The 72,089-nt window shown below is 41.8% G+C and overlaps 1 protein-coding gene across 1 annotated transcript; it reads right to left on the minus strand.

Moving 5' to 3' along the window:
* Nucleotides 1-14,287: 14,287 nt before the first annotated feature.
* On the minus strand, nt 14,288-60,446 carry TGM6 (transglutaminase 6). Its single transcript, XM_065893269.1, is given in 12 exon segments — nt 14,288-14,570; nt 15,743-15,864; nt 16,143-16,306; nt 30,698-31,023; nt 43,203-43,443; nt 43,536-43,639; nt 55,300-55,438; nt 55,963-56,140; nt 57,615-57,746; nt 59,251-59,322; nt 59,324-59,371; nt 60,138-60,446. Coding segments are annotated over 12 exon segments (2,118 nt in total).
* Between the last annotated feature and the right edge of the window lie 11,643 nt (nt 60,447-72,089).

Here is a 72,089-nt window from a genome sequence, read left to right on the forward strand (position 1 = left end):
TGTTAACCTTATGGGAGTTCCCTTGTATATTATTTGTCATTTTTCCCTTGCTGCTTTCAATAATATTTCTTTGTCCTTAAAATTTGCCAATTTGGGGCTTCCCTGGTGGCGCAGTGGTTGAGAGTCCGCCTGCTGATGCAGGGGACATGGGTTCGTGCCCCGGTCTGGGAAGATCCCACATGCCGTGGAGTGGCTGGGCCCGTGAGCCATGGCTGCTGAGCTTGCACGTCCGGAGCCTGTGCTCCGCAACGGGAGAGGCCACAGCAGTGAGAGGCCCATGTACAAAAAAAAAAAAAAAAAAAAAAAAAAAATTTGCCAATTTGATTACTATGTATCTTGGCGTGTTTCTCCTTGGGTTTATCCTGTATGGGACTCTCTGTGCTTCCTGGACTTGGGTGACTGTTTCCTTTCCCATGTTAAGGAAGTTTTCGACTATAATCTCTTCAAATATTTTCTCTGGTCCTTTCTCTCTCTCTTCTCCTTCTGGGACCCCTATTATGCAAATGTTGTTGCACTTAATGTTGTCCCAGAGATCTCCTAGGCTGTCTTCATTTCTTTGCTTCTTTTTTCTTTATTCTGTTCTGCAGCAGTGAATTCCACTGTTCTGTCTTCCAGGTCACTTATCTGTTCTTCTGCATTAGTTATTCTGCTTTTGATTCATTCTAGTGTAGTTTTCATTTCAGTTCTTGTATTGTTCATCTCTGTTTGTTTGTTCTTTAATTCTTCTAGTTCTTTGTTAAACATTTCTGCATTTTTTCAATCTTTGCCTCCATTCTTTTTCTGCGGACCTGGATCATCTTCACTATCATTATTCTGAATTCTTTTTCTGGAATGTTGCCTATCTCCTCTTCATTTAGTTGTTTTTCTGGGGTTTTATCTTGTCCCTTCATCTGGTACCTATCCCTCTGCCTTTTCATCTAGTCTATCTTTCTTTGAATGTGGTTTTTGTTCCACAGGCTGCAGGATTGTAGTTATTTTTGCTTCTGCTGTCTGCCCTCTCTCTATTGTAGGTTTTGATTTGTGGTTTCCATGGTGTTCATATATGTTGATCCATAATTATATCTACTTGTTTTAAACTGGTAGTCATTTAAGTTCAAACACATTCTAAAAGATCTCCTTTTTTACTACCCTCCCCACATTTTCTGCTTTAGTTGTCATATTTTACATTTTCATGTTTATCCCTAAACTGTTTATTGCAGATATAGTGGGTTTTATAAAAAGCAATTTTTGTCTTTTAATCTATGTACTGGCTTATTTAAGTGACCTTCAATCCTTACTATATATTTGCCTTTTCTTTTGGGATTTTCCCTTTCCTACAGATTCTTATTTCTTTTCCATTTAGAGAAGACCCTTGAATTCTTTTTGTTCTTGCTTGTCTGAGAAGTTCTGTATTTTTCCTTCTATTCTAGATGATAATCTTGCTGGGTAGAGTATTCTAGATTGCAGATTTTCCCCTTTTAGCCCTGTCAGTATATCTTGCCACTCCCTCTGGATACAAAGTTTCTGCAGAGAAACCAAGTGATAGCTTTATAGGGATTAACTTGTATATGACTCTGTTTTTTCTTGCTGCCTTTAGAATACTCTCCTTATCTTTAACTTTTGCCATTTTAATTATGATATGACTTTGTGTGGGTCTGTTTGGGTTCATCTTGCTTGGGAAACTCTGTACTTCCTTTACCTGGATATCTGTTTCCTTCTTCAGTTTGGGAAGTTTTCAGTCATAATTTCTTCACATACATTTTTGAAGATATATGATTTTTACTCTTCAATTTGTTAATGTGATATATCACATTGATTTATTTATGAATATTGAACCCCTTTGCATCACTGGGATAAATCCCACTTGATCATGATGTATGATCCTTTTAATGTAGTGTTGAATTCAGTTTGCTGATGTTTTGTTGAGGAATTTTTGTGTCTATGTTCATCGGGGTATTGAGCTGTCATTTTCTTTTTTTTTTTGTGGTGTCTTTCTCTGATTTTGGTACCAGGGTGATGCTGGCCTCATAGAAGGGGTTTGGAAGCATTCTTTCCTGTCCAATTTTTGGGAATAGTTTGAGAAGTATAGGTTTTAACTGTTTTGTTAATGTTTAGTAGAAATTACCTGTTAAGCCACCTGGTCCTAGACTTCTGTTTTGGGGAGTTTTTTGATTACTGATTCAGTTTCATTACTGGTAATCAGTCTGTTCATAATTCTAATTTTTTCCTGTTTTGGTCTTGGGGGACAGTACATTTATATGAATCTATCCATTTCTTCTAGGGTATCCATTTTATTGGCATATTATTGTTTGTAGTAATCTGTTATGATCTTTTGAATTTTTGTGATGTCATTTGTAACTTCTCTTTCATTTCTGATTTTATTTATTTGGGCCCTTTCTCTTTGTTTTTTGATGAGTCTGGCTAAATGTTTATCAATTTAGTTTATCTTTTCAAAGATCTAGTTCTTAGTTTCATTAATTTTTTTTAGTTTTAAGTCTCTATTTCACTTGTTTCTGCTCTGATCTTTAAGATTTGTTTCCTTTTACTAATGTTGGATTTTGCTCATTCTTCTTTTTCTAATTCCTGTAGGTATAAGGTTAGATTGTTTATTTGAGACTTTTCTTGTTTCCTGAGGTAGGCTTGTACTGCTATAAACTTCTCTCTTATAACTGATTTTGGACCATTTTACTTCCATTTTCACCTACATCAAGGTATATTTTGATTTCTTCTTCACTTTCTCCAGTGACCCATTGGTGTTTAGTAGCATATTATTTAGCCTCCATGTGTTCATATTTTTTGCAGTTTTTTTCTTGTAGTTGATTTCTAGTTTCATATTGTTGTGGTTAGAAAAGATGCTTGATATTCTTAAATTTATTGAGACTTGTTTGTGGCCTAGCATGTGATCTATCTTGGAGAATGTTCCATATGCACTTGAAAAGAAAGTTGTATTCTGCTGCTTTTGGATGAAAAAAAAAATATGTATACATACATTACCTATATCTATATCCACATCCATCTCTATCTATATCTCTATCTATCTGATCTGTCATTTAAGGCCAGTGTTTTCTTATTGATTTTCTGTCTGGATGATCTGTCAATTGATGTGAATGGGGTGTTAAAGTCCCCTACTATTATTCTGTTACTTTCAATCTCCCTTTATGTTTGTTAGTATTTGCTTTATGGATTTAGGTGTTCCTATGTTGGGTATATGTCTCTTTACAATTGTTATATCTTCTCGTTGGATCAATATCTTGTTGGATAAATCACTTTATCATTATGTAATGTCTTTGTCTCCTGTTATAGTCTTTACTTTAAAGTCTATTTTGCCTGACATGAGTATTGCTATCCCAGCTTTCTTTTCATTTCCATTTGCATGGGATACATTTTTTCCATCCCCTCATTTTCAGTCTGTCTGTCTTTAGATCTGCAGTGAGTCTCTTGTGGGCAGTCTTGTTTTTAGCCATTCAGCCACTCTACGTTTGTTGATTGAAAGCATTGAGTCCATTTACATTTTAAGTAATTATTGATAGGTATGTTTTTATTGCCATGTTGTTCATTTTTTTGTTTGTTTTTGTAGCTCTTTTTTGTTCCTTTCTTCTTCTTTCACCCTCTTCCCTTGTGATTTGATGACTATCTTTAGTGTTATGTTTGGAATCTTATATCTTTTTTGTGTGTATCTTTAATAGGTTTTCAGTTTGTGGTTACCATGAGGTTCATATGTAACAACATGTATACAAATATACATACATATATGTAATTATTTTAAGTTGATGATCTTTTCAGTTTGAATGCATTCTCACAACCTTGCATTTTTATTCCTCCCCACATTTAATGTTTTTTAATTTACTTATTTATTTGGCTGTGTCACATCTTAATTGCAGCATGTGGGCTCTTCGTTACAGCATATGGTCTTCTCTCTAGTTGTGGCGTGTGGGCTCCAGAGCATGCGGGCTCAGTAGTTGTGGCATGCGGACTCTCTAGTTGTGGCATGTGGGCTGTAGAGCAGGTGGGCTTAGTTGCCCCATGGCATGTGGGATCCTAGTTCCCCAACCAGGGATCAAACTCACGTCCCCTGCATTGGAAGGCAGATTTTAAACCACTGGACCACCAGGGAAGTCCCAAATGTTTTTGATATCATATTTTACATCTTTTTGTTTTGTGTATCTCTTAACTGCCTATTGTGGATATAGATGATTTCACCAACTTTGTCTTTTAACCTTCCTACTAACTTTATAAATGGTTGATCTACTACATTTACTGTATGTTTGCCTTTACCAATGAGATTTTTCCTTTTGTAATTTTTATATTTCTAGTTTTGGTGTTTTCTTTTCTGCTTAGAGAAGTCCCTTTAACATTTCTTGTGAAGCTGATGTAGTGTTGCTGAACTCTTTTAGCTTTGCTTGTCTGTAAAACTATTAAAGTCTGAATGATAGCCTTCCTGGGTAGAGTATTCATGATTATAGGTTTCTTCCTTTCATCATTTAGAATATATAGTGCCACTACTTCTGGCCTTCAAAGTTCTGCTGAAAAGTCAGCTGATAGTCTTATGAGAGTTCTCTTGTACATAACCAGTTGCTTTTCTCTTGCTTCTTTTAAGATTCTCTATCTATATTAATTGCTATTAATTAGTTGTTATTTTAATTATAATATGTCTCAGTATGAACCTCTTTGGGTTCACTTTGTTTGGGACTCTGTACTTCCTGGACCTAGATGTCTGTTTCATTTCCCAGGCTAGGGAAGTTTTAAGCTATTATTTCTTCAAATAGGTTCTCTGCTCTCTTCTCTCTCTCTTCTCCTTCTGGGACCTCTATAATGTGAATTTTCTCATGCTTGATGTTGTCCCAGAGGTCTCTTAAACTATCCTCATTTTTTTTAAACCATCCTCATTTTCAAAAATTCTTTTTTCTGTTCAACTTAGGTGACTTCCACTACTCTGTCTTCCAGTTCACGGATCTGTTTCTCTATATCATCTAATCTACTGTTGATTCCTTCTAGTGTATTTTTTTTTATTACAGTCTTCACCTCTGATTTTTTTCTTTATATTTTTTAACTCTGTTAAACTTCTCACTGTGTTCATTCATTCTTCCCCAATGTTCATTGAGCATCTTTATGATCTTACCTTGAACTCTTTATCAGGTAGACTGCTTATCTCCACTTCACTTAGTTCTTCTTCTGGGGTTTTGTCTTGCTCCTTCCTTTGGAACATATTACTCTGTTTTCTCATTTTGTCTAATTCTCTGTGTTTATTTCTATGTATTGGAGAGGTCATTTATGCTTCTTGATCTTGGAGAAGTGGCCTTATGTAGGAGACATCCTATGCGGCCCAGAAGCACACTCCCCTATGGTCACCAGAGCTATATGCTCTAGAGGTGCCCCCTATGTGGGCTGTGTGGGCCCTTCTCTTGTGGCAGGGTCAACTACTATGGATATGCTGGTAGGTGGGGCTGGCCCTCAGGTCAGTTGGCTGCCAGGCCCTGCTTCATGTGGTGGCTGCCAGCTCCCTGGTGGGCAGAGCTGGGTCCCAGCATGGCTGATCGTGTGGCTCTGGTGTGTGTGGGATATCATTGGACTGGTTCTGGCCAATGGGTTGGCGAGTAAGAACCCAGCATTAATAGGCTAGAGGGAGTTCTCCAAAATGACACCTGTCAACACTAGTGTCCTCGTAGTAGAACAAACTCTCAAAAATGGCTGCCACCAGCATATTGCTTTCATGTTACTCACCTGAGCTGGGACTCAGAGTGTGAGATTTTGCATGCACACTTTAAGAGTGTCTGGTTCCTACAGCCCTGGCTCTCCCATACTCAAGCCCCACTGGCCTTCAAATCTAGATATTCTGGGAGCTCATCTTTCTGGTGCAGGACCCCCAGACTGGGGAGCTTGATGTGGGGCTTGGACCCCTTCTCATTGGGGAGAATCTGTGGAATTGTGGTCATCCTTCTGTCTGTGCGTTACCTACCCAGGGGTGTGGGTCTTGACTATACTGTATCTCCACCCCTTCCTTCTCTTCTTATTGTGGTTCCTTCTTTGTGTCTTTAGTTGTAGAAAATCCTTTCTGCTATTTTCAGGTCATTCTCAGAGAGAGTAAATAGTTGTAATTTTGGTGTGCTCATGGGACAAGGTGAGCTCAAGGTCTTCCTACTCCATCATCTTGGCCACACTGAATAATTCCAAGGTTTTTGATCTGAAAAGCTGGAAGGAGGGAGATTCCAATTACAGTGGGAGGGGATAGGAGTCATGGATTCAGTTTTGGATGTGTTACGTTAGACACAACAAACTGAGAAGCAAATTTACCAAGCCTTAATATGAATAATGGGAATTCATGGCATGTTAGCTCCTCTCCCACTACCCACTGCCCACAGCTCTGTAGTCCTATGAGGACTGCAGCTCTGCTAATAAAGGGGACAGACTTTATTGGAAAAGAGTACAGAAAATTACTTGCCAGTGTGGTTGTAAAAATCAACAGCGATATCAGTGTCAAATAATTAGAGAAGGACAACATCACAGCTAGCCTAAGGTCTCTAATGGTTGGAGCAACACATAGGTAGACCAGCCAGAAATTTAACAAGGGAGATCTAGGAAGGAAACAGCCAGAGTGGGTCTTGATAAAATCTTTACTTATGCCTGGTGGTCTGGAAAGCTGTGCTCATGTTCAAGGCTGCGAGCACCTAAAGAGAGACCAGAGAGGACACCAGCCAGCTTACTCCTTCCTTGCTGAATGTGAGGTGTTGTAAACATAGAACATAAAAGGTGGCACCTACTTGTAAGTTGCTTGAACTTTGAATATTCCCCAACCCACCCACAGATCCATCAGCAAAGGATGGATGCCTTACTGGATAAAGGTGCTTTAAGCACAACCTCTGACTAATCCTATGCTGCCCAAGGGTGACCTCTAGGAAGTCAGGCTTAAAAGTAAAAACAAGAATTAAAAAAAAATACTAAGTAGAGACATTAGCCACCACACAATGTGAGGGAAATAGACTCCATGGAATTAATCCAGGCAAACAAATCCAGGACACAAAGAAACAAGTAAACAATACTAACAACCATCCCTCCTGGGGGGATCAGAATTCAGAGTTTCAGTGATATATAAAATGTCCAATCTTCAACAAGAAATTATAAGACATGCAACACATACACACACACATACACACACACACCCAGGAAAGTGTGACTTCCACAGAGAAAAAAAGCAGTCAATACACATAATTTCTGAGGGGGCCCAGATGTTAGAGTTAGCAGAACAAGACTTCAAAGCAGCTGTTATCATTATGTTGGCCTAACAGGTCTATAGAACACCCAACAGCAACAGAATACACATTCTTCTCAAACACACACTGAACATTCTCAAGGATAGACTAAATGTCAGACAACAAAAGAAGCCTCAATCAACTATTTTTTACATTAAACTTTTTTATTTTCAGATAACTATAGATTCACATGTAAGAAACAATATGGAGAGATCCCACAGACACTTTACCTAGTTTCACCCAGTGGTAACATCTTGCAAAACATCTTGTACAGTATTACAACCAGGATATTGACAATGATACAGTCAAGAGAGAGAACATTCCATTACAAGGACCCTTGTTGTGCCCTTTTATACCCACACTCACTATTTCTCCTTCAACTACCTCCTTAACCTCTGGCAACCACTAATCTGTTCTCTATTTCTATAATTTTGTCATTCCAAGAATGTTGTATACTGTTGGCTCTCTGCATCTACGGGTTCCACATTCATGGATTCAACCAACTGTGTATTGAAATTCTGCGACTAGTTGAATTCATGGATGAAGAACCATTGGATGAAGACAGCTGACTATACGATGTCATTTTTATGTAAGAGACTTGAGCATCCTTGGATTCTGGTACCTAAGAAGGGTCCTGGAACCAATCCCCCATAGGTACTGAGGGATGATTGTACAGAAGGTGACATTTTAGAACTGGCTTTTTTTACTTGGCATAATTCTAGGAGATTCCTCCAGGTGTTGCATGTGTCAATAGTCTGTTCCTTTTTATTGCTGAGTAGTATTCCACAGTATGGATTACTCACCAGTTGAAGAACATCTAGGTTGTTTTCAATTTGTGGTTACTACAAATCAAGCTGCTATAAACATCTATGTACAGGTTTTTGTGTGACCACAGGTTTCGTTTCCTGGAATAAGTGCCAGGAGTACAATTTTTGGGTTATATGTTGGTTGTGTTGTGTGTGTGTGCGCGTGTTTTTTTACTGCCAAACTCTTTTCCAGAGTAGCTGTAACATTTACATATATACCAGCAATGTAAGAGTTATCATGTTTCTCAGTATCCTTCCCAGCATTTGGCATTGTCACTATTGTTTTTTAAGCCTTTTTGTTGATATATAGTGCTATCTCACTGTGTTTTTAGTTTGCATTTCCCTAATGCTTAATAACATTAACATCTTCTCATGTGCTTGCCATCTGTATCCTCTTCAATGAAAAGTTTATATATTTTGCACATTTCCTTAATTAGATTGCTCTGAAGTCTAATTTATCAATTTTCCTTGCTGGGATTTTGATAGGAATTGCATTAAACCTGTGTATCATTTTGGGTAGAACTGACTTTTTAACTACGTTGGGTCTTCCAATCTATGAACATGGTATGTCTCTCCATTTATTTAGATGTTCTTTGATTTCTTTCACCAGCATTTTGTCGTTTTCAGCATATAAATACATGTGTTTTGTTAAATTTACATCTAAGTTTTTTTTTTTTTTACCATTGTGAATATGTTTTAAATTTTGGTTTGGATTATTCATTGATAGTACATAGAAATGCATTTGATTAAGGAATTGGCTCACACAACTATGGAGGCTGACAAGTCTGATATCTACATCCTATTGGTTCTATTTTTCTGGAGAACCCTGACAAATACAAGCACCACCACTACCACAATCATCCCTTTGTCTTTTTTGCTTCGATTTAAAAAGAGTCATAAATTGAGGGAAGGGGACTGACTACAGAGAGGCATATAACAATTTGGTGGAGATAAAGAAAAAGTCTTAAAACCCACTCTGTCAGACCAATAAATAGAATGCCAAGGATCTTTCTGAGGGACAGCCTTTTAGGCCTACAGAAACTGCAAAGATGACACAAATGAGAAGCTATTGAAGTGGTCAGAGTCAAGGTACTGGCCTCTGAATCCCCCTTGTTGGTTGATATCTAGGAATTGTAGGTCAGGGCCACTGACCTATGTCAAGAAGAAGGTATTGAGCTGCAAGTCACTTTGGGTACATTGGCTTTCACTTTGTCCCTTGGATTCATCATGCTTTTTTCCACCTCACTGCTTTATGAGTCAGGGTTCTTTGTTGCAAGCAAAAGAAACTGACTTTTGTTGGCTTAAGCAAAAGGGGTTGGAGTAGAAATTAGAGAGGATACTAACAGACAGACCAGACAGAGGGCAATACGGGATTCCATGAGTCTCCAGAGAGTTAGGAAACATGCAGCAGGAAGCAGTATGGCAGATCATGTATTTCCAAAAATATCTACAGCAGTATTTCCAGTCCTACAAGCTCTTCCAGAATCTTTCCACTTTTTATTATGGATTGGGTCTACTTCCCCTCCCTTTGAACTTCTCTGATGAACAGAGAATGTGGCAGAGATGACACTGGTGACTCCCAATCTTAGATCATAAAGGCAACATGGCTTCCATCTGACTCTCTCTCTTGAGATGCTCCCCCTTGCAATCCAGCCATCATGTTGTAAGGAAGCCCAGGCCATGTGGAGAGGTAGTAGGTAGGTGTTCCAGCCCACAGCCCAGCTTAGGACTCAGCCAACAGCCAGCATCGACCACCAGAAGTATGAGTAAACAAGCCTTCAGATTATCCCAGACTTAGCCTTTGAGCTGTAAAACCTTAGCTTCACTAAGTTGAGCAGAGATGAGTTATCTCTACCTAGCCCTGCCTGAATTGCAGATTCATGAGCAAAATAATTATGGTCATTATTTTAAGCCTTAAGGTATGGGTTGGTTTGTCACACAGTGACTGGTAACAGGAACATACAGCAACTATGTCATAGCAGAAATCACCTGGTTAGGACACTGCCCAGGGCTCTACCACCATTAAATAAATTAATATGTGCAAAGTCCTTGAAACAGTTTCTGGCATGTAAGGAACTCTCCAGGAAACATACTAATTTGGCTTTTAATCATTATTTTATTGTCATTATTGAAATTTCAGCTTAAACGTCACTTCCTCAGAAAGTCTTTCTCTGATGCCACAATCTAACTCCCCACCATTTGGGGAGAGGTGACCTTCCGTTTTATTTTCTTTTTGTCATGTTTCACTAAATTGAATTAACTTATTTATTTACGAATTTGCTTGTTTACTTGTATTTCTCATTTTACTTTTTATACCTTTAAAAATGTATTGAATACCTCTGTATACCACCTGGAAGGTAATCCCCATGAGTGCAGGGAACTTGGAATCCGACTGCTCTGTCCTTGCATTGAACAGATCGCAGGTGTGGTGGACATGCAGATGTGCTGTCCAGACTTTCCTTCAGTGAAAGGCTTGTTGCTCCAACTGCTAGAAGTGCTGCCTGCAGATGACCCTCAGCTGTCGGCCACTTCAGGGATGGCCTTGGCTGTAGAGTCGCCAAAAGTCACGCCCCTTCTGGGGTGAATTGGTGACAGATGGAAGCATAGGAAGGCCCAGCCGTCTCAGCTAAGCCTGGAACAACTCTAACAGGTCATTCTAGCTTCAGAGCTGCCCGTGGGTGTGCGCCCAGGCTGTCACTGGGCCTGCATCATGGGCCGACTTCTCCTCCTGCCCCTTCCTCCTTCTTCCTCCCCTTCCTTCCTTGGGGGTTGATCCCAAGGTCACCCCTCAGTCAATACCCTGCACCCTAAGCTCCATCTCAGACTCAGCTTCCTGAGAAGCTCAGCCTGCGACAGCCAAGCTTAAGGAAGACAGGGAGTTGGTGTTCGCAGGGAGAGTGAGGTGTTTGGGGCTCCCACAAGGGGAGACCATCTTGGATGACATATGGAGCCTCCCTGCTGACAGGAGTGTGCTTTATACTAAGAGCAGGAGATGACCTCCTGCTCTGGTATCAGGTGCTTAGCAGAGCTCCTTCCACTCTTGGCAAATGCGTAAGAGAAGTGAATGCATAGGGGTGGAGAGAGGGCCCTGGTCAGCTGCCAGGCATTTATATTTATTCCTGGAGAGCTGGGCTGTGAGTGCAGACTCTCACAGCATGACACAGATGTGAGGATCCAGTGGTTCACCATGCTTCTCAAGTATTTCTGCCCAAGTACCTCAAAGGGAAAGGAAGGTGAGTTCAGATCCCTGGTGCAAGAAGACAGGTCATGTTTGCCCAGTGACATCAAATATCCTGGAGGGGTGTGTGGGCCCCCATTTGAGAAACTCAGATCTGGATGAGAAATCCAAGGCATAGAGCCCAATCTGGCTGGGGTCTGATTGAGATCAGGACTTGGAATGAGACTGGATCAGGGCTCAGGGTGGGGTCAGAGCTCAGTCTGGTACCAGAGTTCTGTTTGGGACCAGGGTTCAGCCTGGGTTCAGGGCTCAATCAGATATCAGGATTGAAGCTGAGTCTGGGGCCAGGAATGTCTGGGGCTGGGTCAGGGCTTGATCTAGGGCCAGTCAAGTCATGGGTTAGCTGTGGTAGGAGCCAGAACTTAGTGTGAGGTTAAGGTATAGGACTCATTCTAGCATCACGGTCATGACTAAGTCTAGGCAGTCATGGATAGTGATGGCTCTATCTAAGGTCATGAGAACAAGCTGGAACCTCATCTGAGTTTCCTTGTGGGGTTTGCTCAGGGCTTGGCCTCAGTTCAAGTCTGGGCTTGATCCTAGGCTTGGTATAGCCTGGCATCAGGACTCAGTCCTGGAGCAAGCAGCTGAACCAACATGTTCTGCAGCAGGGTCAGCAAAGCCCAACCTGTGGACCAAACCTGGCCTGTTGCTTGTTTTTGTAAATAAAGTTTTATTGCAACACATCCACACTCATTTGTCTACCCCTAGTCTATGGCTGCTTATACACCATGACAGCAGAGTGGAGTAGTTGGAACAGAGACCATATGGTCTGCAAAGCCCCAGATATTTACTATCTGGTCCTTGACAGTAAAAGCTAGCCAACTGCTGTTCTAAAGGCTTCTCTGGCATGAAAGCCAGATTATGACCTAACTCAGTGTCAAGAGCTTCCCTGAAGGCAGCATTTAAGAGACCAAGGGGACTTAAAGGAAGCAGGGGGAGGCCTGAGTCTCAGGTTGCTGGTGTCGTTCTGGGTCCCCATGGCCAGCTGACTCTAAGGTTTTGCAGTCTTAAACTATGTGTTCTGCCTTCCTCCATGAAGGGCACTGTCAAGGTGTTGCCTTATCAACTGACAGGTAATCCCTACCTGCACATTTTTCTTTGCAGCTTCAAAAGAAGCATTTCCATCCACAGTCCCCCTTGGGCTATCTTCTCTCAACATCCCCACCTATCCCAGTCCTGACCAGGGTATTCTCACTGGCTGCTGCAGTGGCTTCTGCTTTCAGCTGGAGCTAGAAGGACCTGTGAGGCCAGTTTGGTCCCAGTGAATTGCTACCTCGGCCCAGCTGAGAGGTGCGAGGGCAAAGGGGCTGAGCTGGAGATGCAGCTACCCAGCAGGTGACCCCATCACCTTCAGCTACTTTCCCTTATTCAAATACACACACTCTGACAGGCCATACTAGCTTCAGAGCTGCCCGTGGGGTGTGCCCAGGCTTCACTGGGCCTGAATCATGGGCCGATTTCTCCTCTGGTTCCTTCCTCCTTCTTCCTCCCCCTCCCTTCCATGGGGGTTGATCCCAATGTCATCCCTCAATCAACACCCTGCACCCTAAGCTCCATCTCAGACTCAGCTTCCTTGGAAACTCAGCCTATGACAGCCGAGCTTAAGGAAGATGGGCAGTTGGTGTTTGTGGGGAGAGTGAGGTGTCTGGGGTACCCCCAAGGGGAGACCATCTCGGTCTCCCTCCTGACAGGTGTGTCCTTTGTACTAAGAGTGGGAGATGGCCTCCTGTTGACTTCAGCCCCCAAGGCCCCTTCCTGTTGCTCAAATTTGAGGAAATCGCTGCCTGCTCTGAACCTCCAGCTGCCCTTTTTATACAGGATCAGCAACCAAAACCTTTGGATGGTTTGGAGAGGAGTCCTGGAGCTGAGGGCCTGACTCATTAAATGCATCCACTCATCTGGATTCTCCAAGCTGTCCCCATGCTGTGTGGAATCATCAGAAATGTCTTCATTAAGGCTTAGGTCACAAAGGTCATGCAAAAGTCTGTGTGTTTGCCTGACCCCCTTCATGAATAGTTCTCACCTGAGTCATGACCAGGAGACGTCTCACTGCAGATGTGCCTGTTTTGTTGTAGTTCAGTTTATTTAAATTGCATGCTTAGTTATAATTCCTTGGCTATCTAGAGCATTTCGGAGCTGATTTCTATGTCTGATGCAGTTATCTTCAGGGCCTGATGGTCTCCACTCTGGTCTTCATCCTAGTAGTCTCTGTTCTGCTTTGATGCTAAGAGAGTGATTGTGTGTAGGGTAAGCTGCTGGGGATGTTTTTCAAAGGCAACACTGTTCTGGTTCCAAAGAAGTAAATGAACATTGGGTGTAGCTGGGTTGGTTGTACGAGATCCCTGATGACCATAGCTAGATCAGATTTGGGGCTCTATCCCCAAACTCAGCTGGGCTTGATGGCCCTTCCTCTTTCTTCAGCTTCTTTCAGGTAGCAGTAACCACTCCCTTCCCCACACGTTCCCCCTCCCCACCTCCAGTTGCTGGGCCTGTGTCTTCATTGAGGGAAATTCTCCCATCACTTTAAACCCAATGCTTTTCAGGAATATGACTTTGGGATAAAACTTTGCTGGTGTAAATGGCATGCACAAGGGCCCCAGCTCTGTCTCTAGCTTACCCCGTGGCCATAGGCTAGACTGTCCCCTCTGTGAAGACAGGAGTGTTGAGGGATATTTAGGTGTCAGTGCCAAAACTTTTGGGTTCTCTGTCAGAGCTTGGAGAATATTCTTGATCTTGCTGTGGTCAGAGCATTGAAGAGTTGAGAGACAAGCAAGGAGAGTGCAGGGGTCAGCCAGGGTGATGGTGAACTGGCTGGCAGGAGGTGGCACAGCTGGGTGGGCCAAGGTTACTGTGACTCTCAGTCCATTAGTCCATCAGCAATGTGGGTGATGAGATGAAGGTGGTAGTGGCTCCTTATATCATCCATCATTGTCCAAAAGTTTAAGGGTTACTGAGTCTAACACCTCATTTTACGTATAGGGACACTGAGGCCCAGGAGGGGAAGGACTTGCCCAAGTTCACAGACTAGGGCAGAAGCTGAAGCAGGACTGGAACCCAGACCTCCTGGCTCCCATATGGGAAGGACAGAGAGGTGGACAGGAGGAGAACAGGGGACATCTCCTCCACTCTTGGCCCCCCATGGCCCATAATTTGGCTGTGGCCACGTAGATGATCACAAAGACCTTGATGTCCGGGAAGTGGGAGCTGACAAGGTCCACCTGCAGCTGCCGTGGGCCACTCTTGGAGGGGATGATATTGAATTGGACTGAGGCCCTCTCTTGGGGCTGCAGGCTGGGCACACTGGGGAGATGGGAGAAAGGCAGACCTTCAGCTCTGTCTCCTTCCTGAACCTGGTCTGCCAGTCCACAGCTCTCCAGAGCACTTAGGATCAAGGTCACACCTTGTGGCTTGACATTCAAGCCTTTCAATATGCTTTCAGCTTAGTTATCCCTTCTACCACTTCTTGCTTCTTTCAACCAGTCAGGCTAGTCTCCTCCCTGTGCCCTGAACATACCTTACACTTCCCCTCCTCTGGGCTTTTGTCTGGTCTGTTCCTCCTACCTAGAGTCCCCTTCCCATTCCAATTACATCTGAGGCCCAGATTAAGTTTTTCTTCTTCCAGGAGACCTTCCCTGGCTATACCAGCCATGGAGACCTCTGACTGGGAAGTTCTCCATCCTTCTTGATCCCTGAAAATCTCCTCAATTCATCACTTAAGCCCCAGCTTAAATACCAGCTCCATTGGGGCTTTCTCCTGGTCCCACCCAATCCCAACTCAAGGGCTATCTCTGAGTTCTTGGACCTTGAGGGTCCATCCCTTTGTACAAATCACACTGTCTTCATTTGAAGAGCCATATATTGCTGAGAGTCCTTCTTCAGGTAGAACCGCATCTGTTCATCTTGGTGTTCCCAACAGTTGACAGGTGGGTCAGAGCACAGGCCAATATGATGAAGGACCATATGAGTGTGAGTGAGTGAATGAATGAATGAATGAGTGAATGATTGAGAATAAGTAAATAAATGAGTACACTGATAAATAGAATATATGTGAATGAATGCATACATGAATGAATAGGTAAATGAGTGAGCAAATTAAAGAAAGAATGAGTGGATGAATGAACCAGTCAAAACTGAGCTGAGTAGATAAATACATGAATGAATGAGTGAAAACATGAAAAAAGTGTGAATGAATGAGTGAAGGAGAGAGTAAATGAATAAGAGTGAGTGAATGAATAAGTAAATGGATAAATGAAAGAAAATATGAATGTGAATGAGTGGACAAGTTATATGACCAAATAAGTTAATTATTAAATAAAGAAATGAATAAATGAAGAAAGGCTGATGTGTCTAGGTAGTGGGCTGGTTCCTGGGGATCCAGAATCTCTCCCTCCTCCCCCTGCTGGCAGTGTCTTTATGGCCCATTTTATAAGGAAGGGCTATAAGCAGCCCTCCCACCCCAGGCTGACACTTACTCGATGCTGAGCTGTCCCTGGAGAAGGCCACTGCCCTCCACCATCAGCATACAGTCCTGCACTCTCTCCGAGAGGGGGTTGACCACCATCACTTCCACCCCCACCGCGGCTGGGCCAAGCACCTGGAGGGGCAGTACCCATAAGTCACCTCCCATCCTCCCCATTCTCCCAGGAAACCCATGATCTTGGCTGGGTCAGAGGATGGGGAGTTAAACTTGTCTACCCCTTGCTTCCACCTACCCCATTACTGAGATCTATCATTATATCCATACTCCTGCATCCACACCACTTATTCCAACCTTTGAGAGCTGAAGCCAGAGCTAAAAGCACAAACCCCCAGCCTCTGATGCCCTCCCCCAGCTCTGATGGAGGCCTGCCAGGAACAGCTTACAGGAGTCACCTTAATAGTGATGAAGTCCTCCAGAGTAATGTCCTTCTCCACCAGGAGCTTCTCTCCCTTGGTGACAAGGTACACGGCAGCCAAAAGGATCTTCTTGTCCTCTGTCAGGTCTTCCTTATATTGAGAGTAAGATATTGCAATTGGGATCTTTTTCTCTGGAAGGGAAAGCAGAGGTGGGAACTGGGATTCTGATGTTCTTTTTCAAAGAACCTAGAAAAGGAAGGGAAGGCTAAATTCATAGTTATACCCTCTATGATCCTTGCAACCAATCTGAGATAGTAATTATTATCATCAGTTCACAGATTAAGAAAACTAAGGCTCAGAGAAGGTAATTTCTTGTCCAGTGTCACATAGCAAGTAAATCAAGGCTCCAAGATAAGGTCGGATTCAAATTCAGGCCAGTCAGCTACGATGACAGCAGACTGTCTCTCTAAGAGCTCCTGGAGATGTGTTTAGAATCCCCCCAATCATTCCAAAAGGAAATCTCTCACTCCATCAACAATTTATCCCATCAGGAATTCACTCACTGCTTAATGAGCACCTACTATGTGCTAGTGCAGAGAAGAGGGAGGCCAAAGGCCTACCTCAAGCTTCCAACTCAGTGAGGAGGCCAACTTCCTCACAGCTTCTCCAAATCCTCTCTCCCCATTAAGGCGCAGTTCCAGTCAGGCTCACCAACTGTGGAAAGGCTTCACTGATGCCCTTACCCAATCATCTTGTACCCTTTGCCTACTGAGCTCCTGTGGTTCTGGCCATTTCCATCTCTCTCTCATCAGCCACAAACAACCTGCCTATGCAGTCCCTTCTTTTTTTTTAAAAAATTAATTTATTTATTTACTTGTATATACATTTTTATTTTTGGCTGCGTTGGGTCTTTGTTGCTGCATGCGAGCTTTCTCTAGTTGTGACAAGCGGGGGCTACTCTTCATTGTGGTGCGCAAGCTTCTCACTGCGGTGGCTTCTCTTGTTCCAGAGCACGGGCTCTAGGTGTGTGGGCTTCAATAGTTGCAGCATGGGGGCCCTAGAGCGCGTGGGCTTCAGTAGTTGTGGCACATGGGCTTAGTTGCTCCGCAGCATGTGGGATCTTCTTGGACCAGAGCTCAAACCCATGTCCCCTGCATTGGCAGGCAGATTCTTAACCACTGCACCACCAGGGAAGTCCCGTGCAGTCTCTTCTTTTGAGCATGGGTCACCACAGGCCATAGGTGACTGTTAGTCACATATATATATTTGACCACTATACATTTTTTTCTTTTAGGTACAACATGTCCTTTCCAGTTTGCCCAGGCTCTACCATCCCCTACTGCCTTATCGCTACTGCTTCCTTTATTTCTGTTTCCTTCCTGCCTCCAAAGGCATCTGTGGGAGAGATCCTTAAAGGATTCAAATTCTCTGTTCCCCAAGAGCTTTGCATATAGTCGATGCTTCTTGAATGCCCATAGCTGATCCATGTGTCAAAGTTCTACCATGTTTTTATGGGTCCCCTTAGTCCAGCAGGCCATTACTAGGAGAACCCTTGCTACAGTACTAGTAATAATTAATCATTTTAAAAGCTGACTTTTACTGAGGGATTAAAGTGTCTGGGGCACTTGGAAGCACATTCATGGATTAACTCATTTAATCCTTACAACAATCCCATGAGCAAGTATTATTATCCCCAGCTTATAATAATACCAACAATACTGACAATCACTACCATAAATTTAATGTTCATTAGTGGTAGGAATTATGCCAAATATTTTATATATGTTATATCATTTACTCCTTGCATGGTGGGAGATGAGTGGTTCTCAAAGTGTGGTCCTGGGACCAGTAGCATCAGCATCTCCTGGGAACTTATTAGAAGTGCAAATTTTAAGGGTCCAGAGTGAAGAACCACCAGATGCTCCCAATTATGCACATGGACAGAGCTTTGGACATTAGTTCAGACCACGGGAGAAGGGAGGAGAAAGACTACTCCTTACAATATTCAGAACAGAGCTCCTTGCAGTTCTGTATGTCATGGACTCCACCAACAGTCTAATAAAAACGGAGACCCTTTTCTTAGAATTAATGTTCTCAACAGCACCATCAACCACTAGGTATAACTGATAATTATAGACTACTTCATCCAACAAGAGCAGAATACACATTCTTCTCAAGCTCATATGGAATATTTCCCAAGAAAGACTGCATTCTGGACCATGAATTAACAAATTTAAAAGAATAAAAATTATACAATGTATGCTCTCAGACCACAAGAGAATTAATCTAGATATCAGTAACAGAAAGATAACTTGAAGACTCCAAAATATTTGGAGATTAAACCACACACTTGTAAATAACACTTAGGCTAAAGAAGATATCTTGAAAGAAATTTAAAAATATTTTGAACTAAATGAAAATATAACTTAAAATTTGTGGGATGCAGCAAAGCAGTGCTTAGGTAGAAATTTATAGCACTGAATGCATATATTAGAAAAGAAGAAAGATCTAAAAGCAATAAATCTTAAATTTCCATCTTAAGAAACTAGAAAAAGAACAAATTAAATCCAAAGTAAGCAAAAGAAGAGAAATAAAATTTAGAAAAAAGCTAGATGAGAAATCAATAAAATTGAAAACAAGAAATCTAAAGAGAAAGTCACCAAAACCAAAAGCTGGTTTTTTTTTTCAAGATCAATAAAACTGATAAGCCTCCAGCCAGGCTAAATAAGAAAAAAAGAGAGAAGACACAAATTACTAATATCAGAAATGAAAGAGGGACACCACTATAGATCCCATGGACATTAAAAGGATAATAAAGGAATATTTTGAACAATCTTATGTTCACAAATTTTATAACCTAGATGAAATGTACCAATTCCTTGAAGACAGAATCTGCTAAAAGTCACAGAAGAAGAAACACACAATCAGAACAGGTCTATATCTATTAAAGAAATCAATAGTAAATCAAAGAATCAATAGTGAATAACCTTTCAAAACAGAAAACACTGTGCCCAGATGAGTTCAGTGGTGAATTCTACCATTCACCATTTCTTCAAGGAAGAAATGACATCAATTCTCTACAATCTCTTCCAGAAGACGGAAGTAGAGGGAATACTTCCTAAACCATTTCATGAGGGCAGCATAACTCTAATACCAAAACCAGACAAAGACATTACAGGAAAAGGAAATTACATACTGATATCACTCATGAACATTGATGCAAAAATCTTCAACAAAATATTAGCAAATTTAATCCAACAATATATAAAAAGAATTCTATACCTCGATCAAGTGGGATTTATTCAGGTATACGAGGTTTCCTCAAAATTCAAAAATCAATTAATGTAACCCATTACATCAATAAACTAAAGAAGAAAGGTCACATGACCATATCAGTAGATGCAGAAAAAGCATTTGACAAAATCCAATACCTATTCATGATTAAAATTCTCAGCAAACTAGGAATAGCTGAGGAATTCCCTCAACTTGACAAAGAACATCTACAAAAAACTGATAGCTAACAACATACTTAACAGTGAGAAACTCAAAGCTTTCCCACTAAGAACAGAAAAAAGGTAAGGATGTCTCTCTCACCACTCCTTTTCAACACTGGACTGGAAGTCCCAGCTAAGGCAAAAAGGCAAAAAAGGAAATAAAAGGTATACATATTTGGAAGGAAGAAATAAAACTGTCTTTGTTCACAGATGACATGATTATCTATGTAGAAAATCTGAAAGAATCAATAATAAAAAACTCCTGGAAGTAATCATACTAATTACTAATTATAGCAAGGTCACAGGATATAAAGTTAATTTACAAAATTCAATCACTTTTTAAAATATACCAGCACTAAACAAGTGGAATTTGAAATTTAAAATACCATTTATATTAGCACCCCCACAGTGAACAACTCAGGCATTAATCTAACAAAATATGTAGAAGATATGTATATACATGAGAAAAACTATAAAAAACTCTGATGAAAGAAATAAAAAACTAACTAAATTAATGCAGAGATATTCCATGTTCATGGATAGGAAGACTTGATATTGTCAAGATGTCAGTTCTTCCCAACTTGATCTATAGTCAAGGCAATTCCATCAAAATCCCAGAAAGTTATTTAATGGATATCAACAAATTGATTCTAAACTGACTTATGAAAAGAGGCAAAAGACCCAGAAGAGCCAACACAATATTAAAGGAAAAGAACATCAGAGGATTAACACTCCCTGACTTTGACTTACTATAAAACTACAGTAATCAAGAGTGTGGTATTGAAGAAAGAATAGACAAATCAGTGGAACAAAATAGAGCCCAGAAGTAGATCCACACAAATATAGTCAACTGATCTTTGATAAAGGAGCAATGGAGAAAAGCTTGTCCTTTTAATAAGTGGTGCTGGAACAACTGGACATCCACACTGAAAAAAAGATTCTAGACACATATGTTATGCCCTTTACAAAAATGAAATTAAAATGGATCATAAGCCTAAATGTAAAGTGTGAAACTATAAAACATCTAGACAATAACATAGGAGAAAACCTAGATAATATTGGGTATGATGATGACTGAACTTTTAGGTACAATACCAAAGGTATTGATCCGTGAAATAAAAAATTGATAAATTGCACTTTATTAAAATTAATAACTTCTGCTCTGTGAAAGAACTGTCAAGAGAATAAGCAGGTGAGCCAAAAACTGGGAGAAAATATTTGCAAAAGACACATCTGATAAAAGACAATTATACAAAATATACAAAGAACTCTTAAAATTCAACAATAAGAAAATGAACAACATGATTAAAAAATGGGCAAAAGATCTATACAGACACCTCACCAAAGAAGATGTACAGATGCATATGAAAAGATGCTCACATCATACATCATTATGAAATTTCAAATTAAAACGAGATACAACCACATACCTATTAGAATTACAAGAATCCAAAACACTGACATCACAAAATGTTGGAGAGGATGTGGAGCAACAGGAACTCTCATTCATTGATGGTGGGAATGCAAAGTGTTACAGCCATTTTGGGATACTTTGGCAGTTTCTTAGAAAACTAAACATATTCTTAGCACACCATTAGCAATCATGCTCCTTAGTATTTACCCATATAAATTGAAAACGTGTTCACAAAAAAACCTGTACATGGATGTTTATACCAGCTTTACTCATAATTGCCAAAACTTGGAAGCAATTAAGGTATTCTTCAGTAGGTGAAGGAATCAATCAACTGTGGTATATCCATATAAAGGAATACTATTCAGTGATAACAAAAAATGAGCTATCAAGCTATGAAAAAATCATGAGGAATCTTAAGTACTTATTTCTAAGTGAAAGGCACCAATCTGAAAAGGCTACACACTGTATGATTTCAACTCTATGATATTTAGGGAAAGGCAAAACTTTGGCGACAGTAAAAGGATCAGTGGTTGCTAGGGGTTTGAGATGAGGAAGGGAGAAGTGAATAGGTGAAGAACAGGGAATTTTACGGCAGTGAAACTATTCTGTATGATACTCTAATGATGGATACATGTCATACATTTGTCAAAACCCACAGAATGTACAATACAGAGTGAACTCTAATGTAGACTATGGACTTTAGTTAAGAATAACATGTACCAGTATTAGCTTGTCAACTGTAACAAATGTACCACACTAATGCAAGATGCTAATAATAGGGAAATATGGGAGGTGGTGAGGGGTATATGGGAACCCTCTGGACTTTTTGCTCATTTTTTCTGAAACCAAAACTACTAAAAAAAAGCCTATTAATTTAAAAAATTATAAATTTTAATAAATTATTTATATTTAATAGCTATAAAATTTGTCTTAGTAATTCCATTTTTGTGAATGTATTCTAACAAAACAGTCCAAAATCTAGATCAAAAAAAGGGAATTTTTTTCACCAAGATGTTTACTTTAGTGCTTTTTAGAAATAGCAATAACTGATAACTACCCAAAAGAAGGGAAAAGATGAAATAAATCACCATATATTTGTTTACAGATTATACATCCATTCAAATGATGTGAATGAAGAGCTTATAAAAATATTTAAATTACAATGTAATATGAAAGGAGCAGGGCACTAATGAGTGTTTGTGATATCATTAGAACTGTTTTCCTTTTTTCTTTTTTTGGCAGGCTTTTACAAACTGCCAACAAACACATGAAAGAATGCTCAACATCATTAATCATTAGAGAAACGCAAATCAAAACTACAATGAGATATCATCTCACACCAGTCAGAATGGCCATCATCAAAAAATCTAGAAACAATAAATGCTGGAGAGGGTGTGGAGAAAAGGGAACACTCTTGCACTGCTGGTGGGAATGTGAATTGCTTCAGCCACTATGGAGAACAGTATGGAGGTTCCTTAAAAAACTACAAATAGAACTACCATATGACCCAGCAATCCCACTACTGGGCATATACCCTGAGAAAACCATAATTCAAAAAGGGTCATGTACCAAAATGTTCATTGCAGCTCTATTTACAATAGCCCAGAGATGGAAACAACCTAAATGCCCATCTTCAGATGAATGGATAAAGAAGATGTGGCACATATATACAATGGAATATTACTCAGCCATAATAGGAAACGAAATTGAGCTATTTGTAGTGAGGTGGATAGACCTAGAGTCTGTCATACAGAGTGAAGTAAGTCAGAAAGAGAAAGACAAATACCGTATGCTAACACATATATATGGAATTTAAGAAAAAAAATGTCATGAGGAACCTAGGGGTAAGACAGGAATAAAGCCACAGACCTACTAGAGAACGGACTTGAGGATATGGGGAGGGGGAAGGGTGATCTGTGACAAAGCGAGAGAGAGAGGCATGGACATATATACACTACCAAACGTAAGGTAGATAGCTAGTTGGAAGCAGCCGCATAGCACAGGGAGATCAGCTCGGTGCTTTGTGACCGCCTGGAGGAGTGGGATAGGGAGGGTGGGAGGGAGGCAGACACAAGAGGGAAGAGATATGGGAACACATGTATATGTATAACTGATTCACTTTGTTATAAAGCAGAAACGAACACACCATTGTAAAGCAATTATACCCCAATAAAGATGTTAAAATAAAACCTAATTCATTGATTAATCAACTCCTTAATATTTGTTTGATAATTTCTGAGTGCTAGAAAATGTGTGCAAATTTTGCATTCTATTCCATAATAACTTTGTGTTAATATAAATAATGCATTAATTTATATAACATAGAATGATACAGCACCATATATCCAAGATGATAGGAAGCCCAGTTTGAGAAGCATACACAAATATATTTTGATGTTCCTAATATCTTAAACATTAATTAGAATGTGTATGTGTGTGTGTGTATTTACTGTGTCTATGTCTCTATCTGTGTGTATATTTGACTGAAAGCAAATTGATTATAGATTTTGGTGACCATACATAGAACCAAACATTTTAACAGATTCTTTTCTTTTGTTTAATTTTCCTTTTTTAATTAAAAAAAGGAAATTTTACTGGACTTATATTCTGTAATATCTTTTTTATTTTAATAAAAATATAAAGACCCTATTTTGGAACCAAAAATAATTATTTATTTTGCTGCACTGGATCTTAGTTGCGACACATGGGATCTTTGTTGCCACATGCAGGATCTTTAATTGTGACATGTGGGATCTTTAGTTGCAGCATGCGAACTCTTGGTTGTGGCATGTGGGATCTAGTTCCCTGACCAGGGCTCAAACCCGGGCCCCCTGCATTGGGAGCACAGAGTCTTAGTCACTGGACCACCAGGGAAGCCCCAGAACTGTTTTTCAAAAAGCAACAGGCATTAAAAATTTGGAAGGAAAACGTTAACAATTTGTAGGTGGGTGGCAGGATCATAGGTGATCTTTCCCTTCTACTCTCCAAATCTTTAATGAATATGTATTACATTTTTTTTGAATATTTGAATTTTATTTTTTTATACAACAGGTTCTTATTAGTTGTCCATTTTATACATATTAGTGTATATATGTCAATCCCAATCTCGCAATTCATCACACCACACCCCACACCCCCGTCACTTTCCCCACTTGGCGTCCATACGTTTGTTCTCTACATCTGTGTCTCTATTTCTGCCCTGCAAACTGGTTCATCTGTACCCTTTTTCTCGGTTCCACATATATGGGTTAATATACGATATTTGTTTTTCCCTTTCTGACTTCACTTTGTGTGACAGTCTCTAGATCCATCCACGTCTCTACAAATGACCCAATTTCGTTCCTTTTTATGGATAATATTCCATTGTATATATGTACCACATCTTCATTATCCAATCGGTGGTTGATGGGGATTTAAATTGCTTCCATGACCTGGCTATTGTAAATAGTGCTGCAAATGGACATTGGGGTGCATGTGTCTTTTTGAATTATGGTTTCATCTGGGTATATGCCCAGTAGTGGGATTGCTGGGTCATATGGTAATTCTATTTTTAGTTTTTTAAAGAACCTCCATACAGTTCTCCATAGTGGCTGCATCAATTTACATTCCCACAAACAGTGCAAGAGGATTGCCTTTTCCCTACACCATCTCCAGCATTTGTTGTTTGTAGATTATCTGATGATGCCCATTCTAACTAGTGTGAGGTGATAATCATTATAGTTTTGATTTGCATTTCTCTAATAATTAGTGATGTTGAGCAGCTTTTCGTGTGCATCGTGGCCATCTGTATGTCTTCTTTGGAGAAATGTCTATTTAGGTCTTCAGACCATATTTGGATTGGGTTGTTTGTTTTTTTAATATTCAGCTGTATGAACTGTTTATATATTTTGGAGATTAGTCCTTTGTCCATTGATTCGTTTGCAAATATTTTCTCCCATTCTGAGAGTTGTCTTTTCGTCTTGTTTGTAGTTTCTGTTGCTTTGTAAAAGCTTTTAAGTTTCATTAGGTCCCATTTGTTTATTTTTGTTTTTATTTCCATTACCCTAGGAGGGGGATCAAAAAAGATCTTGCTGTGATTTATGTCAAAGAGTGTTCTTCCTGTGTTTTCCTCTAAGGATTTATAGCATCCAGTCTTATATTAGGTCTCTGACCACTTTTGAGTTTATTTTTGCACATCGTGTTAGGGAGTGTTCTAATTTCATTCTTTTACATGTAGCTGTCCAGTTTTCCCAGCACCACTATTGAAGAGACTGTCTTTTCTTCATTGTATATCCTTGCCTCCTTTGTCACAGATTAGTTGACCATAGGTGTGTGGGTTTATCTCTGGGGTTTCTATCCTGTTCCATTTATCTATATTTCTGTTTTTGTGCCAGTACAATATCGTCTTGATTACTGTAGCTTTGAAGCATAGTCTGAAGTCTGGGAATCTGATTCCTCCAGCTCCGTATTTTTCCCTCAAGACTGCTTTGGCAATGTGGGGTCTTTTGTGTCTCCATAGAAATTTTAAGATTTTTTGTTTTAGTTCTGTAAAAAGTGCCATTGGTAATTTGATAGGGATTGCCTTGAATCTGTAGATTGCTTTAGGTAGTATAGTCCTTTTCACAATATTGATTCTTACAATCCAAGAACATGGTATATCTCTCCATCTGTTTGTTTCATCTTTACTTTCTTTCATCAGTGTCTTATAGTTTTCTGCATACAGGTCTTTTGTCTCTCTAGGCAGGTTTATGCCTAGGTATTTTATTCTTTTTGTTGCAGTGGTAAATGGGAGTGTTTCCTTAATTTATCTTTCAGATTTTTCATCATTAGTGTACAGGAATGCCAGAGATTTCTGTGCATTAATTTTGTATCCTGCAACTTTACCAAATTCATTGATTAGCTCTAGTAGTTTTCTGGTGGCATCTTTAGGATTCTCTATGTATAGTATCATGTCATCTGCAACAGGGACCGTTTTACTTCTTCTTTTCCAATTTGTATTCCTTTTATTTCATTTTCTTCTCTGGTTGCCATGCTAGGACTACCAAAACTATGTTGAATAATAGTGGTGAGAGTGGACATCCTTGTCTTGTTCCTGATCTTAGAAGAAATGCTTTCAGTTTTTCACCATTGAGAATCATGTTTGCTGTGGGTTTGTCATATATGGCCTTTATTATGTTGAGGTAGGTTCCCTCTATGCCCACTTTCTGGAGAGTTTTTATCATAAATGGGTGTTGAATTTTATCAAAAGCTTTTTCTGCATGTGTTGAGATGATCATACGGTTTTTATTCTTCAATTTCTTAATATGGTGTTTCACATTGATTGATTTGCGTATATTGAAGAATCCTTGCATTCCTGGGATAAACCCCACTTGATCATGGTGTATGATCCTTTCAATGTGTTGTTGGATTCTGTTTGCTAGTATTTTGTTGAGGATTTTTGCATATATATTCATCAGTGATATTGGTCTGTAATTTTCTTTTTTTGTAGTATCTTTGGTTTTGGTATCAGGGTGATGGTGGCCTCATAGAATGAGTTTGGGAGTGTTCCCTCCTCTGCAATATTTTGGAAGAGTTTGAGAAGGTTGGGTGTTATCTCTCTTCTAAATGATTGATAGAATTCACCTGTGAAGCCATCTAGTCCTGGACTTTTGCTTGTTGGAAGATTTTTACTCAGAGTTTCAATTTCATTACTTGTGATTGGTCTGTTCATATTTTCTATTTCTTCCTGGTTCACTCTTGGAAGGTTATACCTTTCTAAGAATTTGTCCATTTCTTCCAGGTTGTCCATTTTATTGGCATAAAGTTGCTTGTAGTAGTCTCTTAGGATGATTTGTATTTCTGCAGTGTCTGTTGTAACTTCTCCATTTTCATTTTTAATTTTATTTATTTCAGTCCTCTCCCTCTTTTTCTTGATGAGTCTGGCTAATGGTTTATCAATTTTGTTTATCTTCTCAAAGAACCAACTTTTGGTTTTATTGATGTTTGCTTTTGTTTCCTTTGTTTCTATTTCATCTATTTCTGCTTTAATCTTTATGATTTCTTTCCTTCTACTAACTTTGGGTTTTGTTTGTTCTTCTTTCTCTAGTTCCTTTAGGTGTAAGGTTAGATTGTTTATTTGAGGTTTTTCTTGTTTCTTGAGGTAGGCTCGTATAGCTATAAACTTCCCTCCTAGAACTGCTTTTGCTGCATTCCATAGGTTTTGGATCGTCGTGTTTTCATTGTCTCTAGGTATTTTTTGATTTCTTCAGTGATCTCTTGGTTATTTAGTAACGTATTGTTTAGCCTCCATGTGTTTGTGTTTTTTACTTTTTTCCCCTGTAACTGATTTCTCATCTCATAGCATTGTGGTCAGAAAAGATGCTTGATATGATTTCAATTTTCTTAAATTTACTGAGGCTTGATTTGTCACCCAAGATGTGATCTATCCTGGAGAATGTTCTGTGCGCACTTCAGAAGTAAGTGTAATCTGCTGTTTTTGGATGGAATGTCCTTTAAATACCAACTAAATCTATGTGCTCTATTGTATCATTTAAAGCTTGTGTCTCCTTATTTTCTGTTTGTGTGATCTGTCCATTGGTGTAAGTGAAGTGTTAAAAGTCCCCCATTATTATTGTATAACTGTCGATTTCCTCTTTTATAGCTGTTACCAGTTGCCTTATGTATTGAGGTGTCCCTATGTTGGGTACATATATATTTATAATTGTTATATCTTCTTCTTGGATTGATCCCTTGATCATTATGTAGTGTCCTTCCTTGCCTCTTGTCACATTCTTTATTTTAAAGTTTATTTTATCTGGTATGGGTATTGTTACTCCAGCTTTCTTTTGATTTCATTTGCATGGAATATCTTTTTCCATCCCCTCACTTACAGTCTGTATATGTCCCTAGGTCTGAAGTGGGTCTCTTGTAGACAGCATATATATGGGTCTTGTTTTTGTAACCATTCAGCGAGCCTGTGTCTTTTACTTGGAGCATTTAATCCATTCACATTTAAGGTAATTATTGATATGTATGTTCCTATGACCATTTTCTTAATTGTTATGGGTTTGTTTTTGTAGGTCTTTTTCTTCTTTTGTGTTTCTCACTTGGAGAAGTTCCTTTAGCGTTTGTTGTAGAGCTGGTTTGGTGGTGCTGAATTCTCTTAGCTTTTGATTGTCTGTAAAGATTTTGATTTCTCTGTCGAATCTGAATGAGATCCTTGTTGGGGACAGTAATCTTGGTTGTAGGTTCTTCCCTTTCATCACTTTAAATATATCATATCACTCCCTTCTGGCTTATAGAGTTTCTGGTGAGGAATCAGCTGTTCATCTCATGGGAGTTCCCTTGTATGCTACTTGTCATTTTTCCCTTGTTTTCAACAATTTTTCTTTGTCTTTAATTTTTGCGAATTTGATTACTATGTGTCTTGACATGTTTCTCCTGGGTTTTTCCTGCCTGGTACTCTCTGTGCTTCCTGGACTTGAGTGGCTATTTCCTTTCTCATGTTAGGGAAGTGTTTGACTATAATCTCTCCAAATATCTTTTTGGGTCCTTTCTCTCCCTTCTCCTTCTGGGACCCCTATAATGCAAATGTTTTTGCATTTAATGTTGCCTCAGAGGTCTCTTAGGCTGTCTTCATTTGTTTTCATTCTTTTTTCTTTATTCTGCTCCATTGCAGTGTACTCCACCAGTCTGTCTTCCAGGTCACTTATCCGTTCTTCTGCCTCAGTTATTCTGCTATTGTTTCCTTCTAGTGTATTTTTCATTTCAGTTATTGTATCATTCATCTCTGTTTGTTTGTTCTTTAATTATTCTAGGTATTTGTTATTTAATTCTTCTAGGTCTTTGTTAAATTCTTCTTGCATCTTCTCGATCTTTGCCTCCATTCTTTTTCCAAGGTCCTGGATCATCTTCACTATCATTATTCTGAATTCTTTTTCTGGAAGGTTGCCTATCTCTACCTCACTGAGTTGTTTTTCTGGGGTTTTATCTTCTTCCTTCATCTGGTACATAGCCCTCTGTCTTTTCATCTTGTCTATGTTTCTGTGAATGTGGTTTTTTCCCCACAGGCTGCAGGATTGTAGTTCTTCTTGCTTCTGCTGTCTGCCCTCTGGTGGATGAGGCTATCTAAGAGGCTTGTGCAAGTTTCCTGATGGGAGGGACTGGTGGTGGATAGAGCTGGGTGTTGCTCTTGTGGGCAGAACTCAGGAAAACCTTAATCCACTTGTCTGCTGATGGGTGGGGCTGGGCTCCTTCCCTGTTGGTTGTTTGGCCGGAGGCAACCCAACACAGGAGACTACCTGGCTCTTTGGTGGGGCTGATGGCGGACTCTGGGAGGTCTTACTCCAAGGAGTACTTCCCAGATGTTCTTCTGCCAGTGTCCTTGTCCTCACAGTGAGCCACAGCCATCCCCTGCCTCTGCAGGAGACCCTCTAACACTAGCAGGTACGTCTGGTTCAGTCTCATATGGGGTCACTGCTCCTTTCCCTGCGTCCCGATGCGACCACTACTTTGTGTGTGCCCTCCAAGAGTGGAGTCTCTGTTTCCCCTAGTCCTGTCAAAATCCTGCAATCAAATCTCGCTAGCCCTCACAGTCTGATTCTCTAGGATTTCCTCCTCCCGTTGCCAGACCCTCAGGTTGGAAAGCCTCATGTTGGGCTCAGAACCTTCACTTCAGTGAGTGGACTTCTGTGGTATAAGCGTTCTCCAGCTTGTGTGTCACCCACCCAGCAGTTACGGGATTTGATTTTATTGTGATTGCTCCCCTCCTACTGCCTCACTGTGGCTTCTCCTTTGTCTTTGGATGTGGGGTATGTCTTTTGGTGAGTTTCAGTGTCTTCCTGTCTATGATTGTTCAGCAGTTAGTTGTGATTCACATGCTTTCATAAGAAGGAATGAGCGCACGTCCATCTACTCTGCCATCTTGCTCCTGCTTTCCCCTACGTAGCTGTATTACTTTTAATATGAAAAAAACCAGGAGAAAGTGTATGTTAATTAACATTTCCTTGTGAAGTGTTATTTTGTGATTTAGACTGTGTGAAAAATAAGTGACAGAAAAGCAAAAAATATGTGACACCTCCTTCACATATTTTCACATCCTGTCAAAACACACAAGGTTTCACTTAGCTGAAACTGGTTCAGAGGAGAAATGTCTTTATTTAATCAAATCCTTCAGAATGTATGTGCTGGTGGGGTAGGGGAGAGAGAAAGACAGGGACAGAGGAAGAATATGGGAGGAAAGGGGAGGGGAGAGGACTGAGGGTGGTTGTGGGTTGTAGCTGATGCCTTCAGAATTCTTGGGACAGGGTCTGGCACATGTAGGCACTTAATAAACATCTCTTACTGGTCCATTCCTCTCACACCAAACACCTGGAGCCAGATGAGCTCTGAAATTTGTTGGATTTTAGAAAGGTAACACAGGGCATATTCCACATACTATGAAATGCTCCCAGCAGGTATTTATTCAGTGTGTGAATATTCATACTAAGTGGGATCACCTGAGCATTATATGTTTGCCACTAGATGATTGTGTACTTTTATTACTATCTTCATTATTCAGCCCCTCTGAACCTCAGTTTTCTCATCTGCAAATGCTCAGAAATATCCCTTTTTTTCCTGGGAATGAATGTAGGATGCCGGGAAGTCTGCCCCCAACCCCAACCCTTCTGAAAAAGGAGCTGGGCCAACCAGGTCCCACCCAGCTGTGGCGTTCTTATCTTCTTCTAGCCCCAGCTTCACTGCATGGGATTCGTGCAGGATCTCTGCCACCGTCTTGTGGGTGTAAAGTATGGTGACTTGGACCCACTGGACCCAGGATGTGAGGTTAGCCAAGCAAAGGACCAGTCTCAGGTCGTGGCCCAGCACGGGCGGCTCCAGCACCTTGAACTTTCCAGTGATGCTGGGCTTATTGGCAGGCTCCAGGAGGTCATCATGCCAGAGACCATGGCTGCCCACACTGTGGACCTGGGCCCTCCTTCCAGAGGCTTCCACTCTTAACAGCTTCTTCATGGTCTTGCTGTACATCTGTCTCTCCTTCTGGGATCCTGCAGGGCATCGGACATCATGAGGCAGGTATTCTCTCCTCTGCCACCTGTCCCAGGGCCAGCTCTTCTCATTTTCCCTTTTCTCTAGATAAAACCACCACTCGATCCCCACTTTAACTTACCATGGCTGTCGGAGGTCTCAAATTGGAAGCTCAAGAGCCATATGCAGACCTCATCCATATGTATTGTGTTTGATTCTGGACTATTTAAATAAAATTTTAATCAGTTGCCAACAACTTCAGGTTAGTAAATTTCACATAACATTATAGATGTGTAGCCCCTCTAACAGCTGGATCTGAAGTCTCATATGATAATGATAGCTGACACTTTTGTAGACTTGCTATATGCCATACACACATATGTATACACACACACACACACACACACACATATATATATATATATATATATTTTTTTTTTCCCTAGGAGGAAGGTACTATATTATCATCCCCATTTTACAGATAAGGAACCCAAGGCACAGAGAAGTAAAGCAAATTGTAAGGGAGCTGGAATTTGAACCCAGGCAGTCTGGCTCCAACTTCCATGTTCTTAATCATGCTCCCTTCCCACTCTCTACATGGCAGTTATGGTCTAGAGCTGAGTAAGGGGTGCTCTCTCTGGAAGGGAGTATACTTGCTTGTTCGCCATGGTCTCCACCTGTAATTCTCCCACTGGCCTGCTGCACTCATGGCTTGCCATCTGCAAGCTTCTGAAGACATGTGAGTTTAGGAACCCTGATCATCCACTTACCCTGTTGCTAGCACAGACTTCTCTCTCTCTTTTTTGATCTCCAGATCAACACACAACCTGACAGCCCCCACCTCACCCCCAGGATATTCCACAGGTGCCTCCAACCCAACCAAACATGCCATCTTCTGCCTGGCAGCATTCCCCATTTCAGCAAACAGCTCCACCATTCACCCAATATACAAACTGGAAACTGGATGTGTCCTTGACTCTCCCCTCATCTTTACCACTCACAGCTGATGAGACTGCAAGTTCTGCCAAGCATCCTCATTGATCTCTGGAATCTTCCCCCTTCTCCCATCATTCTTTCCCCCTCATACCACTGTACAAAATGTCTCAACATCAGATCAATTTGCCACCAGGTCACTATGGACTTTTTCTTACTATTATCATTACCCTGTCCCTCCAAGTCTCAGTTTCCCATCTATGAAGTGAGGAGAAGAGGTGCAAAGGCTAGGCCCCAAGCACAGTGCTCAGGAATGCCCCTCCCTTCCTGAGGATGTGGGCTGCATGCCCCCTCTAGTCCTTTTTCCACCCTGATCCTTCCAAGATCCAACTCTGATAGTTCTGATTCCCTCCTTGAACCCTGTGTTGTGCTGCTTCTCAAACGTTCTCCCAAGTACCTCTCTACTGTGTGACCTGGGCTTGAAGGGACACATGTGGACCTAAAGGTTCTTTAACATATCATGTTTTATTATTAAAATGTATGTGAATTGTTCATTCTATTCCATAATGTACTCATAATATATTTTTACTAAGAAAATGTTTCATTTGCCTGCCAAAACTTCTAAAGTCAGTTTCTCAGGGAGGGCTTCTCTGGCCACCTGATTTTTTAAAACAGCTTTATTCAGATATATGATAATTCCATAACAAGCAATCCACCAGTTTAAAGGTTACAAGCCAGTGTTTTTTAGTACATTCACAGAGTCGTGCACTCATCACCACAATCTAATTTCAGAACAATTTCTGTCACCTCAAAGAAACTCTGTAACCATTAGCAGTCACTTCCCATTCCTCCCTGCCCCACCCATAGCCCTAGGCAACTGTTAATTTAATTTCTAACTTGCCTATTCTGGGCATTTCATATAAAGAGAGTCATACAATGTGTGGTCCTTTGCGACTGGCTTTTTTTCACTTAGCATAATATTTTTAGGGTTCATTCATGTTGTAGCATACATCAGTACTTGATTCCTTTTTATTGCTAAATAATACTCCATTGTATGGACAGACCACATTTTATTTATCCGTTGACGGATGTTAGGGTTGTTTCCACTCTAGCTATTTTGAATAATGTTGCTATGAAGGTTCATGTACAAGTTTTTGGGTGGATGTTATTTTTCATTTCTTTTGGGTGTATACCTAGAAGTGCATCTGCTAGGTTGTTACGTTAACTCTGTGTTTAACATTGTGAGGAAGTGTCAAAGAGCTTGCACCATTTTACATTCCCACCAGCAATGTACGAGTGTTCCAATTGCTCCACAATCTCACCAACTCTTATTGTCTGTCTTTTTGCTTATAGCAGTAAAGTGGTATGTTGTTGTGGTTTTGATTTGCATTTCCCTGATGATTAATGATGCTAAGCACCTTTTCATGTTTATTGGTCATTTGTATATTGTCCTTGGAGAAAGGCCTTTCAAATCCTTTGCCCATTTAAAAATTGGGTTATTTATCTATTTATTACTGAGCTATAAGAATTATTTATATATTATGGATACAAGTACCTTATTAGATACATGATTTGCAAATATTTTCTGTTCTGTGGGCTTTTCTTCTTTCTTGATGGTATCATTTGTAGTACAAGTTTTTAATTTTGATGAAGTCCGATTTATCAATTTTTCCTTCTGTCATTTATGCTCTTGATGTCATATCCAAAAAGGTTCTGTTTAACTCAAGCTCATGAAGATTAACTCCTGTTTTCTTCTAAAAGCTTGTAATTTTAGCTCTTCGATATAGGTCAATGATCCATTTGAGTTAATTTTTTTGTATACTGTGTGATGTAGGAGGCCCATTTTATTCTGTGCATGTGGATAATTAGTGGTCCCAGCACCATCTGTTGAAAAGACTGTTCTCATTCTTTCCCCACTGAATTGTCTTGGCACCCTTGTCAAAATCAATTAAACATAATTTTAAGAGTTTATTTCTGGATTCTATTTCATTGATCTATACGTCCATTCTTATGCCAGTATCACACTATCTGGGTTATTGTATATTTATAGTAAGTTTTGAATTTGGGAAGTTTGAGCCCTCCAACTTTGTTCTTCTTTTCCAAGATTGTTTTGGCTATTCTGGTTTCCTTGAATTTCCAAGTGAATTTTAGGAACAGCTTGTCAATTTTGGAAAAAACTTAGCTGGAACTTTGATAGGGGTTTCATTGATTCTGTAGGTCAATTTTGGGGCATTGCCACCTTAAAAAAATAAAGTCTTTCAATCCATGAAAATGGGATGTCTTTCCATTTACTGAAGTCTTTAATTTCTTTCAACAATGTTTTGTAGTTTTCAGTGTACTAGACTTGCTCTTTTTTTGTTAAATTTATTGTTAAGTATTTTATTATTTTTGATGCTATTGTAAATGGATTTGTTTTCTTAATTTTATTTTCAGATTATACATTGCTAGTGTCCTGAAATACAATTAATTTTTAAAAATTGATCTTGTGTTCTACAATTTTTCTGAACTCATTTATTGGCTCTAATAACTTTTAGTGGATTCCTTAGGATTTTATATATACAAGATCATATCATGTGCAAATAGAGATAGTTTTACCTCTTCCTTGCAAATCTGGAAATTCTTCTATTTCTTTACTTTCCCTCCCACCTTCCCCTCCTACCTTCCTTCCTTTTCTTTCTTTTACTTTATTTTTTCTTCTTTCTTTTTATTTTTTAAAAAATTATGGTAAAATATACATAATATAAAATTTACCATGTTAGCCATTTTTAAGTGTGCACTTCAGTGGCATTAGGTACATTCCTATTGTTGTGCTATCTTCACCATCATCCATTTCCAGAACTTTTTTCATCTTGCAAAACTGAAACTCCGTGTTCGTTACAAAATAACTTCCCATCCCTCTTCTCCCAGCCACTGGCATCCACCATTCTACTTCTTGTCTTTAAGAATTTCACTACTCTATATACCTCATACAAGTGAAATTGTATGGCATTTGTCCATGTGGGACTGGCTTATTTCATTAGCATCATGCCTTCAAGGCTTCATCCATTTGTAGCATGTGTTAGAATTTCCTTCCTTTTTAAGGTTGAATAATATTCCGTTGTATGTATATACCGCGTTTTGTTTATCCATTCATCTCTTGATGGACACTTGGGTGGCTTCCATGTTTTTTTAGCTATTGTGAATAATGCTGCTATGAACATGGGTATAATATCTCTTCAAGTCCCTGTTTTCAGTTATTTTGGATATATATTCAGAAGTGGAATTGCTGGATTATCTGATAATTATATTTTTAATATTATGAAGAACTTCAATACTGTTTTCCACAGTGGCTGCACCATATAAAAATCCCAGCAACAGTGCATGTGTTCTAATTTCTCCACATCCTTATCAACACTTGTGCTTTTCTTACTTTCTTCTTCCATCTCCTCCTCCATCCCTTTATTCCTTTCTTTTTCCCTTCCTTCCTGACTTCTTTCCTTCTGTGATAGTAGCCACCCTAATGGTTATGAGGTGGTATCTCATTGTGGTTTTCATTTTCATTTCCATAATGATCAGTGATGTGAGCATATTTTCATGTGCTTATTGGCCATTTGTATACCCTCTTTGGAGAAATGTCTATTCAATCCTTTGCCCATTTTTTTTTTTTTTTTTTTTTTTGCTGTCGAGTGTTTAGAGTTGTCTATATATTCTGGATATTAACCTCTTTTCAGATACATGATTTGAAAATATTTCCTCCTATTCTACAGGTTTCCTCTGTTGATAATGTCACAAAAGTTTGATGAGGTCCAATTTGTCTTTCCTTTTTTACCTTTGCCTTTGGTATCATATCCAAGAAATCACTGCCAAATTCAATGTCATGAAGCTTTTCTCCTATGTTTCCTGTTAAGAGTTTTATAGTTTTAGGTCTTACATTTAGGTCTTTGATCCACTTTGAGTTAATTTTTGTGTATGGTGTAAGGTAAGGGTCCAAATTCATTCTTTTACATGTTGATATCCAGTTTTCCCAACACTGTTGAAAAGATCTCTATTTTTTTCTTGACTAATTTCCTTGGCTAATACTTCCATCACAATGTTGAACAAAATGGCAGTGGTGTACAACATTGTATTTTCCTCATCTTAGGGGGAAAGCATTCAATCTTTTACCATTAGATATGATGTTAACCTGTAGAAGACTTTTATCAGGCTAAGTTCACTTCTATCCTTAATTTGTTAAGAACTTTTTATCATGAAGGTGTGTTGGATTTTGTTAAATATTTTTCTGCATCTATTGAGATGATCACATGGTTTTTGTCCGGTTTTTCTATTGATATGGTATATTACATTAATTAGTTTTCAATGTTAAATCCATCTTGCATTCCTGTAATAAACCCTTGGTCATGGCATATAATCCTTTTTATGTGTTGTTGGATTCACTTTGCTAGTATTTTTGTTGACAATTTTTGCTTCTATGTTCATAAGGGATATTGATCTCTAGTTTTCTTTTCTTGTGATGTCATTATCTGGTTTTGCTATCAGGATAATACTAACCTCATAGAAAGAATTGGGAAATGTTCCCTCCTAGTTTTTTGGGAGGAGTTTGTGAAGAATTGGTATTAATTCTTCTTTTAATGTTTGGTAGAATTCACCAGTGACATCATATGGGCCTGGTCTTTTCTTTGTAGGAAGTTTTAAATTACTACTCCAATCTCTTTACTTATTATAAATCTATTCAGATTTTCTAATTCTTCCTGAGGCAGTTTTGGTAATTCTTAGAGGAATTTGTCCATTTTATCTAAAGTTATCTAATATGTTGGTAAATAGTTGTTCATTCTGTCTCCTAATGAACTGTTTTATTCACAACTCTTCTGACACAAAATGTGTGGGAGTTTTCCACACCAACCAACTCTCCAACTCTCTGGTCACCACCTGGCTGTCCTGCATTTGAATTCAACCCAGACTCTAACTACCTGGAGTTAGTGTCAGATTCCACAGATTTAAAGGCTCAGTCCAAGACTGCCTGCAATTTAGACACCAGTCACAAGTATTGGGTGCCCAAGTTACCTACACTTCTGTTTGACTTGGTTACAAATTGGGGGTTACCATGACTGTGACGGCCCCAGGTTCAGTAATTTGCTAGAGCAGTTCACAGAACAGAAAAACAGTTTAGTTACTATTACCAATTTATATTAAAGGATATAACTTAGGAATAGGCAAATAGAAGAGATAAACAGAAGAAACATAGGGCAAGGTAGAAGGAGGGGGGAGGTAGCATGGAGCTTCCATGTCCTTTTTGGGAGGATAACCCTCTTAGTTCCTGGATGTGTTCACCAACCTGGTAGCTCTCTGCACCCTGTGTTTAGGGGGTTTTATGACAGTTTAATTATATAGGCATGATTGATTAAATTATTGGCCATTGGCATTTAACTCAATCTCCTGTCCCTTTCCCATCCCCAGAGGTTCAAGTGAAGTGTAAAGTTCTAATCTTCTAAGCATGGTTTTGGCCTTTTTGCAACCAGCCCCATCCTGAGCTACCTGGGGACCCCCAGCCACCTGTCATCTCATTTCCATACAAAAGACACTCTTATCACTCCAGAGATTTCAAGGGTTTTTAGGAGCCATGTCCAGGAACTGGGGACAAAAACCAATTAGTTATTTTTTTTACCACACCCCTTATAATTTTTTTGTAAGTTTGGTAGTGATGTCCTCTCTGACCTTAGTAATATGAGTCTTCTCTCTGTCTAGCTAAAGATTTGTCAGTTTTGTTGATCTTTAAAAAATCAACTTTTGGTTTTATTGATTTTCTTCATTGTTTTTTATTTATTTCTCCTCTAATCTTTCTTATTTCCTCTTTCTGCTTTCTTTGGGTTTTATTTGTTCTACTTTTTCTAGTTTCTTAAGGTGGAAGGTTAGGTTATTTACTTGAGATCGCTCTTCTTTAATACAGGTATTTACAGCTATAAAGTTCCCTCTAGGTACTGCTTTATCTCACCTCATAAATTTTGGCATGTTGTGTTTTCATTTACTTTCATCTCAAAATATTTTCTAATTTCACTTGTGATTTCTTCTTTGACCCACTGATTATTTAGGTGTATGTATTGCTTCATTTCCACATATTTGTGCATTCCCCAAATTCCTTTATGATTTTGATTTCTAATCTTATTCCATTGTGATCAGAGAATATACTTTGTATGATTTCAATCCTTTAAAACTTCTAAGGTTTGTTTTATGGATGAGCATATGGTCAATTCTAGATTATGTTCTATTTGGACTTGCCAGGAATGTGTATTCTGCTGCTACTGGGTGGGCCTTCTATAGATATCTGTTAGTGATCACCTGATTTTAATGACAAATGTTCACTTCCTCCCAATCTGTTCCTAAAATCCTTCTCTGCTTTATTTTCCCCCAGAATACTTATCACCATCTGAGATACTATTTATTTTACTTTTTCTTAACTTCTAACTGCCCCACTAGAATGTCAGCCCCTTTAAGGCAAGGGTCATGCATGTTTTGTTCTCTGGGTACCTGGCACACAGCAGATGTTCAATAAATATATATCAATACAGAGAAATGTGAAAATGTGCCTCATGTATCTCATAACATAAGCCAGTCTTACAATCAATAAAGCAAGGCCTTCCGACATATGGATCAATGTCCTTAGGCATTCAAAGCCCATTATGTGCTATCAGCCTGCATTCATTCATTCATACAAATCCATATTGAGCATCACTATGTGGTAGATGCTGAAACAGGAGCTGGAGATACAGCAGAAGACAAAATAGTCAGGTTTCCAGCCATACCAGAGCTCACAGTCTAGTTGGTGGGGAAAGAATAAAGATTCAAACAAATATCAGATTGTGATATGTACTTAGAAGGAAGCCAGTAGGGTCCTGAGACCCCTGGTCAGGCAGACTTGGGGTGAAGTCAGCAGGACCTTCCCAGGCAGAGAAAGCATCCTGTGCAAAGTCCTTTAGGTATAAAGGAGTCTCCAATGACCCTTTCACACTTGCTCTTGCCTGAACAAGCTGTGCCTTCCCCCATGCTGTTCCCTTGGCCATTTTGTACTTTGGCAGGCGGACAGCAACACGCTCTGCTGGGACTGTCTGCTTTCCTGTTCATCTTGTCCACTCTCCTACCTGACACTTGGGGGACCCACTAAATGCAAGAAGGAAGGGCACAGCAGAAAAGTGTAGAAAGAGACAGACAGCAGAGTAACAGAGAGGGAGAGAGAGGGTGGAAGGGGAGTTCCCTGGGGTCTGGTCACTGGGTCTCTGTGGATCAGCCTCTGAGCTCCAGCCCCACAGCCACTGGATGTGCTGGCTGGCCAGGCCCTGATCAACAGGTGCATGGTCTTCCCCGCTCACAGGCTGTAGTGGGCAGAATAGTGCCCACTATTGGTATGTCCAAGTCCTAACCCCTGGTACCTGTGAATATAACCTTATTTGGAAATAGGGCCTTTGCAGATTAATTAAGTCTCCTGGGATAGGATCACCCTGGATTTACGGTGGGACCTAAAGTCTATGATTGATGTCATTGTAAGAGAAAGGAAATGGAGATTTGAGACACATAGGAGGAAAGAAGGCCATGTGGAGGCAGAAATTGGAGTGATGCAGCCAGAAGCCAAAGAATGCAGGGACCATCATCAGCTGGAAGAATCAAGGAAAGATTCTCCCCTAGAGCCTTTGGAGGGAGTGTGGCCCTGCTAAACCTTGATTTTGAACTTCTGGCCTCTAGAACTATGAGAGAATAACTTTCTGATGGTTTAAGCTGCTACATTTGTGGTAATTTGTTATGGAAGCCCTAAGAAGCTAACAGGCAGGGCCAGAGGCAGATGGTTGAACTGCCAACCTGGCTCCCCTGCAAACCCCTGGCACCAGCCTCTGACTAAGATCTTGCCTCTGTGTTTAGTGCCTCTGCCTGAAGGTTAGCGGGGGAAGCTGCCTTCCTCCACTCTACTCTGAAGCCTGTTGCAGAAAGCCCACCTGAATCTGAGGACGGTCAGTGCGTTTTTTGTACACAGTTTCCTTTGCTTGGAAGGCTGGTTCCTCTTTGCTCAGCATCCAGGCTGACTCAGTGGTAGGGGCAAAGCGCATTGTCCCCAAGGACTCTGAATCTACTCTATCATGTATCCTCCTTCAGTGGATGGAGCAAGCAGACAGGCCCTGGCATTTCATCCACAGAATGGGATGCCCATGGCTTGGATGAACAGCACTGCTTACAGTGAATCTGGAATCAAGATGCATAGGGTCCTCTCCTGGAATGCCTTCCCAACCCTTCATCTCCTGGCTAAATCTACTCCCTTCAGGATCCCTTCCCATGGATGTTCTTCTTGCCCTCTCCTCCCTGGCTGGTTAGCAACCTGTCCTCTGGGCTTCCTCAGCCTTCTGGCCTCCCCAACACAGTACAGCTGATCACCCTGTACCATCCTGATGCTGTCCGCTCACCAGATGGTGAATCCTCTGGGCACTTCTCTTTCTCCCCTGCCTCTAAATCATGCCTGACACTTAGGGATGCTTTATTTCTTGAGCACATAAAAGAACCTGGCGTGGTACATGGCACATTGTGGGCACTCATGGAAGAGAGGAGCAGTCTAGCAGAGTGGAGAGGCAGAGGCTCTGAGATTACACAGAGGCTCTGGTTAGCATTCCAGCTCTTCTAGGTTTTGGAAACTTGGGGAAGTTACTTAACCTTCCTATGCTTCAACTTGCTTATGTAAGACGGGGTTTTTATGAATATTAAATGAAATAATGTGCAGACATTGCTTATCACCATGCTTAACAATATTTAGATGCTATTATTATTATTAACCTAGATGTAAAATCACTTGCCCCACAGTGGGCAATCAACAGTAGATAATATTATAATTAGATAGCGCAGCCAAGCGTAAAGGAATAGCATGGGCTCCGGAGCCAGACTCGCTACTCACTGGCTGTGTCCCTTCACTGAGTCTACTTCCCTCTGTGCACCTCTGCTTTTTCCTCTAACAAATAAATGTTATACCAGCATCTACCTTACAAGCTTGTGGGAACTGCTTTGTAAGCATTTGTTAAATAATAGAATTAAATAACATGTGAACATGGCCAGCCCACAGTGGGACTCAGCAGTGGTGACTACTGTTATTGGCATCTTGTAACAGGATGTTGATTTCTCATGTGGCCATGGCTAAAGCTTAGGATAAGAGACCCCAAACACCCCGTATTCTAAGTTTTAGAAACTCCCAGCAGATGGGACCAGGCATCAACCTGAAAGACTTATGAGAGAAGTAGTAGTTTGGAAGAGACCTTACCACCTACCATCCCTCACTGCCCACCCTGAGACAGTGAAGAAGAGAAGGTCATCAACATCAAGGGCCATGTTCCTAGAGAAGGAACTGGGGGAGTGTGTGTGTGTGTGTGTGTGTGTGTGTGTTGTGGGGTGTTTAAAAGAATCAATGTTAAAGTTTAGGGGTGCCTGCAGGAAGGAGCTGGCCGGTAAAGACTGGCAGAGTGCCTACAGGAAGGGGAAGCTGGCATTTCATCCTTGTGGGAGGTCTGCTTATTGAGCCATGTGTTCCCTGAGCACAGAGGACAGAACTGAAGGGAGATGGCAGGTGGGTAACAGCCCATCAAGAACTCTCCCCACCAGCTTTGGAGGTGGTCACAGCATCTAGATGAGTGTGGGGGCCACAGCCTTGCAAACCCCTCCAGAATCTGGGGACAAAAACTTCCATGCATGAGAGGGAAAGTGTGTGACTGCCAGTGGGGTGGGGGGGGGGCTCCACTGCAAGAGAGGGCAATGTCTCAAGAAATCAGCAGTGCCTGGGGACAGCACAGGAGTGAGTCCCAAGGCAGCAGGCTGTAACGGAGCCACCACCTGTCCTCCCTGAGCTACGGAGTAACTAGGGCAGCAGCACCTGCCTGCCTTAGGGCACTGAATCCTCGCTCCCTGAAGTCAAAGGCATTTCCACTCTTCTGTCCTCCTCCTTCTTGGCCTAACACACCAGAAGACTTAGACCGGTGTTCTCAACATTGGCTGCACGTTGGAATTGCCTGGGGAGCTTTTATAAGTCCTGATGGCTGGGCCACACCCTCTAGAGACTGCAATTCACTTAGGGTGCAGTCAGGGCTGCTGTGGTAGATTAAAATGGCCATAATACTTTCTTTGCAACTCTTCCTATTAAGATGTAGAGTGTACTTCCTGCCCCTTCAATCTGGGGTGGTGTTTGTTGCTTGACCAACAGAATGTGGCAAAGATGACATAGTAAGTTCTGAGTGAAGCCTTGAGAGACCTTGCAGCTTTCATTCTGACCTGCTGAGCACATTGCTGCCATGTGGGCAAGCCGGGGCTAGCTACTGGAGCATGAGAGGCTCCAGTAGCCAGCCCAGCAGTCCCATCTGAGGCCCCAGATAAATTTGAGATCCCAGCAGACACCACGTGCGAACCATTGCAGCTGAGCACAGCCCACATGGCTGACCCACAGAATCCTGAGCAAGAAGTAATTGTTGTTCAATCTGTGCCCCAGGTGACACCAGTGCATTGCAAACCACCACCCTAGAGGGTAAACTGCAGGGGCTGGAGGAAGCCAGAGCTGGTGCCCCTCGATTACAGCAAACTTCTGGGGTCACCACTCCAGTTCGTGCTCAGAGGAGGGGAGGAGACTAGCTCTGATTCAAGTTTGAACTTGAAGTCTTGATTACCCAAATAACATTCCTTTAACAAGCAGGAGCAGCTGAAAGTGTGTGATCAGATCACAGCACTGCTAAGGGACCTGTTATTTAGGGGGAGGGGAAAAGGGTGACTTTTTATAGCTAGAGGCAGTGACCAGAAAAAATACATGTTTTGTTTTTGTACCCCCAACAAGTACAGGCTCTTCAGTAAACCGGTGACCATTAATTAGTGATCATGGCTTAGGCCTTGGCAGATGATAAGCAGGAGCTGCTATATTATTATTATTTTGCATGGGGCCTATTGCTGTGTATCCTAGGTGTTCAATAAATAATACCTGCTACTAACATCACTATTATTAGTAATTATAGTTATCACATGTGAGCATACCTGATACAGTACCTGGAACATATATGTTAAAGGAAATGTAGCTATTGATATTGTTAGATGTGGGAAATATACTTGCAAACAGAGGAAGCTGTTAATATAAGCTAAAAGCACTTGGCTCAATCTCAGAGACAGTACTGAAGGAGGCTATCACCACCATATCACATGGGAAACGGCCTGGCCCCGGGGCGGCCCGCGTTGTCCCTATGCAGCAGCCGGGTCACTGGGGAGGCTGATGGAGGCCGCTAGACGCCCTTAACTTCCAGATACTTGTAGAGGCTGGTGATGTCCACGCAGGAGTCGCTGCCCACTGCCTTGGTCCTGAGGCACCTCCCGATCTTCTCAGTACTTAGTGTCTGAGGACACATGCTCCTGGCTTCATCCTCATTCCAGAGCCAGGTGATGTAGTCCACGTTGACCTCCACAAACACAGAAGGACTGTCGTGGGCCAAGTGCGCATCGCCCTCGCGGATGGCGGTGACCGAGGCCGGGCCGCACCGGAACACACCTGTGCAGGAGGGGTGGGCGTGAGCAGCTCCAGGGGAGCAAAAGTGGGGGTCTAGGACCTGCCCCCCTAAGCCTGTACCCCTAAGCCTGTACTTTCACTCTCCTCCCTGGGGGTGGCATCCAGAACCTGCCAACCATTGTAAGCGGGGCCCAGGTCCTGCCGGACAAACCAGCTCTCATTCCAGACATGGAAATTCCTGCCACAGAGAGAGGATGGGGCAGGGTGGCCTCCGGTGAGCAGAGAGGAGCCCTCAGAGAGGGAAAGTTCCTGTGCCAGCTAGGCCCTGGGCCCTGCTCTGTGGCTGAATTTTTTGAACCGTTCATGAACTGTAATGATAGAGCACCTAGCATTCATATACGTACAGGCAGACCTTTTTAAATTGCACTTCACTTATTGCACCTTATAGATATTGCGTTTTTTACAAATTGAGAGTTTATGGCAACCCTTCCTTAAGTAAGTCTATCTGCCCTGTTTTCCCAATAGCACTTGCTCACTTCATGTCTCTCTGTGTCACATTTTGGTAACTCTTGCAATATTTCAAACGTTTTCATTATTATTGTATTTGTTATAGTGATCTGTGATGAGTGATCTTTGATGTTACTAATACAACATGCTGAAGGCTCAAACGATAGTTAGCATTTAGCAATGAAGTTTTTAAAAATTAAGGTATGTAGATTGTTTTTTAGACATAATGCTATAGCACGCTTAATAGACTATAGTATAATGTAAACATAACTTTTATATGCTCTTTTGTTTTTTTTTATTTTTTTTTAATGTTTTTTTTTAATTTTTTTTTTAAACATCTTTATTGGGGTATAATTGCTTTACAATGGTGTGTTAGTTTCTGCTTTACAACAAAGTGAATCAGCTATACATATACATATGTTCCCATATGTCTTCCCTCTTGCGTCTCCCTCCCTCCCACTCTCCCCATCCCACCCTTCCAGGCTGTCACAAAGCACCGAGCTAATATCCCTGTGCCTTGCGGCTGCTTCCCCCCAGCTATCTACCTTACTACGTTTGTTAGTGTGTATATGTCCATGACTCTCTCTCGCCCTGTCAAAACTCACCCTTCCCCCTCCCCATATCCTTAAGTCCGTTCTCCAGTAGGTCTGCGTCTTTATTCCTATCTTACCCCTAGGTTCTTCATGACATTTTTTTCCCTTAAATTCCATATATATGTGTTAGCATACGGTATTTGTCTTTTTCTTTCTGACTTACTTCACTCTGTATGACAGATTCTAGGTCTATCCATCTCATTACAAATAGCTCAATTTCATTTCTTTTTTTTTTAAACATCTTTATTGGGGTATAATTGCTTTACAATGGTGTGTTAGTTTCTGCTTTACAACAAAGTGAATCAGCTATACATATACATATGTTCCCATATGTCTTCCCTCTTGCGTCTCCCTCCCTCCCACTCTCCCCATCCCACCCTTCCAGGCTGTCACAAAGCACCGAGCTAATATCCCTGTGCCTTGCGGCTGCTTCCCCCCAGCTATCTACCTTACTACGTTTGTTAGTGTGTATATGTCCATGACTCTCTCTCGCCCTGTCAAAACTCACCCTTCCCCCTCCCCATATCCTTAAGTCCGTTCTCCAGTAGGTCTGCGTCTTTATTCCTATCTTACCCCTAGGTTTTTCATGACATTTTTTTCCCTTAAATTCCATATATATGTGTTAGCATACGGTATTTGTCTTTTTCTTTCTGACTTACTTCACTCTGTATGACAGATTCTAGGTCTATCCATCTCATTACAAATAGCTCAATTTCATTTCTTTTTAAGGCTGAGTAATATTCCATTGTGTATATGTGCCACATCTTCTTTATCCATTCATCCGATGATGGGCGCTTAGGTTGTTTCCATGTCCAGGCTATTGTAAATAGAGCTGCAATGAACATTTTGGTACATGACTCTCTTTGAATTTTGGTTTTCTCAGGGTATATGCCAAGTAGTGGGATTGCTGGGTCATATGGTAATTCTATTTGTAGTTTTTTAAGGAACCTCCATACTGTTCTCCACAGTGGCTGAACCAATTCACATTCCCACCAGCAGTGCAAGAGTGTCCCCTTTTCTCCACACCCTCTCCAGCATTTATTGTTTCTAGATTTTTTGATGATGGCCATTCTGACTGGTGTGAGATTATATCTCATTGTAGTTTTGATTTGCATTTCTCTAATGATTAATGATGTTGAGCATTCTTTCATGTGTTTGTTGGCATTCTGTATATCTTCTTTGGAGAAATGTCTATTTAGGTCTTCTGCCCAGTTTTGGATGGGGTTGTTTGTTTTTTTGTTATTGAGCTGCATGAGCTGCTTGTAAATTTTGGAGATTAATCCTTTGTCAGTTGCTTCATTTGCAAATGTTTTCTCCCATTCTGAGGGTTGTCTTTTGGTCTTGGTTATGGTTTCCTTTGCTGTGCAAAAGCTTTGAAGTTTCATTAGGTCCCATTTGTTTATTTTTGTTTTTATTTCCATTACTCTAGGAGGTGGGTCAGAAAGGATCTTGCTGTGATTTATGTCATAGAGTGTTCTTCCTATGTTTTCTTCTAAGAGTTTGATAGTTTCTGGCCTTACATTTAGGTCTTTAATCCATTTTGAGCTTATTTTTGTGTATGGTGTTAGGGAGTGATCTAATCTCATACTTTTACATGTACCTGTCCACTTTTCCCAGCACCATTTATTGAAGAGGCTGTCCTTTCTCCACTGTACATTCCTGCCTCCTTTATCAAATATAAGGTGTCCATATGTGCGTGGGTTTATCTCTGGGCTTTCTATCCTGTTCCACTGATCTATCTTTCTGTTTTTGTGCCAGTACCATACTGTCTTGATTACTGTTGCTTTGTAATATAGTCTGAAGTCAGGGAGCCTTATTCCTCCAGCTCCTTTTTTCGTTCTAAAGATTGCTTTGGCTATTCGGGGTCTTTTGTGTTTCCATACAAATTGCGAAATTTTTTGTTCTAGTTCTGTGAAAAATGCCAGTGGTAGTTTGATAGGGATTGCATTGAATCTGTAGATTGCTTTGGGTAGTAGAGTCATTTTCACAATGTTGATTCTTCCCATCCAAGAACATGGTATATCTCTCCATCTATTTGTATCATCTTTAATTTCTTTCATCAGTGTCTTATAATTTTCTGCATACAGGTCTTTCGTCTCCTTAGGTAGGTTTATTCCTAGATATTTTATTCTTTTTGTTGCAATGGTAAATGGGAGTGTTTTCTTGATTTCACTTTCAGATTTTTCATCATTAGTATATAGGAATGCCAGAGATTTCTGTGCATTAATTTTGTATCCTGCTACTTTACCAAATTCATTGATTAGCTCTAGTAGTTTTCTGGTAGCATCTTTAGGATTCTCTATGTATAGTATCATGTCATCTGCAAACAGTGACAGCTTTACTTCTTCTTTTCCGATTTGGATTCCTTTTATTTCCTTTTCTTCTCTGATTGCTGTGGCTAAAACTTCCAAAACTATGTTGAATAAGAGTGGTGAGAGTGGGCAACCTTGTCTTGTTCCTGATCTTAGTGGAAATGCTTTCAGTTTTTCACCATTGAGGATGATGTTTGCTGTGGGCTTGTCATATATGGCTTTTATTATGTTTAGGAAAGTTCCCTCTATGCCTACTTTCTGGAGGGTTTTTATCATAAATAGGTGTTGAATTTTGTCAAAAGCTTTCTCTGCATCTATTGAGATGATCATATGGTTTTTCTCCTTCAATTTGTTAATATGGTTTATCACATTGATAGATTTGCGTATATTGAAGAATCCTTGCATTCCTGGAATAAACCCCACTTGATCATCGTGTATGATCCTTTTAATGTGCTGTTGGATTCTGTTTGCTAGTATTTTGTTGAGGATTTTTGCATCTATGTTCATCAGTTACATTGGCCTGTAGTTTTCTTTCTTTGTGACATCCTTGTCTGGTTTTGGTATCAAGGTGATGGTGGCTTCGTAGAAGGAATTTGGGAGTGTTCCTCCCTCTGCTATATTTTGGAAGAGTTTGAGAAGGATAGGTGTTAGCTCTTCTCTAAACGTTTGATAGAATTCACCTGTGAAGCCATCTGGTCCTGGGCTTTTGTTTGTTGGAAGGTTTTTAATCACAGTTTCAATTTCAGTGCTAGTGATTGGTCTGTTCATATTTTCTATTTCTTCCTGATTCAGTCTTGGCAGGTTGTGCATTTCTAAGAATTTGTCCATTTCTTCCAGATTGTCCATTTTATTGGCATAGAGTTGCTTGTAGTAATCTCTCATGATTTTTTTTATTTCTGCAGTGTCAGTTGTTACTTCTCCTTTTTCATTTCTAATTCTATTGATTTGAGTCTTCTCCCTTTTTTTCTTGATGAGTCTGGCTAGTGGTTTATCTATTTTGTTTATCTTCTCAAAGAACCAGCTTTTAGTTTTATTGATCTTTGCTATTGTTTCCTTCATTTCTTTTTCATTTATTTCTGATCTGATTTTTATGATTTCTTTCCTTCTGCTAGCTTTGGGGTTTTTTTGTTCTTCTTTCTCTAATTGCTTGAGGTGCAAGGTTAGGTTGTTTATTCGAGATGTTTCTTGCTTCTTAAGGTGGGCTTGTATTGCTATAAACTTCCCCCTTAGAACTGCTTTTGCTGCATCCCATAGGTTTTGGGTCGTTGTGTCTCCATTGTCATCTGTTTCTAGGTATTTTTTTATTTCCTCTTTGATTTCTTCAGTGATCACTTCATTATTAAGTAGTGTATTGTTTAGCCTCCATGTGTTTGTATTTTTTACAGATCTTTTCCTGTAATTGATATCTAGTCTCATGGCGTTGTGGTCGGAAAAGATACTTGATACAATTTCAGTTTTCTTAAATTTACCAAGGCTTGATTTGTGACCCAAGATATGATCTATCCTGGAGAATGTTCCATGAGCACTTGAGAAAAATGTGTATTCTGTTGTTTTTGGATGGAGTGTCCTATAAATATCAATTAAGTCCATCTTGTTTAATGTATCATTTAAAGCTTGTGTTTCCTTATTTATTTTCATTTTGGATGATCTGTCCATGGGTGAAAGTGGGGTGTTGAAGTCCCCTACTATGAATGTGTTACTGTTGATCTCCCCTTTTATGGTTGTTAGTATTTGCCTTATGTATTGAGGTGCTCCTATGTTGGGTGCATAAATATTTACAATTGTTATATCTTCTTCTTGGATCGATCCCTTGATCATTATGTAGTGTCCTTCTTTGTCCCTTTTAATAGTCCTTATTTTAAAGTCTATTTTGTCTGATATGAGAATTGCTACTCCAGCTTTCTTTTGGTTTCCATTTGCATGGAATATCTTTTTCCATCCCCTTACTTTCAGTCTGTGTGTGTCTCTAGTTCTGAAGTGGGTCTCTTGTAGACAGCATATATAAGGGTCTTGTTTTTGTATCCATTCAGCCAATCTGTGTCTTTTGGTGGGAGCATTTAGTCCATTTACATTTAAGGTAATTATCGATATGTATGTTCCTATTTCCATTTTATATATTGTTTTGGGTTCGCTACTATAGGTCATTTCCTTCTCTTGTGTTTCGTGTCTAGAGAAGTTCCTTTAGCATTTGTTGTAAAGCTGGTTTGGTGGTGCTGAACTCTCTCAGCTTTTGCTTGTCTGTAAAGGTTTTAATTTCTCCATCAAATGTGAATGAGATCCTTGCTGGATAGAGTAGTCTTGGTTTCAGGCTATTCTCCTTCATCACTTTCAGTATGTCCTGCCACTCCCTTCTGGCTTGTAGGGTTTCTGCTGAGAGATCAGCTGTTAACCTTATGGGGATTCCCTTGTGTGTTATTTGTTGTTTTTCCCTTGCTGCTTTTAATATGCTTTCTTTGTATTTAATTTTTGACAGTTTGATTAATATGTGGCTTGGCGTGTTTCTCCTTGTATTTATCCTGTATGGGACCCTCTGTGCTTCCTGGACTTGATTAACTATTTCCTTTCCCATATTAGGGAAATTTTCAACTATAATCTCTTCAAATATTTTCTCAGTCCCTTTCTTTCTTTCTTCTTCTTCTGGAACCCCTATAATTCGAATGTTGGTGCGTTTCATGTTGTCCCAGAGGTCTCTGAGACTGTCCTCAGTTCTTTTCATTCTTTTTTCTTTATTCTGCTCTGCAGTAGTTATTTCCACTACTTTATCTTCCAGGTCACTTATCCGTTCTTCTGCCTCAGTTATTCTGCTATTGATCCTATCTAGAGTGATTTTAATTTCATTTATTGTATTGTTCATCATTGCTTGTTTCATCTTTAGTTCTTGTAGGTCCTTGTTAACTGTTTCTTGCATTTTGTCCATTCTACTTCCAAGATTTCGGATCATCCTTACTATCATTATTCTGAATTCTTTTTCAGGTAGATTGCCTATTTCCTCTTCATTTGTTAGGTCTGGTGGGTTTTTATCTTGCTCCTTCATCTGCTGTGTGTTTTTCTGTCTTCTCATTTTGCTTATCTTACTGTGTTTGGGGTCTCCTTTTTGCAGGCTGCAGGTTCGTAGTTCCCGTTGTTTTTGATGTCTGTCTCCAGTGGCTAAGGTTGTTTCAGTGGGTTATGTAGGCTTCCTGGTGGAGGGGACTAGTGCCTGTGTTGTGCTGGATGAGGCTGGATCTTGTCTCTCTAGTGGGCAGGTTCACGTCTGGTGGTGTGTTTTGGGGTGTCTGTGGCCTTATTATGATTTTAGGCAGCCTCTCTGCTAATGGGTGGGGTTGTGTTCCTGTTTTGTTAGTTGTTTGGCATAGGTTGTCCAGCACTGTGGCTTGCTGGTCGTTGAGTGAAGCTGGGTGCTGGTGTTAAGATGGAGGTCTCTGGGATATTTCCACCGTTTAATATTATGTGGAGCTGGGAGGTCTCTTGTTGACCAGTGTCCTGAAGTTGGCTCTCCTACCTCAGAGGCAGAGCCCTGACTCCTGGCTGGAGCACCAAGAGCCTTTCATCCACACAGCTCAGAATAAAAGGGAGAAAAAGTAGGGAGAATTAGTAGAAGTATGAGTAAAGAAAGAGGGAAAGGAGGAAAGGAAGGAAGGAAGAAAGAAGCAAAGAAGGAAAGAAAGGAGGGAGGGAGGGAGGGAGGGAGGGAGGAAGGAAGGAAGGAGGGAAAGAAGGAAAAAAAGACAGAAAGAAAGATGATACAGTAAAAATAAAATAAAGTATAATATAGTTATTGAATTAAAAAATATTTAGAAAAAAAAAAGGGACGGATAGAACCTTAGGACAAATGTTGGAAGCAAAGCTATACAGAGAAAATCTTACACAGAAGCATACACATACACCTTCACAAAAAGAGGTAAAGGGGGAAAAATCATAAATCCTGCTCCCTGAGACCACCTCCTCAATTTGGGGTGATTCGTTGTCTAAAGGAGGGAGGGAAGGAAGGAAAGAAAGAAAGAACGAAGGTAAAGTATAATAAAGTTATTACAATTAAACTTAATTATTAAGAAAAAAATTAAAAAAAAAAAAACTCATGGACGGATAGAGCCCTAGGACAAATGGTGGAAGCTAGAGTATACAGACTAGATGTCACACAGAAGCATACACGTACACATTCACAAAAAGAGGAAAAGGGAAAAAAATCATAGATCTCACTCCTAAATTCCACCTCTTCAATTTGGGATCATTCCTTGTCTATTCAGGTATTCCACAGATGCAGGGTATATCAAGTTGATTGTGGAGCTTTAATCCGCTGCTTCTGTGGCTGTTGGGGGAGATTTCCCTTTCTCTTCTTTGTTCTCACAGCTCACAGGAGCTCAGCTTTGGATTTGGCCCTGCCTCTGCGTGTAGGTCGCTGGAGGGCGTCTGTTTTTTCGCTCAGACAGGACGGGGTTAAAGGAGCCGCTGATTCGGGGCCTCCGGCTCACTCAGGCCGGGGGTTGGGGGATGGGGGAAGGAGGGGCACTGCGTGCGGGGCCGGCCTGCGGCGGCAGAGGCAGCGTGACGTTGCGGCAGAGGCCGGCGTGACGTTGCACCAGCCTGAGGCCCGCCGTGCGCTGTCCCGGGGAAGTTGTCCCTGGATCCCGGGAACCTGGCAGTGGCGGGCTGCACAGACTCCGCGGAAGAGGGGTGTGGAGAGTGACCTGTGCTCGCACACAGGCCCCTTGGTGGCGGCAGCAGCAGCCTTAGCGTCTCCCGCCCGTCTCTGGGGTTCGCGCTTTTAGCCGCGGCTCGCGCCCGTCTCTGGAGTTCCTTTAAGCAGCGCTCTTAAACCCCTCTCCTCGCGCACCAGGAAACAAAGAGGGAAGAAAAAGTCTCTTGCCTCTTCGGCCGGTGCAGGCTTTTCCCCGAACTCCCTCCCGGCTAGTCGTGGTGCACTAACCCCTTCAGGCTATGTTCAAGCCGCCAACCCCAGTCCCCTCCCTGAGCTCCGTCCAAGACCAAAACCCGAGCCTCAGCTCGCAGCCCCGCCCGCCCCGGTGGGTGAGCAGCAAGCCTCTCGGGTTGGTGAGTGCTGGTCGGCACCGATCGTCTGTGCAGGAATCTCCCCGCTTTGCCCTCAGCACCCGTCGCTGTGCACTACTCCGCGGTCCCGAAACTCCCCCCTCTGCCTCCCGCAGTCTCCGCCCGCGGAGGGGCTTCCTAGTGTGTGGAAACTTTTCCTCCTTCACAGCTCCCTCCCACTGGTGCAGGTGCCGTCCTTATTCTTTTGTCTCTGTTTTTTCTTTTGCCCTACCCAGTTACGTGGGGAGTTTCTTGCCTTTTGGGAGGTCTGAGGTCTTCTGCCAGCCTTCAGTAGGAGTTCTGTAGGAGTTGTTCCACGTGTGGATGTATTTCTGGTGTATCCGTGGGGAGGAAGGCGATCTCCGCGTCTTACTCTTCCGCCATCTTCAAGGTCCCCCCAAGGATAATCTATGCTCTTTTGGATTAAAAAATTCATGTGACTCCTTTACTGTGAAAATTGCTTTATTGAAGTGGTCTGGAACTGAACTGGCACTATCTCCGAGGCCTGCCTGTATGTATAAATATACGTATGTATATCTATATCTATATATCTATATCTATATATCTAGAACCTGTTGTTCAAGGTCCAGAAATACAACAGCAAATAAGACGGAAGATCCTTGTTCTTGTGCAGCTTACATTCTAACAAAGGAGACAGATAGGGAGACAGGCAAAAGTAAGTAAGCAGATAAATAAAACAATAAAGTAACAATAAATAAACAAATAAATAAAACAATAAAGTAATAATAAATGCTGTGAAGAAAGAGAGGAGCTTGAGTTAGGGAATAACTGCTGGAGACCTACTCTAGGTAAATGACATCTAAGATGAGACTTAAAGTGGAAAGAATTAGCCATAGGAAGAGTGAAGGGAACAGTGTTTCAGACAGAAGGAACAGCATGTGCAAAGGCTCTTGAGACAAGAAAAAAGTGTGTTCAAGGAACAGAAAGTATATCTCTGGGCTACGGCAAGCACGGGGGTAGGTAGGTTTCATATTATGCAGAGTTCTGTAGGCCTTCGTTTAGGCTTTAAGTCTCTTATGTTAAAGATGAGAATATGAGATTAGGAAAAGTGACATCATTTGCACAAGGTCACACAGTAAGGAAGCAGCAGAGAGAAATGCTTCTTGGGCTGGGTTGGTGTCTTTACTCTGGCCTCCAAACTCTTCTTTGGGAAAATATTGTGAAAAGCATTTGGGGGTGAAAGGGAGAACATGGATAACCTGTATGGTGACAGAGATCCCCAAAACAAAAAGAAGGGTCTGTCTGTTCTGCATAAAGAAAGAATGCAATTTTTTTTGGAGCTCCTGTATCCACAAGGCTTCCATGAATAACCTTATCCGAATGTCTGCTTATACATGTGTAAGTTGCCAAGAAAAGTCGACTTTCTAAAGAGCAGGGGAATAGTGAAGAGCACATAGTACAGAAGGAAACACAGCCAGCCTCAGCAGCCCTCTTCTTAAAAATGTCCTTCAGCCACGCCCAGGGGAATGTGCCCAGGACTCCTTCCTCCCAAGCTGGTGTCCAGCCTCAGACCATCTCTCTGCCTCTCTTCTCCCCTTTCCTTCTCCTCTTTTTGGTTTTCCAAAAGCCTTGTTTGTAAAGGCAAATATTTGGTCCAGCCATGTGAGGTGGTTAGATAAACAATGGTTTTGCTGTACAACTGAAAGGCAGGACAGGTTTGTAACTTCTCGTCCACTCACTAGCTGTGGAGCCTTAGACAAGTTACTTAACCTCCCTGTGCCTTGGTTTCCTCATCTGCAAAATAGAGATAACAATACTAGCTTGCTTACAAGGTTGTTTGGAGGAATGAATTAGTACACAGGTACACCTTGGAGATATTGTGGATTAGGTTCCAGACCACTACATGTGGATAAAATGTGGATACAGCAATAAAGCAAGTCACACAAACTTTTTTGGTTTCCCAGTGCATATAAAAGTTATGCTTACAGTATACTGTAATCTATTAAGTGTGCAATAGCATTACGTCTAATAAAACAATGTACATACTTTAATGAAGCTGTTGGAAAAATGATGCCAATAGACCACAAACCTTCAATTTGTAAAAAAATGCAATGTCTGGGGCTTCCCTGGTGGCACAGTGGTTGAGAGTCTGCCTGCCGATGCAGGGGACGCGGGTTTGTGCCCCGGTCTGGGAGGATCTCACATGCCGTGGAGCGGCTGGGCCCGTGAGCCATGGCCGCTGAGCCTGTGCGCCTGGAGCCTGTGCTCCGCAACGGGAGAGGCCACAGCAGTGAGAGGCCCGTGTACCGCAAAAAAAAAAAAGAAAGAAAAAAATGCAATGTCTGTGAAGCACAATAAAAAGAAGAGTAATAAAATGAGGTCAGCCTGCATATGCAGCACAACTGGGTCTGGCGTAGACGAGGTGCTCACTGGGCACGGTGTTGCTACTTTTTAAACACTATAAAAAATAAGGGGACTTCCCTGGTGATGCATTGATTAAGAATCCACCTGCCACTGCAGGGGACACAGGTTCGAGCCCTGGTGGAGGAAGATCCCATACGCCGCGGAGCAGCTAAGCCCGCGAGCCACAACTACTGAAGCCCGCGCGTCTACAGCCCGTGCTCTGCAAAAAGAGAAGCCACCTCAATGAGAAGCCCGCGCACCGCAACGGAGTAGCCCCTGCTCGCCGCAACTAGAGAAAGCCCGCGCGCAGCAACGAAGACCCAATGCAGCCAAAAATAAAATATTAATTAATTAATTAATTAAGAATAAAAAGAGAGGAAACCTTGTATGTACCAATATGGAACTGTTTCATGTAGAGCAAAATGAACAGTTTACATTATGCTGCTGATATTAAGTGAGGGGAAGTGGGGGTGTGTGGGGATTGTGCATATGTGTGCCCCTGTAGCTGCAGGGCTTCTCTCTGGTGTTGTGTCCAGAAGGAGGAGGGGGAGGCTGGCAATGGAGAGAGGGAGACTTACACTGTAGCCCCTTCTGTACCTTTTGAATGTTAAAGCACATGAATGTATCTCCTACTTTAAAAAATCAAATCAAAATGAACTTTGTAAAGCTTTGTGCAAAGAGTTTTGCTTGAGCTGAGAAAGGAGCTTGTTTCCCGCCTGAGACACAGCTCAGTGCACAGGCAGCTGACAGACAGCAGGAGTGGGATACAGAGGTGACTCTGCAGGGGCGGGACTTGGCCCCACCTGCAAGTCACAGGTGTCTAGGGGAGGGCTCATAGCCCTGCAGAGCGGAGAGCCAGGGGTCCAAGGCTGTCAAATCCTGACCCCACCTCTTGGCTTCTGAGTCATGTGTCCAAAGACCCCTGTATCTCAGAAGAGGAGTCACCCTGCCAGGGACCACCCCCTCTGCTGGGCACCTGTCACCACTTCCAGAACTGGCTCAGACTCAGTGGAGCTGAGCTCCATCTGGGAGGGCCTCAGGGCGCCCCTGGGAGCCAGCGGCTGAGGAGCCACCACATGCTGTCCTCCATCAAGTCCTCCAGTGTCCACCCGAAGGAGTCCATGTACTTGTCCACACTCAGGTTCCTGCCTGACACAACCCATGTCAAAATCCCCAAGCACCCAAGGAGTGAAGAGCAGGATGCTTGCAAGACTCCAGGACAGGCCGGGACCCCAGACTCAGGGAGGAGTGGTGTGGCCTCCCCTAGCAGACCGCCTGCCTCAGGTCTGGCCACAGCCCCCTCCCTATCTTTGCCAGGGCCGACTCTCGTCTCCACTCTGAGAAACACCTCCATCTCCTGTACATTCTCTCAGGGGACTTCTAGAGTCACCACCACCACCCCCATTTGAATAGATGGGCTCTGAGGCTGGCAGGACCTTGGAAGCCATATAATAACCCTATAATAGCCATAATAGCCTGTAGGGACTGAGGACCCAGGACCACAAGACTCACTCAAGGGCACTCAGTGGGCTTGAGAGGTGGGACTCCTGTAAAATAAAAGATCAAAAGTCACATAAATGAGGGATCTGGTTTCTCTCTTCATTACCCAGACTTCTATTTCCCCATCACTAATAAAGAAAGATTTTTTTTGTTGGGGGAGGAATGCCTATGCAAATATATGGAAACAAATGCAAACTGAGCTGACTAGGGGTTGGGGAACTTCTTTCCCAGGGTACCTGTACACATGACTCCAGCAAAGACCCAGCACTGGCCGTATCTGACTGGCTTGAACCTGCCCTTGAACGACTTGTGCAGAATGGCCACGCTGCCACGCCAGTGCAGTGGGCTGGTGCCGCCACCATACTTGCCCTGCCGCTGGCCTTGTACCACGCCCTGGTCGTTGTTGCTGTTCACCTGGGCAGAGGAGGCCAAAAGTCCACCACCAGGCAGGGCTTCCCTCTTCAGGAACATTGCCATCGTAAAATCGTCTCCAACTTTGGGCCACCCATTTATTTGGGGCCACCCCTTGTTTTTAAATTGTCTGAAAATTGGGGCCATCTGCTGTTTTAAAATACCTACTTTTTGGTACCATTAATCATTTTCAGTTACTTTCCATTGGGATGCTCTATTGCTGAAAATTGTATTCAGTTTTAGAGCGTTTCCTGTTTTAAGTAATCTGTTTTTTGGGACTGTTGGTGGTAATGTTAGTTATAGAGATGCTTAACATTCATTAAATGTTTACCGTGTGCCAGACACTATTCTAAGGGCTTAGCACACATTATATTAATCTATATTAGTCTATGATGTAGGTTCTATTATTTCCTTTTTTTTTCAGATGAGGAAACTGAGATTCATAGAGGTTAGGGCACTTGCTCAAATCGCACAGCAAGTTAGCAAAAGGGGTTCAGGAGTTCAGGACTTTGACTTGGGAGCCTGTACCGCTATCCTACAGGGTTGTACCACTCTACTGTTCGGGACTGGTCACTGCTTTTGATTCTCTGTGCTCCAACATGTCTCTGAAGTCTTGAGGATTTGAGAGTATCAAATATGAGGAAAAACAGCTTTGCCCATTTTTGGAATCACAGTTACCCACCCACTGATCTTAACACCTACTTGCTATAGAGAGAGCTAGTAGGCCCTCTGGCTACCTTCCGAGGAGGAAGCACTGGCATGTAATAGATTAAAGATGGCAATCCTCTCACAGCGAGGAGGTTCTGTGTACCCTCTCCCTGAATCTGGGTTGGCTTGTGACTGCTTTGATTAATGACCATGGTGGAAGTGATGTTGTGCCTGTTTCCAGGCCCAGGCTTTATGAGACTGGCAGCTTCCACTTAATTTTAGAATAATCGCTTGGGGAGAAGCCAGCTGCCTTATCTGATTACCCTGAGACTGCCATGCTTTGAGGAAGCCCAACCTAGCCATGTGGAAAGGCTGCATGGAGACACAGAGCGATGACTGGCCAGACCCAGCTCTTCCAACCATCCCAGCCCAGGGGCCAGACATGAGAGTGAGCAAGCCACCTGGGCACTCCAGTTCCAGCAGACACAGCATGGAAGAGAACCAAGGAAACATTGACTGTTGGAGCAAATGCCCTAGATATATGGTCCCGTCAAACCATTCCAGACATCTGCAGCCATTCAGACACACCCAGCTGAAGCAGCTTGGAACAGAGGTGTTCTGTCCTCACGTTGCCCTGACCAAGTCCCTGATTTGCAAAGTTGTCAACATAGTAAATGGCTGTTTTATACCATTGAGTTTTGGGGTGATTTGTTATGCAGCAATAGAGAATTAAAACAAGAGGTGATGGGGAAAATCTTAGGGTGTGACCCTGGAGTTGGCCCGGGGACCCACGAGGGAGTGTGCATGCAGGGATAGCTGGGCTCCTTACCATGGCGCTGATGGCTCCAGTGACGTAGATGGGGTTGTAGCGGTGGGACACTTTGGTGGTGGCTGGGTCATCTTGGTGACTAGGGCTTCGGTCCAGGATGCAGAAGCAGATGTTCAGGATGTCCTCCTCAAACTGCCCCCAGAGAGGCTGTTCTTAGAGGCCAGAGCCACACCTACACTTCAGACCCTCTCACAACCCTTCCCTAGTCAGTCACTGTTTTGTGCAGGGAGTTTGCCTACCCCACTGCCCACCCGTCTACCCCCTCCAGGGACACAACAGAGCACACCCAAGTCTCAAAAACCCTCTTTCAAAGAGTCACTGGGAACCAGAAGCTCAGCCTTAATCACCTCCCTCCCCTGTTCAGTAGGCCCATGGCTCCCCACGAACCACAGTAAAGTTCATGATAAACTGGGACTCTGGAGCCACATTGATCCCACTGGTTTACATAATGTTTCCAAATGACTTAGTTGACAACATTTAAAAACTGGGGGATTTTCACATACAAATTAAGATTTCTGGTCTTTGAAAATTGGGAAGGTCTGGGAACCCTGGGCTCACTTTCCTATGTGGCAATAAGAAGTGGATGCTGGGCTTCCCTGGTGGTGCAGTGATTGACAGTCCGCCTGCCGATGCAGGGGACACGGGTTCATGCCCTGGTCCGGGAAGATCCCACATGCCGTGGAGTGGCTGGGCCTGTGAGCCATGGCCACTGAGCCTGCTCATCCGGAGCCTGTGCTCCGCAGCGGGAGAGGCCACAGAAGTGAGAGGTCCACATACAACACACACACACACACAAAACAAACAAAAAAAAACGAAGTGGATGCTGAGATGGGGTTACCCTTAGATGGACCTTGAACTCTCTGGTATATCATCCCTGCCCAGCCCCTGAGCCCCAGATGCTTTCAACCCCCAGCTCCTCAGTCTGACAGTCAAGTCTCTCGACTTGCCTGGAGCCCGGGGAGACAGAGCTCCTCTACAGAACCTCCACTACTCTCTGGCTCCCCTCCTCCACTGCTCTGTCTGCTCTTCCCTCTGCCTGTCCAGATCCTGCCCGACTTTGGGGGCTCCACCCCAATATCATGAAGCCTTCTGCAATCCCTGAAGTGGAGTTTCCCTTCATGACCTTCTGAACTCCCTCTGCTCCCATCTCTACCTTTCCAACTGCCTCCACCCCCTCCCACAACATCTCACCTTGTATTGTAGCTACTTATCTAAGTCAGGGGCTCTCAAAATGTGGTTCCAGGCCAGCGACGGCAGCAGCACCTGGTAACTTGCTAGAAATAGAGACTCTCAGGCCCCACCTCAGACCTAGTGAATCAGCAACTTGGGGAGTTGGGGCCCAGCCACCTGTGTGTTTTAACGAGCCCTCGGTGGCCTTCTGGTGCACACTCAAGATTGAGAGCCCCTGATCTAAGCTATTTATTTGTACCCAATGTAGCACCCCTTCCCAAGGACCCAGCACAACTAGTAGTAGAGACTGGAGAAGTGGACTTGGTCTAAGAGTCAGCCCAGCTTGTCCCTCCTGGGAAGAAGAGGGCAGACAGAATGGCTCCTGCACTGACTTTTCTCATCTCCCCAGCCCCGCTTCTGTCTCTTATGACTCTCAGTCCCCCTTCTGGCCTGGGTCCCTGGAGACCTTCCTGAAGTTCCAGCCTTGGGCTCGGATGTGCTTCTCCACTCCTCAGAAGATGATCCCGCTGTCATTGAGCATGTATGTACTCCTGTCTCTCTTCCTCTGTGGCCAGAAACACATCATCCTCTGAAAGGCAGTGGTCGGGTCTGGCGTGGGCACGGAGTCTGGCCTCACTGGCCTGGGGAAAGGGCTACACCAGGGCTCAGCTGCAGGATGGCGCCTAGAGGCTTCTGGGGCAGGAGAGGTCAAGAGGGGTTTGCTGGCTCCCAGGCTGCCTCCCGGCCAAGCCCTACTCCACCTGGCTGGTCTTTCCCTAGGCAGGGACCACCCCCAACCCAGCCCCAGATGGAGGGAATTTAGAAGTCCTGATGCTTTCGAGTGACCTGATTTAATGACAATGGAAGGTTCATACTGATCCAGGCTACTGCTTACTGACTTACCCCTTAATAAGAATACTGACCCCAGTACTCCTTAAGATGTGCCTTGCATATTACAAACTTTAGTTCTATGGTTTCTCACCATAACACTAAGAGGTAGGCACTGTTATTCCCATATTACAGGTGAGGAAACTGAGACTCAGAGGGAAGCAACTTAGCAAAGCTGGGACTAAACCAAGGCTGCCTGGTAGCTGAAACCTGGCTCTTACCCAATCCTAGGCCTCTCCTTCCATTAGCCCCCTCCTTTCCCACTGGCCTCCATACACCAGAACCCACTAATACCTGCCCCTCTGTCACGGCAGGTTTGGAACATCTGCTACCAGCTTCCTCTGTCCCATGCCTGTCTCCTCCTGGGCCCACTCTTGCCAAGCTCTTGGCATTCATCTCCCTGTCCCTAACTTGCCTCCCAGGACTTCCTGAAGGACGGCTTCCAGGAAAACCTCAGCCTTGGACTCAGGAGCTCCTATCTGGGCACCATGGGTTGAAAAGCAGAACAAACTCGCCCAGCTTCCGGTTACTGTGTTTGCAGCGAGAGGAAACTTTGGTGCTCAGCTGGTAGCAGCCAATGACAGCATCTGGAGGGTTGGTGAGGCTGATGGCCATGGTGTTCTCCATATGAGCCTCCTTCACTGCCATCCAGGCATTGCTCTCCTCCAGCTCCGATGTCTAGAACACAGCTTTGGTGCAGAGGGCCTCAGAAGCCTGGGGTCCTGGCAGAGAGGAGAGGGAATCAGGAGACCCAGCCACCCACAGGAAGCTCATCTCTGGAGAAAGGGAAAAGCTACAGACCTGGAAGACCAACATTCAGGCCCTGAGCTGCTGGGACACTGCTGTGGGGAAGGGCCTAACCAAGATGCAAGAGGGCCAGCTGTAGAGAGGGGTCCACTTTAGCTGTCCTGACTTCCACCCACTTCCTGGATCAAGGAGGAAGTGAAAGCACTCTTTGAAACCAAAGTGTGTCTTCTGTCTGATCAGCAAAGGAAAGCATGGACTCCAAAAATGCCTGATGAACTTCTATACCCTTCCAGAGCTCTGTATTTCTTGGTGTGCCTAGGATTCCAGAGTTGTCATCTCATCTGTCCCACTGCCTGCTGGCAGCACCTTCCAACCATCCCCAGAAGGCTATCATCAAAAGCCTCCAGGAGCCTGAACAAAGATGGCGGAGTAGAAAGATGTGCTCTCCCTCCCTCTAGCGAGAACACCAGAATCACAACTAGCGGCTGGACAATTATCGACAGGAAGACACTGGAAGTCACCAAAAAAGATACCCCACAACCAAAGACAAATGAGAAGCCATAATTTGACGGTAGAAGGGGCACAATCACAACAAAATCTAATCCCATAACTGCTGGGTGGGTGACTCACAGACTGGAGAACACTTATACCACAGAAGTCCACCCACTGGAGTGAAGGTTCTGAGCCTCACGTCAGGCTTCCCAACCTGGGGGTCCTGCAACGGGAGGAGGAATTCATAGAGAATCAGACTTTGAAGGGTAGCAGGATTCAACTGCAGGACTTTGACAGGACTGCGTGAAACAGAGACTCCACTCTTGGAGGGAACACACAAAACAGTGTGTGCATCAGGACCCAGGGGAAGGCCAGTGAACCCAGGGGAGACCGAACCAGACCTACCGGCTAGTGTTGGAGGGTCTCGTGCAGAGGCAGGAGGGTGGCTGTGGCTCACCGTGGGGACAAGGACACTGGCAGCAGAAATTCTGGGAAGTACTCCTTGGCATGAGCCCTCCCAGAGGCTGCCATTAGCCCCATCAAAGAGCCCAGGGAGGCTCCAGTGTTAGGTTGCCTCAGGCCAAACAACCAACAAGAGGGAACATCAGCAGTCAAGCGGATTAAAGTTTTACTGAGCTCTGCCCACCAGAGCAACAGTCAGCTCCACCCACCACCAGTCCCTCCCATCAGGAGACCTGCACAAGCCTCTTAGGTAGCCTCATCTACCAGACAACAGACAGCAGAAGCAAGAAGAACTACAATCCTGCAGCCTGTGGAACAAAAACCACATTCACAGAAAGATAGACAAGATGAAAAGGTAGAGGGCTATGTACCAGATAAAGGAACAAGATAAAACCCCAGAAAAACAACTCAATGAGGTAGAGATAGGCAAACTTCCAGAAAAAGAATTCAGAATAATGATAGTGAAGATGAAACAGGACCTTGGAAAAACAATGGAGGCAAAGATGGAGAAGATGCAATAAATGTTTAGCAAAGACCTAGAAGAATTAAAGAACAAACAAACAGAGATGAACAATACAATAACTGAAATGAAAACTACACTAGAAGGAATCAATAGCAGACAAACTGAGGCAGAAGAACGGACAAGTGACCTGGAAGACAGAATGGAGGAATTCACTGCTGCAGAACAGAATAAAGAAAAAAGAATGAAAAGAAATGAAGACAGCCTAAGAGACCTCTTGAAAAGCATTAAATGCAACAACGTTCGCATTATAGGGGTCCAAGAAGGAGAAGGGAGAGAGAAAGGACCCAAGAAAATATTTGAAGAGATTATAGTCGAAAATTTCACTAACATGGGAAAGGAAATAGCCACTCAAGTCCAGGAAGTGCAGCAAGTCCCAACAGGATAAACCCAAGGAGAAACACGCGGAGACACATAGTAATCAAATTGGCAAAAATTAAAGACAAAGAAAAATTATTGAAAGCAGCAAGGGAAAAATGACAACATACAAGGGAACTCCCATAAGGTTAACAGCTGATTTCTCAGCAGAAACTCTACAAGCCAGAAGGGAGTGGCAGATTTACCTAAAGTGATGAAAGGGAAGAACCTACAACCAAGATTACTCTACCCGGCAAGGATCTCATTCAGATTTGATGGAGAAATCCAAAGCTTTACAGACAAGCAAAAGCTAAGAGAATTCAGCACCACCAAACCAGCTCTACAACAAATGCTAAAGGATCTTCTCTAAGTGGGAAACACACGAGAAGAAAAGGACCTACAGAAACAAACCCAAAACAATTAAGAAAATTGTCATAGGAACATACATATCGATGGATTAAATGCTCTAGCCAAAACACAGTCTTGCTGAATGGACACAAAAACAAGACCCATATATATGCTGTCTACAAGAGACCCACTTCAGATCTAGGGACACATACAGATTGAAAGAGAGGGGATGGAAGAAGATATTCCATGCAAATGGAAATCAAAAGAAAGCTGGAGTAGCAATACTCATATCAGATAAAATAGACGTTAAAATTAAAAATGTTACAAGAAGCAAGGAAGGACACTACATAATGATCAAGGGATCAGTCGAAGAAGAAGCTATGACAATTATAAATATATATGCACCCAACATAAGAGCACATCAATACATAAGGCAACTTCTAACAGATATGAAAGAGGAAATTGACAGTAACCCAATAATAGGAGGGGACATTAACATCTCACTTACACCAATGGACAGATTATTGAAAATAAAAAAGGAAACAGAAGCTTTAAATGACACAATAGACCAGATGGATTTGATTGATATTTATAGGACATTCCATCCAAAAACAGCAGATTACACTTTCTTCTCAAGTGTGCATGGAACATTCTCCAGGATATATCACATCTTGGGTCACAAATCAAGCCTCAGTAAATTTAAGAAAATTGAAATCATATCAAGCATCTTTTCTGACCACAACGCTATGAGATTAGAAATAAATTACAGGGGAAAAAAACTGTAAAAAACACTAACACACAGAAGCTAAACAATATGTTACTAAATAACCAAGAGATCACTGAAGAAGTCAAAAAGGAAATAAAAAAATACCTACGGACAAATGACAATGAAAACACGATGATCCAAAACCTATGGGATGCAGCAAAAGCAGTTCTAAGAGGGAACTTTATAGCTATACAAGCCTACCTCAAGAAACAAGAGATATCTCAAATAAACAATCTAACCTTACACCTAAAGGAACTAGAGAAAGAAGAACAAACGAAACCCAAAGTTAGCAGAAGGAAAGAAATCATAAAGATCAGAGCAGAAATAAATGAAATAGAAACAAAGAAAACAACAGCAAAGATCAATAAAACTAAAAGCTGTTTCTTGAGAAGATAAAGAAAATTGATAAACCATTAGCCAGACTCATCAAGAAAAAGAGGACACAAATCAATAAGATTAGAAATGAAAAAGGAGAAGTTACAACAGACACCACAGAAGTACAAAGCATCCTAAGAGAGTACTACAAGTAACTGTATGCCAATAAAATGGACAACCTGGAAGAAATGGACAAATTCTTAGAAAGATATAACCTTCCAAGACTGAACCAGGAAAAAATAGAAAATATGAACAGACAAATCACAAGTAAGAAAATTGAAACTGTGATTTAAAAACTTCCAACAAACAAAAGTCCAGGACCAGATGGCTTCACAGGTGAATTCTATCAAACATTTCGAGAAGAGCTACCACTCAACCTTCTCAAATTCTTCCAAAAAACTGCAGAGGAAGGAACATTCCAAACTCATTCTATGAGGCCAGCATCACCCTGATACCAAAACCAGAAAAAGATACTACAACAAAAAGAAAATTACAGATAAAAATCACTGATGTATATAGATGCAAAAACCCTCAACAAAATGCTAGCAAACAGAATCCAACAACCCATTAAAAGGATCATACAGCATGATCAAGTGGGATGTATCCCAGGGAGGCAAGGATTCTTCAATATAGGCAAATGAATCAATGTGACACACCATATTAACAAACTGAAGAATAAAAACCATATGATCATTTCAATAGAAGCAGAAAAAGCTTTTGACAAATTTCAACACCCATTTATGATAAAAACTCTCCAGAAAGTGGGCATAGAGGGAACCTACCTCAACATAATAAAGGGCATATATGACAAACCCACAGCAAACATCGTTCTCAATGGTGAAAAACTGAAAGCATTTCCTCTAAGATCAGGAAAAAGGCAAGGATGTCCACTCTCACCACTATTTTTCAACAAGCTTTGGAAGTCCTAGCCACAGCAATCAGAGAAGAAAAAGAAATAAAAGGAATACAAATTGGAAAAGAAGTAAAACTGTCACTCTTTGCAGATGACATGATACTATACATAGACAATCCTAAAGATCCCAACAGAAAACTAGTACAGCTAATCACTGAATTTGGTAAAGTTGCAGGGTACAAAATTAATGCACAGAAATCTCTTGCATTCCTATACACTAATGATGAAATATATATATATTTTAACATCTTTATTGGGGTATAATTTCTTTACAATGGTGTGTTAGTTTCTGCTTTATAACAAAGTGAATCAGTTATACATATACATATATTCCCATATCTCTTCCCTCTTGCGTCTCCCTCCTCCCCACCCTCCCTATCCCACCCCTCCAGGTGGTCACAAAGCACTGAGCCGATATCCCTGTGCTATGCGGCTGCTTCCAAATAGCTATCTACCTTACGTTTGTTAGTGTATATATGTCCATGCCTCTCTCTCGCCCTGTCACAGCTCACTCTTCCCCCTCCGCATATCCTCAAGTCCGTTCTCCATTAGGTCTGTGTCTTTATTCCTGTTTTACCCCTAGGTTCTTCATGACATTTTTCCCCCTTAAATTCCATATATATGTGTTAGCATACGGTATTTGTCTTTTTCTTTCTGACTTACTTCACTCTGTATGACAGACTCTAGGTCTATCCACCTCATTACAAATAGCTCAATTTCGTTTCTTTTTATGGCTGAGTAATATTCCATTGTATATATGTGCCACATCTTCTTTATCCATTCATCCAATGATGGGCACTTAGGTTGTTTCCATCTCCGGGCTATTGTAAATAGAGCTGCAATGAACATTTTGGTACATGACTCTGTTTGAATTTTGGTTTTCTCAGGGTGTATGCCCAGTAGTGGGATTGCTGGGTCATATGGTAGTTCTATTTGTAGTTTTTTAAGGAACCTCATACTGTTCTCCATAGTGGCTGAAGCAATTCACATTCCCACCAGCAGTGCAAGAGTGTTCCCTTTTCTGCACACCCTCTCCAGCATTTATTGTTTCTAGATTTTTTGATGATGGCCATTCTGACTGGTGTGAGATGATATCTCATTGTAGTTTTGATTTGCGTTTCTCTAATGATTAATGATGTTGAGCATTCTTTCATGTGTTTGATGGCAGTCTGTATATCTTCTTTGGAGAAATGTCTATTTAGGTCTTCTGCCCATTTTTGGATTGGGTTGTTTGTTTTTTTTGTTATTGAGCCGCATGAGCTGCTTGTAAATTTTGGAGATTAATCCTTTGTCAGTTGCTTCATTTGCAAATATTTTCTCCCATTCTGAGGGTTGTCTTTTGGTCTTGTTTATGGTTACCTTTGCTGTGTAAAAGCTTTGCAGTTTCATTAGGTACCATTTGTTTATTTTTGTTTTTAATTCCATTTCTCTAGGAGGTAGGTCAGAAAGGATCTTGCTGTGATTTATGTCATAGAGTGTTCTGCCTATGTTTTCCTCTAAAAATTTGATAGTTTCTGGCCTTACATTTAGGTCTTTAATCCATTTTGAGCTTATTTTTGTGTATGGTGTTAGGGAGTGATCTAATCTCATACTTTTACATGTATCTGTCCAGTTTTCCCAGCACCACTTACTGAAGAGGCTGTCCTTTCTCCACTGTACATTCCTGCCACCTTTATCAAAGATAAGGTGTCCATATGTGCATGGGTTTATCTCTGGGCTTTCTATCCTGTTCCATTGATCTATATTCTGTTTTTGTGCCAGTACCATACTGTCTTGATTACTGTAGCTTTGTAGTATAGTCTGAAGTCAGGGAGCCTGATTCCTCCAGCTCTGTTTTTCATTCTCAAGATTGCTTTGGCTATTCAGGGTCTTTTGTATTTCCATACAAATTGCGAAATTTTTTGTTCTAGTTCTGTGAAAAACGCCAGTGGTAGTTTGATAGGGATTGCATTGAATCAATAGATTGCTCTGGGTAGTAGAGTCATTTTCACAATGTTGATTCTTCCAATCCAAGAACATGGTATATCTCTCCATCTTTTTGTATCATCTTTAATTTCTTTCATCAGTGTCTTATAATTTTCTGCATACAGGTCTTTCGTCTCCTTAGGTAGGTTTATTCCTAGATATTTTATTCTTTTTGTTGCAATGGTAAATGGGAGTGTTTTCTTGATTTCACTTTCAGATTTTTCATCATTAGTATATAGGAATGCCAGAGATTTCTGTGCATTAATTTTGTATCCTGCTACTTTACCAAATTCATTGATTAGCTCTAGTAGTTTTCTGGTAGCATATTTAGGATTCTCTATGTATGGTATCATGTCATCTGCAAACATTGACAGCTTTACTTCTTCTTTTCCGATTTGGATTCCTTTTATTTCCTTTTCTTCTCTGATTGCTGTGGCTAAAACTTCCAAAACTATGTTGAATAAGAGTGGTGAGAGTGGGCAACCTTGTCTTGTTCCTGATCTTAGTGGAAATGCTTTCAGTTTTTCACCATTGAGGATGATGTTGGCTGTGGGCTTGTCATATATGGCCTTTATTATGTTGAGGAAAGTTCCCTCTATGCCTACTTTCTGCAGGGTTTTTATCATGAATGGGTGTTGAATTTTGTCAAAAGCTTTCTCTGCATCTATTGAGATGATCATATGGTTTTTCTCCTTCAATTTGTTAATATGGTTTATCACATTGATAGATTTGCGTATATTGAAGAATCCTTGCATTTCTGGAGTAAACCCCAGTTGATCATGGTGTATGATCCTTTTAATGTGCTGTTGGATTCTGTTTGCTAGTATTTTGTTGAGGATTTTTGCATCTATGTTCATCAGTGATATAGGCCTGTAGTTTTCTTTCTTTGTGACATCCTTGTCTGGTTTTGATATCAAGGTGATGGTGGCTTCGTAGAAGGAATTTGGGAGTGTTCCTCCCTCTGCTATATTTTGGAAGAGTTTGAGAAGGATAGGTGTTAGCTCTTCTCTAAATATTTGTTAGAAGTCACCTGTGAAGCCATCTGGTCCTGGGCTTTGTTTGTTGGAAGATTTTCAATCACAGTTTCAATTTCAGTGCTTGTGTTTGGTCTGTTCATATTTTCTATTTCTTCCTGAATCAGTCTTGGCAGGTTGTGCATTTCTAAGAATTTGTCCATTTCTTAGATTGTCCATTTTATTGGCATAGAGTTGCTTGTAGTAATCTCTCATGATCTTTTTTATTTCTGCAGTGTCAGTTGTTACTTCTCCTTTTTCATTTCTAATTCTATTGATTTGAGTCTTCTCCCTTTTTTTCTTGATGAGTCTGGCTAGTGGTTTATCTATTTTGTTTATCTTCTCAAAGAACCAGCTTTTAGTTTTATTGATCTTTGTTATTGTTTCCTTCATTTCTTTTTCATTTATTTCTGATCTGATTTTTATGATTTCTTTCCTTCTGCTAGCCCTGGGGTTTTTTTGTTCTTCTTTCTCTAATTGCTTGAGGTGCAAGGTTAGGTTGTTTATTCGAGATGCTTCCTGCTTCGTAAGGTGGGCTTGTATTGCTATAAATTCCCCCTTAGAACTACTTTTGCTGCATCCCATAGGTTTTGGGTCATTGTGTCTCCATTGTCATTTGTTTCTAGGTATTATTTTATTTCCTCTTTGATTTCTTCAGTGAACACTTCGTTATTAAGTAGTGTATTGTTTAGCCTCCATGTGTTTGTATTTTTTACAGATCTTTTCCTGTAATTGATATCTAGTCTCATGGTGTTGTGGTCGGAAAAGATACTTAATACAATTTCGATTTTCTTAAATTTACCAAGGCTTGATTTGTGAACCAAGATATGGTGTATCCTGGAGAATGTTCCATGAGCACTTTAGAAAAATGTGTATTCTGTTGTTTTTAGATGGAGTGTCCTATAAATATCAATTAAGTCCATCTTGTTTAATGTATCATTTAAAGCTTGTGTTTCCTTATTTATTTTCATTTTGGATGATCTGTCCATTGGTGAAAGTGGGGTGTTGAATTCCCCTACTATGAATGTGTTACTGTTGATTTCCCCTTTTATGGCTGTTAGTATTTGCCTTATGTATTGAGGTGCTCCTATGTTGGGTGCATAAAAATTTACAATTGTTATATCTTCTTGGATCGATCCCTTGATCATTATGTAGTGTCCTTCTTCGTCTCTTCTAATAATCCTTATTTTAAATTCTATTTTGTCTGGTATGAGAATTGCTATTCCAGCTTTCTTTTGGTTTCCATTTTCATGGAATATTTTTTCCATCCCCTTACTTTCAGTCTGTATGTGTCTCTAGGTCTGAAGTGGGTCCCTTGTAGACAGCATATATAAGGGTCTTGTTTTTGAATCCATTCAGCCAATCTGTGTCTTTTGGTGGGAGCCTTTAGTCCATTTACATTTAAGGTAATTATCGATATGTATGTTCCTATTCCCATTTTCTAAATTGTTTTGGGTTTGTTATTATAGGTCTTTTCCCTCTCTTGTGTTTCTTGTCTAGAGAAGTTCCTTTAGCATTTGTTGTAAAGCGGGTTTGGTGGTGCTGAACTCTCAGCTTTTGCTTGTCTGTAAAGGTTTTAATTTCTCCATCAAATCTGAATGAGATCCTTGCTGGGTAGAGTAATCTTGGTTGCAGGTTTTTCTCCTTCATCACTTTCAGTGTGTCCTGCCACTCCTTTCTGGCTTGTAGAGTTTCTGCTGAGAGTTCAGCTGTTAACCTTATGGAGATCCCCTTGTGTGTTATTTTTCCCTTGCTGCTTTTAATATGCTTTCTTTGTATTTAATTTTTGACAGTTTGATTACTATGTGTCTTGGTGTATTTCTCCTTGGATTTATCCTGTATGGGACTCTCTGTGCATCCTGGACTTGATTAACCATTTCCTTTCCCATATTAGGGACGTTTTCAACTATAATCTCTTCAAATATTTTCTCAGTCCCTTTCTTTTTCTCTTCTTTTTCTGGAACCCCTATAATTCGAATGTTGGTTCATTTAATGTTGTCCCAGAGGTCTCTGAGACTGTCCTCAGTTCTTTTCATTCTTTTTTCTTTATTCTGCTCTGCAGTAGTTATTTGCACTATTTTATCTTCCAGGTCACTTATCCGTTCTTCTGCCTCAGTTATTCTGCTATTGATCCCATCTAGAGTACTTTTAATTTCATTTATTGTGTTGTTCATCGTTGCTTGTTTCATCTTTATTTCTTCTAGGTCCTTGTTACCTGTTTCTTGCATTTTGTCCATTCTATTTCCAAGATTTTGGATCATCCTTACTATTATTATTCTGAATTCTTTTTCAGGTAGACTGCCTATTTCCTCTTCATTTGTTAGGTCTGGTGCATTTTTATCTTGCTCCTTTAACTGCTGTGTGTTTTTCTGTCTTCTCATTTTGCTTATCTTACTGTGTTTGGGGTCTCCTTTTTGCAGGCTGCAGGTTCGTAGTTCCCACTGTTTTTGATGTCTGTCTCCAGTGGCTAAGGTTGGTTCAGTGGGTTGTGTAGGGTTCCTGGTGGAGGGGACTAGTGCCTGTGTTGTGGTGGATGAGGCTGGATCTTGTCTCTCTAGTGGGCAGGTTCATGTCTTGTGGTGTGTTTTGGGGTGTCTGTGGCCTTATTATGATTTTAAGCAGCCTCTCTGCTAATAGGTGGGGTTATGTTCCTGTTTTGCTAGTTGTTTGGCATAGGTTGTCCAGCACTGTAGCTTGCTGGTCGTTGAGTGAAGCTGGGTGTTGGTGTTAAGATGGAGGTCCCTGGGAGATCTTCACTGTTTGATATTATGTGGAGCTGGGAGGTCTCTTGTGGACCAGTGTCCTGAAGTTGGCTCTCCCACCTCAGAGGCACAGCACTGACTTCTGGCTGCAGCACCAAGAGCCTTTCAGCCACACGGCTCAGAATAAAAGGGAGAAAAAGTAGAGAGAAAGAATTAGTAGAAGTAGGAAGAAAGAAAGAAAGAAAGGAGGGAAGGAAGGAAGGAAGGAAGAAAGAAAGAAAGAAAGAAGCAAAGAAGGAAAGAAGGCAAGAAGGAAAGAAAGGAGGGAGGGAGGTAGGGAGGAAGGAAGGAAGGAGGGAAGGAGGGAAGGAAGGAAAAAAGACAGAAAGAAAGAAGATACAGTACAATAAAATAAAGTACAATAAAGTTATTGAATTAAAAAATAATTATTTAGAAAAAAAAAGGGACAGATAGAACCTTAAGACAAATGCTGGAAGCAAGGCTATACAGACAAAATCTTACACAGAAGCATACACATAGACCCTCACAAAAAGCGGTAAAGGAGAAAAAATCATAAATCTTGCTCTCTGAGACCACCTCCTCAATTTGGGATGATTCGTTTTCTAAAGGAGGGAAGGAAGGAAGGAAAGAAAGAAAGAAAGAAACAACGAAGGTAAAGTATAATAAAGTTATTAAAATTAAAAATTAAGAAAAAAATTAAAAAATAAAACCATGGACGGAGAGAACCCTAGGACAAATGGTGGAAGCAAAACTATACAGACAAGATCTCACACAGAAGCATACACATACACATTCACAAAAAGAGGAAAAGGGGAAAAAAATCATAGATCTTGCTCTCGAAGCCCACCTCCTCAATTTGGGATGACTCGTTGTCTATTCAGGTATTCCACAGATGCAGGGTACATCAAGTTGATTGTGAAGATTTAATCCGCTGTTTTTGAGGCTGCTGGGAGAGATTTCCCTTTCTCTTTGTTCTCACAGCTCACAGGGCCTCAGCTTTGGATTTGGCCCTGCCTCTGTGTGTAGGTCGCTGGAGGGCGTCTGTTTTTTGCTCAGACAGGACGGGGTTAAAGAAGCCGCTGATTCGGGGGCTCTGGCACACTCAGGCCGCGGGGGAGGGAGGGGCACTGCGTGCGGGGCGAGCCTGCAGTGGCAGAGGCCGGCGTGACGTTGCAACAGCCTGCGGCCCGCCGTGCGTTCTCCTGGGGAAGTTGTCCCTGGATCCCGGGAACTTGGCAGTGGCGGGCTGCGCAGGCTCCCCGGAAGGGGGGTGTGGATAGTGACCTGTGCTCGCACACAGGCCCCTTGGTGGCGGCAGCAGCAGCCTTAGTGTCTTCCGCCCGTCTCTGCGGTCTGCACTTTTAGCCGCGGCTCGCGCCCGTCCCTGGGGTCCGCGCTTTTAGCCGTGGCTCGCGAACATCTCTGGGGTCCGCGCTTTTAGCCGCGGCTCGCGCCCGTCTCTGGAGATCCTTTAAGCAGCGCTCTTAAACCCCTCTCCTCGCGCACCAGGAAACAAAGAGGGAAGAAAAAGTCTCTTGCCTCTTCGGCAGGTGCAGACTTTTTCCCGGACTCCCTCCCGGCTAGCCGTGGTGCACTAACCCCTTCAGGCTATGTTCAAGCCGCCAACACCAGTCCTCTCCCTGCGCTCCGACCGAAACCCGAGCCTCAGCTCGCAGCCCCGCCCACCCTGGCGGGTGAGCAGACAAGCCTCTTGGGCTGGTGCGTGCCGGTCGGCA

This window comes from Phocoena phocoena, chromosome 15 (genome assembly GCF_963924675.1).
Source record: "Phocoena phocoena chromosome 15, mPhoPho1.1, whole genome shotgun sequence".
Taxonomy (NCBI): Eukaryota; Metazoa; Chordata; class Mammalia; order Artiodactyla; family Phocoenidae; genus Phocoena; species Phocoena phocoena.